Source organism: Myodes glareolus, chromosome 2 (assembly GCF_982192425.1).
Source record: "Myodes glareolus chromosome 2, mMyoGla1.1, whole genome shotgun sequence".
Classification (NCBI taxonomy): domain Eukaryota; kingdom Metazoa; phylum Chordata; class Mammalia; order Rodentia; family Cricetidae; genus Myodes; species Myodes glareolus.
In genome coordinates, this window is record NC_142027.1 from 83007559 (window position 1) to 83079647 (window position 72089).

At 39.5% G+C, this 72089-nt stretch overlaps 1 protein-coding gene across 1 annotated transcript; it reads left to right on the plus strand.

Annotated features, from left to right (window-relative positions):
* Positions 1 to 44862: 44862 nt before the first annotated feature.
* Positions 44863 to 46175, plus strand: LOC125402128 (cyclic AMP-dependent transcription factor ATF-4). Its single transcript, XM_048436689.3, has one exon. It carries the CDS (start codon positions 45074 to 45076, stop codon positions 46124 to 46126), a length of 1053 nt encoding a protein of 350 aa, XP_048292646.2. The 5' UTR covers positions 44863 to 45073; the 3' UTR covers positions 46127 to 46175.
* Positions 46176 to 72089: the final 25914 nt, after the last annotated feature.

A 72089-nucleotide genomic window follows, 5' to 3' on the forward strand; every position in this document is an offset into this window, starting at 1 on the left:
AAGGCACACTGGGCTGGAATTTTAATAGGTCCAGCTACTTCTAAAATTCTGAGGGTATTAGCAACATATGTAGAATCTGATATTAGATTAAATGCAAAAGGGCAAGCTTTACATTCCACAGCCTGTCTTAGATCCATCTGTAAATACATTTGGGGCCATGGAAATAGGCTGTGATAATGTTATTTTAGGAAATATTACAGGATGCTCCTAGATAATTTATGATTTTATCCTTTTGTACCTATTTTCTTGCGGACTTTGAAACACGGTATGCTGACTGCAGCTCAGTTCTCACCTCTGCTTAGACAAAATATGCGTTCGGAGCTGCCCTGACCTCCTCCCACATAAGGTGGAGGGGTGGAGGGTGTTATGGGGCAAAGCGTCAGTGCTTTTGAACCTCCTTTTTCCTTTTTTTCTCACCCTTTTTTCTCAGTCTTGCCTTTTCAAATTTGCTTACAATTGCTTACAGTTGCTTATCTGACTCTTTTAACTCAGAAAGGTCCGGGTATAACTCTCCCCACTCCTGATGATTCCTCTTACTGCTTGTCTTTTCTGACTTTTTTGATCTTTCCTCTTACAACATTTCCAGCACTGCCTGTCCATTTTATACCGCTTTACTGTAATGCAGATCCTCCAGACAGCCTCTAATTAACTTCCAAATTGGCTTGACCCCTCCCTTAAGGATCCAAACTGCCCTTGTCCTCATTTATTCTTCAAAACTTTATTAGGTAAACATAAGGTAGCAGTAATAGTTGAGCAATTCTTTGTCCCTTGTGGATCTGAATAGTTTCAGATAATGGTTTCATCATGACCTTAATGTCATTTTCTATGTCTGCATCTATGACACCGGGCACAACCTCAAAATTCTTTTGATAGTTGGAACTTCTTCCTCAAACCTATGGGACACTATGAAAGCAGTGCTAAGAGGAAAGTTCATAGCACTAAGTGCCCAATTAAAGTAAATGGAGAAAGCACACATTGGAGACTTAACAGCACACCTGAAAGCTCTAGAAAAAACAGAAGCAGATTCACCCAGGAGGAGTAGAAGACTCGAAACAACCAAACTGAGGACTGAAATCAACAAAATGGAAACACAGAACAATCCAAAGAATCAATGAAACAAAAAGCTGGTTCTTGTAGAAATTCAACAAGATTGACAAACCACTTTTCGAACTAATCAAATGGAAGAGAGAGAACACGCAAATCAATAAGATCAGAAATGAAAACATGACCACAGACACAGAGGAAATTCAGAGAATCATTAGATCTGATTACAAAAGCCTGTATGCCACAAAATTGGAAAATGTAAAGGAAATGGACATTTTTTTAGATAAGTACCATATACCAAAATTGAACCAAGACCAGGTGAACAATCTAAATAGACCTGTTAGTCACGAAGAATTAGAAGCTGTTATCAAAAACCTCCATCTCCAGAAAAGACCAGGACCAGATGGTTTCAATGCAGAATTCTACCAGAACTTCCAAGAAGATCTAATACCTATACTCCTTAATGTATTCCACAATATAGAAAAACAAAAGTCACTGCCAAACTCCTTTTATGAAGCTACAGTCACCCTAATACCAAAACCACACAAAGACATAACCAAGAAAGAAAATTACAGGCCAATCTCACTCATGAACATCGATGCGAAAATTCTCAATAAAATACTGGCAAACCGAATCCAAGAACACATTAGAAAAATTATCCATTATGATCAAGTAGGCTTCATCCCAGAGATGCAGGGATGGTTCAACATACGCAAATCTATCAATGTAATCCATCATATAAATAAATTGAAAGAAAAAATCCATATGATCATTTCATTGGATGCTGAAAAAGCATTTGACAAAATTCAACACCCATTTATGATAAAGGTGTTGGAGAGACTGGGGATACAAGGATCATACCTAAATATAATAAAAGCAATATACAGCAAGCCGACAGCTAACATCAAATTGAATGGAGAGAAACTCAAAGCCTTTCCACTAAAATCAGGAACACGACAAGGCTGTCCACTCTCTCCATACCTCTTCAATATAGTGCTTGAAGTCCTAGCAATAGCAATAAGACAACATAAGGAGATCAAGGGGATTCGAATTGGAAAGGATGAAGTTAAACTTTCGTTATTTGCTGACAATATGATAGTGTACATAAGCGACCCCAAAAACTCTACCAAAGAACTCCTACAGCTGATAAACAGCTTTAGTAACGTGGCAGCATACAAGACCAACTCCAAAAAATCAGTGGCACTCCTATACACAAAGGATAAAGAAACGGAGAGGGAAATCAGAGAAACATCACCTTTCACAATAGCCACAAATAGCATAAAATATCTTGGGGTTACTCTAACCAAGGATGTGAAAGACCTATTTGATAAGAACTTTGAAAGGAGAAATTGAGGAGGATACCAGAAAATGGAAAGACCTCCCCTGCTCTTGGAATGGGAGAATCAACATAGTAAAAATGGCAATTCTACCAAAAGCAATCTATAGATTCAATGCAATCCCCATCAAAATCCCATCAAACTTCTTCACAGACCTTGAGAGAACAATAATCAAGTTTATATGGAAAAACAAAAAACCCAGGATAGCCAAAACAATCTTATACAATAAAGGAACTTCTGGAGGCATTACTATCCCTGACTTCAAACTCTATTACAGAGCTACAGTATTGAAAACAGCTTGGTTTTGGCATAAGAACAGAGAAGTCGACCTATGGAATCGAATAGAAGACCCAGATACTAACCCTCAAACCTATGAACACCTAATTTTTGACAAGGGAGCTAAAGGTATACAATGGAAGAAGGAAAGCGTCTTTAACAAATGGTGCTGGCATAACTGGATGTCAACCTGTAGAAGAATGAAAATAGATCCATATCTATCACCATGCACAAAACTCAAGTCCAAATGGATTAAAGACATCAACATCAATCTGTCCACTTTGAACCTGATAGAAGAGAAAGTGGGAAGTAGTCTACAAGATATAGGCACAGGAGGCCACTTCCTAAGTAGGACCCCAGTAGCACAGACAATAAGAGAAACAATGAATAAATGGGACCTGCTGAAACTGAGAAGCTTCTGTAAAGCAAAGGACACTGTCAGTAAGACAAAAAGGCTGCCTTCTGACTGGGAGAAGATCTTCACCAACCCCTCATCAGACAAAGGTCTGATCTCCAGAATATACAAAGAACTCAAGAAACTAGACACTAAAACTCTAATTAACACAATTAAAAAATGGGGTACTGAACTGAACAGAGAATTCACAACAGATGAACTTCGAATGGCCAGAAGACACTTAAGGTCATGCTCAACCTCCTTAGCGATCAGGGAAATGCAAATCAAAACAACTTTGAGATACCATCTTACACCTGTCAGAATAGCTAATGTCAAAAACACCAATGATAGCCTATGCTGGAGAGGATGTGGAATGAGGGGAACACTCATCCATTGTTGGTGGGAATGCAAACTTGTGCAGCCACTTTGGAAATCAGTGTGGCGGTTTCTCAGGAAACTGGGAGGCAACCTCCCTCAGGACCCAGCAATTCCTCTCTTGGGAATATACCCTAGAGATTTCCGAACATACTACAAAAGCGTTTGTTCAATTATGTTCATAGCAGCACTATTTGTAATAGCCAGAACCTGGAAACAGCCTAGGTGCCCTTCAATAGAAGTATGGTTAAAGAATGTGTGGAATGTATACACATTAGAGTTTTACTCAGCGGTAAAAAACAATGACATCTTGAATTTTGCATGCAAATGGATGGACATAGAAAACGCTTTACTGAGTGAGGTAAGCCAGACCCAAATAGAGGAACACGGTATGTATTCACTCATAAGTGGATTCTAACCATAATTAAAGGTCTTTGAGCCTATTATTCGTGATCCTAGAGAAGCTAAATAAGAAGAGGAACCTGATGAAGATTATTTAGCTATCCGACAGGAGGTAGGAAATAGTCAAGAGTCCCAGGTAACCTTGGGTGCATGGGGGGTGGTGGGAGGTTTGTTGGAAGGGGAGAGGGTTAGAGAGAAGGGAGTAGAGGAGGAATGGAGAAAGCTCGGTTGACCGGGATGGGGGGAAGGGAGGAAGGATGAATATGGGATCAGGGAAGAATATATTTCAACTAAGGGAGTTATTTTAGGGTTTACAGGAGACTTGATTATATATGGGATCCCAGGTCCAAGGAGAGATCCCCAGATTGTTCTCTGGACAGAGGAGAGGGTGCCTGAACCGGCCTTGGCCCATAACCATACTGATGAATATTTTGCTTATCACCGTAGATCCTTCATCTGGCGTTGGATGGCGATACAGACGGAGACCCACATTGGAGCACCGGACTGAGCCCCCCAAGATCCAAATGAGGAGCAGAAGGATGAAGAAAATGACGAAGGACTGCGAGGGATGCTATCACCCACTGATACAAAGGGTCGAAACTAATGAGAGTTTACCAAGGCCAGTTGGACTGTGACTGAACGAGCACGTGATCCAACCAGATTCTCTGAATGTGGCCGGATTCTCTAAATTGGCTGGCCTGGAGTCTTTCTGAGAAGCCATTGACAATGACATTGGGACTAGTTTCCTCTGCATATACTGGATTTTTGGGATCCAGTCTGTTTGGATACTCACCTTCCTGGACCTGGAGGGAGGGGGGAGGAACTTGAACTTCCCACAGGGCAGGAAACCCTGACTGCCCTTAGGGACAAAGAGGGAGGAGGAGAGGGAGAGGGGAGTGGGAGGGTGTTGGGAAGAGGGGCGTAAATGGAAACTTGTATAATTTAATAAAATTACTTTCAAAAAAAAAGAAAATCTATCAATGTAATTCATCATATAAATAAAGTAAGGAAAAAAATAAAAAATAAATTAAAAAAAAAGAAGCAGAGAGGGAAATCAGAAAAGCATCACCTTTCATGATAGCCACAAATAGCATAAAATAAATTGGGGGTAACTCTAACCAAGGAAGGGAAAGACCTATTTGAAAAGAATTTTAAGACTTTGAAGAAAGAAATTGAGGAAGATACCAGAAAATGTAAAGATCTCCCTTGCTCTTGGATTGGAGAATCAACATAGTAAAAGTGGCAATTCTACCAAAAGCAATATATAGATGCATTGCATTCCCCATCAAAATCCCATTAAAATTCTTCATAGACTTTGAGAAAACAATAATCAACTTTATATGGAAAAACAAACAAAAAAACAAAAACAGGATAGCCAAAACAATCTGATACAATAAAGGAACTTCTGGAGGCACTACCATCCCTGACTAAACCTCTATCACAAAGCTACAGTATTATAAAAAGCTTGGTATTAGCATAAGAATAGAGAAGCCAACCTATGGAATTGAATAGAAGACCTGGACATTAACCCACAAACCTATGAACACCTGATTTTCGACAATGAAGCTAAAAGTATACAATGAAAGAAGGAAAGCATCTTTAACAAATGGTGCTGGCATAACTGGATGTCAACCTGTTGAAGAATTAAAGTAGATCCATATCTATCATCATGCACAAAACTCAATTCCAAATGGATTAAAGACCTCATTTTTAATCTGACCAAATTGAACCTGATAGAAGAGAAAGTGGGAAGTAGTCTACAAGACATGGGCACAGGGGGCCACTTCCTATGTAGAATCCCAGTAGCACAGACAAAAAAGGAACAATGAATAAATGGGACCTCCTGAAACTGAGAAGCTTCTGTAAAGCAAAGGACACTGTCAGTAAGACAAAAAGGCTGCCTTCTCACTAGGAGAAGATCTTCACAAACCCCTCATCAGACAAAGGTCTGATCTCCAAAATTTACAAAGAACTCAAGAAACTAGACACTAAAACTCTAATTAACCCAATTAAAAAATGGGATATTGAACTGAACAGAGAATTCTCAACAGAAGAACTTCGAATGGCCAAAAGGCACTAAGGTCATGCTCAACCTCCTTAGCGATCAGGGAAATGCAAATCAAAACAACTTTGAGATACCATCTTACACTTGTCAGAATGACTAAAATTAAAAACACCAATAATAGCCTATACTGGAGAGGATGTGGAGTAAGGGGAACACTCATCCATTGTTGGTGGGAATGCAAAATTGTGCAGCCACTGTGGAAATCAGTGTGGTGGTTTCTCAGGAAACTGGGAGTCAACCTCCCTCAGGACCCAGCAATTCCACTCTTGGGAATATACTCAAGAGATGCCCTATTATACTACAAAAGCATTTGTTCAACTATGTTCATAGCAGCACTATTTGTAATAGCCAGAACCTGAAATCAACCTTGGTGCCCTTCAATAGAAGTATGGTTAAAGAATGTGTGGAATGTATACACATTAGAGTTTTACTCAGCAGTAAAAAACAATGACATCTTGAATTTTGCATGCAAATGGATGGAAATAGAAAACACTTTACCGATTGAGGTAACACAGACCCAAAAAGAGGAATATGATATGTACTCACTCATAAGTGGATTCTAGACATAATTAAAGGTCTTTGAGCCTTTAATTCGTGATCTTAGAGAAGCTAAATAAGAAGGTGAACCCAAAGAAAATCATATAGTTATCCTCCTGGATATTGGAAGTAGACAAGATTGTCAGGCAAACTTGGGTTCATTGAGGGTGGATGTAAGGGGAGATGGGTAGAGAGAAGGGAGAGTGGGAGGATTTGGATAAGCTTGGGGGAATGACATGGGTGAGATGGAGGAAGGATGGATATGGGAGCAGGGAAGTAAATATCTTAATTAAGGGAGCCACTTTTGGGTTGGTAATAGACTTGATTCTAGAGGGGTTCCCAGGTCCAAGGAGAGGTCCTGAGATTGTTCCTTGGGCAGTAGAGGAGAGGGTGCCTGAACTGGCCGTGTCCAATAACCATAGTGATGAATATCTTGCATATCACCATAGAACCTCATTTGGCGATGTATGGAGATAGAGACAGACGCCCACATTGGAGCACTGGATTTAGCTCCCTAGGCCAAAATGAGGAGCAGAAGGAGGGAGAATATGAGCAAAAAAGTCAGGATCAATAGGGGTGATTCCACCCACTGAGATGGTTAGACTGATCTAATGGGAGCTCGGCAAGGCCAGATGGACTGGGCGAGATGGAGCATGTGATCAAAATGGACACTCTGAATGTGACTGGAAATGAAAGCTGACATAGAATCCAAGGATAATGGCACTAGGTTTTGATTCTACTGCATGGACTGACTTTGTGGGAGCTTGGTTTGTTTGGATGCTCACCTTTATTGGCCTCTATGGAGGTGGGAGGACCTTGAACTTCTCAAGGGGCAGGGAACCCTACTGCTCTTAAGACTAGAGAGGGAGGGGGATTTGGGGAGGGAGAAGGAAAAGGGAGGCGGGGAAGAGGTGGAAATTTTTAATAAATAAATTAATTAATTTAAAAAAATCATGAATCTCCCATCACTCAGGACACAGATAGGCAGAAGGATCTCTCTGAATTCAAGGTCAGCCTGGTCTACAAGGGAGTTCCAGGCCAGCCAGTGCTGTCCATTCCCCCAGAAAGAAAATTAATTGATTAATTAAAAACTCAGTGACACTAAATGCTCAATAAAAACTTCTTCTGTAACATCGCAGCATCTGCCTTCAGCCTTTAAGCTAAATATATCAGGCAGACATTTCTATGAAACAGGAAATTTGTAAAGTTCATCAGTTTCTTTCTTCTGTGTCCTGCAGAATGTCTGGCTGTTTTTTTTTTTTTCTGTGAAGCAGGAACATAACTTTTGGAATGTTTAGCAGTCACTTTTCTGTGGGTCCTTCATATCCAGTTCATACAGCATACCATTAAGTAGTCCAGGGAAGAGGATTTTCTTGCTAAAATGGCTAGCCTTGTCCCACTGAAGGCAAATTCCATAGCGAGTTTCTTCAATGCTCATTAACCTCTCTGAAGTAATTGTTGCTGCTAGGAGCAGACATGTTTCCCATATCACTTTTTGTTTTTAGTCTTGGGTAAGCCCCATAGTATAAAGGATTACAGACTCAGACACTCTGAGCTGTCCTAGACTAGGGACTTGGGTCTGGACTAGTTGGAATATGATCCTACAGGCGGCTTCAATGACTTTTTCACTACAAACATAAATTTTCTAAGAATTCACTACAACAGACATCATCACTACCCCATCACTGACAACCAATTCCATTTTATTAAAACTCATTGGTGCGGGACAATAGTCTGCATTCTGTCAATTATATTTTAAATAAATGCTGATTGGCCTGTACCAAGACAGGAAGTATAGGTGAGACAATCAGACAGGAAGTAGAGGAGGGTCAATGAGAACAGGAGAATTCTGGGAAGAGGAAAGCTCTCTCTGCAGTCCTGATCCAGCCACAGAAGAAGCAAGATGTGACTGCCTTACTGAATAAGGTACCGAGCAACATGGCTAACATAGACAAGAATAATGAGCTAATATAAGTTGTAAGAGTTAATAAGAAGCCTGAGATACTAGAACAGTCAGTTTATAACTAATGTAGACCTCTGTGTGATTATTTGAGACTTAGTGACTGTCAGACAGGACAGAAACCTCAGACAACAACTCATGGGAATGAGTACCTAAAAGGTGGTAGACTGCCTTTGACAATACAGTGCTGTGGGCTGTCCTTTATTGATATGAAATATTTTTTCATTTTGGGGGGTATGGGATATGGCAAGTCTGTAAGATACTTAACAGGACAGGTAAAGTTTTATACTCATCAAAGTTTGGGGGATATAATAGAACAGAGGAGAGGATGTATTCAAATTGCACACCATAGCAAAATTGCTTATTTTCTACACCTATTTTATAGTAACAAAGAATTTAAAATCGGAAAAACTAATTTTAAAAATATCAAAGAATCATGCTTAATTAAGAATAGAATTATGAGTGCTAGAAAACAAGACACTAAAGTAAAAGCAAAAATTAATCAAAAAACCAATCAAGAGATATGGATCAAAACCAACAAACTAGGAAAGAAACCCAAACTTTTAAGGTCAAACTCTTTTACTATGTCAGTTTCCACATGATTAATAATAACAAAGTCTACATTATCCAATATCTGAGTAGAAACTCTCTGCAGCCAACCAAGCAACACCTTTTATACAGAGTAAATACATGACCTAGTCCCAATTAGTACCTTCAATGGACAGGTTTTACAAGTCCTCACAATGACTACAGTGAAGTCCTCACCAGCTATGAACCAAACATACTATTAGCTATCAAAATATTATTTTTTCACTTTTTGTCTGGCCTCTTTTGTCAAATGAACTCATGCATCAAATTTAAATAGAAATAGAATTTCAGTGGTTGTCATAATCATGGAGTTGAGCACAGAAATGAAGCCACTTTTCTTGGAGAGAAAGAGTTGTCATACTTCTGGTTCTCCCAGCCCTATAAAGGCACAATTTAAAATCTTGGTTACCTTCCACAACTAAATGATGAGAACCTATTGATGAAGACATCAAACATGTTGTTAGAAGATATAGAGAAAATAAGATGTAAACTTCCTCCATGCTTGCTGACTTTCATAGTGCCAGAAGATACTGCACAGACTACTGGAGGAGAAAAGGCTCCAGCAGTCTCACCTAGCTGTGAACCTATTAGACCAGATATGTTCTCTTGTGCTCACTGACTTTTATGAGAACAACTGTCTACTCTCTGACTAGATTTGAGTCCTACTTCACAGCAGAGAACCCATGGATAGTACTGTAAACCTTGTCAAAAGCATGTTTATAGGAGTAATAGGTCCTAGTGTGGAACTTAATACTGTTGTCTAGTTAAATGGACATAGCACCAAACTCCCTTTTAAAGACTTATATTTATACCCATAGACAAATACTACTATCAGCCTTAATGAGAAACGCCTCTCTTTGCAATGAACAATGGTAAATGCAGAGACCCAAGGCTTCACATGGTTCTGAAAATCAATCATGGTTGTGTTCTCAGCCTTCAATAAGGTTCATACCAGCTCCCCTGAACTCAGAAACCACTGTGGCAGATGGGCAGAGAGATTATAAGAAAGAAGAGGGTCTGCACAATGCCATCTCTGAACACAACACAGCCCTTTGTAATCTTGTGAGGCCAAAGCAGCTGTAGTTACTTGAGCCAGACCATTATGAAGAGTAGAGAGGCCTATGGACCACACACATACAAACACAGTCACACAGAGACACACAGACACAAAGATATACACACACACCAGCTGCAGTGTTGGCTACTGAATAATTCTAGGTGAGGATACAGGATTGTCTTCAGCTGTGTGCCCAGTGATGCGCCCACCAAGTTCTGATGATCAGTTTCAACTAACAGTCACATATATGGCCCTGTTAAAATTCAGGGGGTCATTAAAAAAAACAAAAACATACAAATGGGAAAAATGGATTTGTAGTGGGGGACACTGATGAGGTAGGAGGTATTAAAATTCATTCTATACATGCACTAAAATTTCAAGGAATAAATTTAATTAATAAAAGAAAGAACCTACCATTAACCAAAGTGGGAGGCATACTAAAGATTCTCCTTCTTAAAGCTGAGACTGCAAAAAAGGATAACTACCATGCAGCAGTGAAGAATATTATCTGCCAAGATTATTACGATGATATTACCAAGAATATTACCATGCCAAGATTCCATGTTCAAGACAAGCCTCAGCCACTTGGAGAGTAACAAGACAGCCTGAGCTACATAACAAAACCCAGTCTTGACAACAAACAGAGGAAGCAGAAAAGAGAATATCCTGTTTAATAGCATCCCAGGTTGGCAATTTCTGAGGTTACATAAATCTGTTCCATGAAAAGTCTCCAAAGGATTAGATCATGTATTAACACACAGGAGAAGTTTGGGCTCAGCAGGATGACTCATTGCTAAATTGATCTTGTCACCAAGTCTGATGATCTCAGTTTGATCCCAGAGACCCACACAGTGAAAGAGAAAACTGACATCCTTTGCATCTTATGAGTCTCTCTCTCTCTCTCTCTCTCTCTCTCTCTCTCACACACACACACACACACGGAGAGAGAGAGAGTGCGCGCGCGCGAGAGAGAAATTATAGACAGATAGATGGTAGACAGATAGATGATAGATAGATAGACAGACAGATAGATAGATAGATAGATAGATAGATAGATAGATAGATAGATAGATAGATAGATAGATAGGGAGTGTGTCGTACATTAGAAAATAAAGGGCCTATTTCACAAGAATTTCCAAATCAAGACAGAAAAGATCAGTTTTCCAAGGTTGAAAGTAACCCTTGGAGGTGATGCTCTAGAGAGTTTCTGTCTCAGTTCCCCATAAATCTGAGGCTCTGTGTGAAATAGTTGTCATAGCCAGATAGACAGTAGTAGTCAGCTTCATCCTCAGCCTGCAACCCAGAGATAGTTAGGGTGGCAGAGTTGGAGGAGCTGTCCTTGGAGCCAGAGAAGCGATCAGGAGCCCCAGAGGGTCTTAGGTCATATCTGTAGATGAGCAGGCGGGGTGTGTCTGCTGAACGCTGAAGATACCAGGATACAGAATTGCTGTCAATGCTGCCACTGCTGCGGGTACAGGAGATGGTGATCTTCTGCCCTAAAGATCCCGACAGTGATTGGGGCTGGGTGTACACAACCTCAGCCCAAGATACTGTGAGGATAGAGTGAAACAGAGAATCAGTGAGGACAAGATAAAGCCAGTTTTTAGGGGACAGGTGTAAGCTATTATTTCTCCTGTTCACACGCCTAGAAACCCATGTAAACAGCCACCTGTGTAGTGAGCCAGGAAAGTGAGGAGAACTGGAGCCCAGATCATGGTGGAGACACAAGAAATTTCTTCTGGAGTCACACAACCTCGTGAGAGTCTGTCACTTCTTATCTGTCCCTGTCTTCTGAGAGGATCTTCACTATGCAAATATATCCAATCCCAGAAGCTGTGGAAGCCCCTCCTTAAACATTAGAATGGGCTCCAGCTGAGAAAGAAGTAAGCTAGAGAGAATTTGTGTTTTCATGCACAGGAAATACTGCTGGGCAGAGATCAGCTGAAAGTCTGGCCAAACTAAGCAAGTGTGTGGCTGGCAGTGCCCTCTGGTGGCTGGAGGAGATATGACCCTGGGCAGGTGCCATTGCTCAAGGTTTCCATCCTCCTCCTTTTGCCCCCCCCAAAACTCTGACTGTTGCAATCCTGTGCATCCCGTGACTTGAGGGGAGGAGACTCTGCACAACAACCTGTGCTTTAAGTAGAACTAGACCTTCCTACCTCTCCAGGAACACCAAGAGCTACTACTTTTTGCAGCGTTCTGGTTCCTCTTTTGGTTACTGTGGGGTGACACATACCAGAAAGAACATGAACTCTGTTCTCACCAGTGCCAGTAGATGATAAGATATTCAAAGATGATGAAATTGAACCTACAGCCTCCAAATAGAGGCACCAAACAAGCATCTATAGATAAAGCAATTATCTCCAAGAGAAATCTAGAATACAGTTTATGAACTTTGCACACACTATATTATATAAAACAACCTGCATCCAAATGGGTAGAAAAACTGAGGTAATATCAGGTATGATGTCCACTATGCCTTATATTTTGAAAGGAATTCTCAAGTCTCTTTCCCTGAAGAGAGATTTACACCACAATATATATACCCTGACTTAAAGATTCCCCCAGACAGATTGCATTTTCATCTACATTTGAATGTTAATCAAAATGACTGTCATCCCATTGTTCCCTACAGAACAACAAACAGATAATTTTAATCAGCTACCTCATCACTGCAGATTTTCTTCTGGGTGACAAGTTACAGCATTTTAATATGGCATTGAGGGCTGACATAAAGATGACTATGAATAGAAATCTTTTCACATATATTGTTTCCTCTACCTCTCTCAGACTAAGAAACACCCATGTTTTACCTTCAGTGATTATACCCTTATGAAATACATTTATAAAGAGTTTAATATAGAAATGTGTATCAGAACTACTTTGAGATTTCATCTTATACTACATAGAATGGTTAATATAAATGAAAAAAGTAACAGCTCATGGTGGCCAGAATGTAGAATCATGGGAACATTAATCCTGTGCTGGTGGGAATTAAAAATTTTATAGTCATTCTGGAAATCACCATGACAGTTCTTTAGGTAGCTTGGAATAGATCTAACTCAGTTCATATGTCCAACGGGTTTTTTTATATTATTATACAGAAACTTGCTCAGCCATGTTTATTCCTGTTCTATACATAATAGTTAGAAATAAGAAACAGCCTCAATGTCTTTCAACAGATGAATGGAAGTAATCCCTTACAGTACTCAAGGGGTCAAGAACTAGAGATAAGATAGGCCAGGGACCTAAGAAAAAATGAAATACGACTGTTCTGTTAAAGAAACACAGCATTTATATGACATCTAATGATATTCTGTTATTCATCGATCAGCATGTAATTCAGTCATTATAGCAGAACCTTTCTCCTGCACTAAATGAGAACAAATACAGAGACCCCCAATTAAAGTATATTCAGAGAGTGAGGGAACTTGGAACACATTTTAACTGGAGGTTTCTCTCCTGTCTACCTGTTCCAAAATAACCACTCTGAAGCTTAATATTAATTACAAACTATTTGACCGATGGCTGAGGTTTATTACTAACTTGGTTTTGCATCCTAAATTAACCCATTTCTATTAATCTCTGGATTACCATGTTGTTGTAGCATTACCTCACATCTTGCTTCTCTAGCAGCTGCTGACATCTCCCAGATTCAGCCTTATTTTTCCCATTATCTTTGCTTTAGATTTCCTGCCTGACTTTATTCTTCCTGGCTATTGGCCAAATTAGCTTATGAACCAATGATAATAAGACATATTCACAGCATACAGAAGTGCATCCCACATCAACACACGCTTATAAATGGTGTATCTCCATCAAAACCTTTCCCTGTGGACTCGGGGAAGCCTGCGCCATAAGAGGCACTAAAAATATAAGAGGTAGAATGGACAGAAAAAAGGACTTCTAAACACAACACAACCAACACACATATGAACTCTGTGACAGAGACCATGACAGTAAGTACAGGGCCTCCTTGAGATTAAGGCAGATGGGGTCTTAATGCTCAGAGGATAAGGAACACAAACCCCATCCCTAACCCAAAAACTATCCCCAAATAATTACCATTCACATATGAAAAATTGATTTTTTCCTGGAAGTCTCACTGGGGATTCAAACCACACTTAAGACCAATCATCAAATCTAGCAGTAGGTGGCAAGAACAAAATAAACTCAATGGCATCTTTGGATATTCTTTTTGCCATAGTCATGTCAGATCCTAATTTTTTAACTTTATGTTTATACTATGGGTTCTAGTTTTGTGTTTTAATGAAACTCCAGTATATGGACATATGTGTCTAAGCCTATATGTTGTTACTTTTTATAATTTTTTTAAAATTAGTTTTACTTACCAACCACAGTTTCCTCTCCCTCCTCTCCTACCATACCCTGCCCTCACCTACTTTCTACTCCCATCCACTCCTCAAAAAGGGTAAGGCCTCCCACGGGAGTCAACAAAACATGGCATATCAAGTTGAGGCAGGACTACGTTCCTCCTCTTGCATCAAGACTGAGTGAGGCATCCCACCATAGGCAATAGGTTTCAAAAAGGCAGCTCATGCACCAGGGTTAGGTCCTGGTCCTACTGCTAGAGGATCAGGGTACACAACTGCCACCCACATGCAGAGGGCCTATGTCAGTCCCAAGCCATATCCCTGTTGGTTTAGAGTCTTAAACTTCCCATGACCTCTGGTCATTTGTCTCTGTGTGTTTCTCCATCAAGTTCTTGACCCTGAGCTCACATAAACCCTTCTCCTTCTCTTCAACTGGACTCCCAGAGCTTAACCCAGCACTTGACTCTGGATCTCTGCATCTGCTTCCATCAGTTCCTAGTTGAAGGTTTTGTGATGACAATTATGGTAGTTACCAATCTGATTACAAGAGAGAGCTCGTTCAAACACCCTCTCCAGTATTGCTAAGAGAATTGCCTGGGGTCATTCTTGTGTATTCCAGGGAGTTTACATAGCACTGGGTTTCTCCATAATCCCATAATGACCCCTCTATCAAGATATCTCTGTCATTGGTTTCCTTCTCTATCCTTCCCTCAACTTTACCATCCTGATCCCTCATGTACCCATCACCCAGCCTCTCCTCTCTACCCATACACCCAATTTTTCCAGGAGATATCATCTATTTCCCATTCCCATAGCTATCCACCCATCACTCTTAGGGTCCTCCTTGCTACCTAGCTTCTCTGGGGTTCTGGATTGTAGCCTGGTCATCCTTTGCTTCACATCAAATATCTACTTATAAGTGAGTACATGCAGTGTTTGTCGTTGTAGGTCTAAGTTACTTCATTGAGGATTTTTTCTAGTTCCATCCACTTGCCTGCAAATTTCAAGAGGTCCTTGCTTTTTACTGCTGAATAATACTCTGTTGGGTATATATATGACATTGCCTTTATCTATTCTTTGGTTGAGGGGCATCTAGTTTGTTTCCAGGTTCTGACTGTTATGAATTTTAGTGTTATGAATATGGTTGAGCAAGTGTCCTTGTGGTATGATTGAGCATCCTTTGAGTATATGCCCAACAGTGGTATAGTTGAGTCTTGAGGTAGGTTGATTTTCCTGATGAATCACTATACTCATTTTCAAAGCAGTGGTACAATTTCTCCTCCCACCAGCAACGAAGGAACATTTTTCTTACTCTACATTGTCTCCAACATAAAATGTCATAAGTAATGCTCATGAGCTCCCATTTAGTAATTGTCTATCTCAGTGTCCGTGTTACTAGTGTTATATTCAGCAAGTAATCTCTAGTGTTAAGGCATTCAAGGCTACTTCCCACTTTATTTTCTATCAGGTTCAGTGGAACTGGATTTGTGTTAAGGTCTTGATCCACTTGATTTTGAGTTTTTTGCATTGTGATAGGTATGAATCTATTTGCATTTTTCTACATGTCAACATCCAGTTACACCAGCATCATTTGCTGAACAGGCTTGCTTTTTTTTATTCATTGTACAATTTCAGCCTCTTTGTAAAAATCAGTGCTCATAGGTGTGTTGATTTATGCCAGGGTCTTCAATTCAATTCCATTGATCCATGTATCTGTTTTTATGCTAATATCAAGCTGGTTTTATTACTAGGGTTTTGTAGCAGAGATTGAAGTTACAGAATGTGATACCTGTGGAAGTTCCTAGGCTATATAGGAGTGTTTGACCTATACTGTGTTTTTTGTTTTTCCATATTAAATTGTGTGTTGTTCTTTTGAGGTCTGTGAAGAATTGTGTTAGGGTTTCAATGGGGATTCTACTGAGTCTGCATATTTTTTAGGTATAATCATCATTTTACCAAAATATATTCATCCTACCTATTCATGTACATGGGAGATCTTTCTATTTTCTGGAATCTTCTTCAATTTCTTTCTTCTAAGACTTAAAGTTATTGTCATCTTAATAGTTCACATGTTTGCTTAGAGTTACTGCAAGATATTCTATATTATTTGTGGCTATTTTTCAGGGTATCATTTCTCTGATTTCTTTCTCAGTCCATTTATCAATTGTAGGAGGTCTACTGAGTTTTAGTTAATCTTGTATCCTACTACATCACTGAAGGTGTTCATTATCTGTAGGAGTTCTATGGTGGAATTCTGGAGGTCACTTGTGTATATCTCATAACATGTGTTGTTAATTCTCTGGTATGAGAAATCTCTATTCTATTCATGTAGACACTTGCTACTATGAACACAGCTTCCATTGTAGTTTATCAGGTGCTTTTTACTTTTATTACATTTTGCTTTTTTTAAATCTTTTTTCTCCTTTTTAGAGCATTTGGTTGTTGCATTGGATCTTTGTTCATTTCTTTGAACTTTTAAGTATATGGAAGAATGAAGAGAACCAGTGTTTTATACAAAGAGACTTTCCCCAGATGCAACATTTTCAACATACAAAGAGAAGTAAATAATCACTAAAGAGTAAGGTGCAGAACACATGCACAGCAGGGGCTCTCAGAAAACATAAGCACCATTTGTGTACATGCCTCCTGAATGGATGCTTAAATTTAGATGTCTAGGTCAAGTTCCCAGTCAGTGTGCTGCAAAAGACGGAAATAGCACCTGTATAGACTTAGGTGATATAAAAAGACCACTGAAGACTTCCATAATGGTTAACTTTCATGTTTGGAACAAATTTGTGCCAGTGTGCTTCTAGAAAATTCCATATAGATAATACTCATATCCTTCTTGCAGAAACCTGACAGAGGTATTCTTCTGCTTAACAATCTTCCTACACATTTTCTGAGTGATGTGATCACTCCTTGAGAGCTTCCTTGTTCACAGACCAGGGATTCCTTGGTTACTTTTATGAAAATCTTTGTCTGTGGAATTATTTTGAGAGTTCATCATCAACTGTAGAAAATCCACCCAGTACTGGAAGCAGAAAGAGAAGTTACAAAAATAGAAAGTCAATGATGAGGTCAGAGGTCAGAGGTCGATCAGGAGTGCGGAAATTTACCCTCCTTTCTGAGAATGTAGCTCCCTTAAATTCACAAATGAGGTTAGTGTTGCTTGAGTCATCAGAAAACAAAAGCAACTGTAGTTGAACCTGGAAGAAATCTAGCTGATTTATCAACAACTTTACAATAAATTACAAGAAATGCAGTTTTAAACATTAACAATGAGTTTTTGAAAATGTTTCTATAGGGGATGAAAGTAGTATTTCCCTTGCTTTAATCATTTTTATCTATTGTTAGATTTTCATAGATGTATACAATGAAATATAGTCATACCCACACCACCATTTCCTCCATTCGATTCTTTCTAGATCCCTTGCAACATTTCTTCTTCCAAACTTCATGACCTCTTTTTTTTTAATATAACCCACTGAGTCCAAGTGCTGCCCATATGTCCCTGTCTGTACATGGGAAACCTATCGGTGGCTACACACTCTATCTGCAGCAATTAAGTACCAATAGTTCCTCACGGAGTTGTGGGTTTTGGAGAGGTTCTCCGTCATCTATGTTGGAGATTTGGTGGTGTTATCTTGTGCTGGTTTATTTGGTTTGGTTTTTTTTTGAATAGTGTTGTATAAATCATTTTTCCTTATTTTTTTCTTTAGTGATAAAAGGGAAAATATAATTCTATTTCCATGGTGAAAACTTTATTCTATTATCCACTCTTATATTTTATACCAATGTGGAGTTTACCAACTGCACTCATATTAAAGAACTCAGTACAACAAGAAGAAATGGAACTGGCTTCCCTTGATGAAGGGCAGTTGTAAACTAGGCCTACAGCCAGCTTTACCACATGACCAAAGACTGAATGAGGACCAGAGAGATGGCTCAGTAGGTAAATGTGCTTGCTGCCAAGTCCCAAAACTGAGTTCATTCTTTAGGATTCAGGGGGTAGAGAGAGGGAAACAAAAGTTTTTTCCAAAGAGAACAGTGGGATAGCCATGATTTTAAAATAGAGAACATTGAACTAAGTATCATACCTCACAAAATTTAACATAAATAAAACCATAAATTTAAGAGATACTCTCAAAAGGATATATTTTTACACAACAAAATCTACACAGTAGGCCCAGGTGAGTAGTCATCAATTTGACATTGACCGCAAAATCCACTGAGGAGGAAATTGGATACAAAAAGAGAGAATAAGGCATCCGTACATGGAGGGCATTGCTGGTCAAGGAGCCTCTCTCTATTCTGTGTTGTGCCTTCACAAATCTAGACCTGTGATAAACTGTACTGTACTTCACAGACATAAGAAAGGACCTGTGAAATATGAAATGCAAACACAATCTAGATGATAACAGTGTCTATTTACAAGTAGATTACCAAAATATAGTACATTTATACTTCCTCATTAGCAAAATGAATACCCAGATCCTGCTTGTATATTATTGTGGAAACCACTATCATTTGACATTTATTTCATTTTTAAATTCACTAAGTAGCCAAAGAGGTGGCAGTGCATGCTCTTATATCCAGCACTTAAGAGGCAGAGGCAGGCAGATCTCTATGAGTTCAAGACAGCAAGGCCTACAGAGTGAGTTCCAGAATAATCAGAGCTACACAGAGATACACTGTCTCTGAAAAGCAAAGCAAACAAACAAAATGAATTCAATAGGTATAAATAAAAGTTTGCATTCTTAAAAGAGGGAGTCTTGGGTCACGGTTCAACAGTTAAGGGTGCTTGCTTATCTTCTGGAGGAGCCAGGTCCCATCACCCATGTCAGGCTCCTCCAACTGTTTGGAGCACTAGCTGCAGTGTTTTTCAATCCCCCTTTTTTGTTTCCACAGGAACCTCTACGTGTATGGCATTTACTTTTATCGACACATGCTGTGGGACAATGGTCTTGTACTCTTTAATGGTTTGTCAGTTGTACTGGTTTAATAAAATGCTGATTGGCCAGTAGTCAGGCAGAAAGTATAGTTGAAGCAACCAGGCAGTAAGTAGAGGGGTGGTGATGAGAACAGGAGAATTCTGGGAAGAGGAAAGACTCAGTCTACATTCCTCACCCAGACACAGAGGAAGCAGGATGAGACTGCTTTGCTAATAGAAAGTACCAAGCTGTGTGATTATCACAGACAAGAATTATGGATTACTGTAAGATGTAAAAATTAGTTAACAAGGAACTAATAAATCAACCAGTTTATAATTAATGTAAGCTTCTGTGTGTTTCTTTGGTATTGCACGGCTGCAGGAGTGGGTAAGATAGAACCTCTGTTAACAGATATACATATATACATATAAATAAAACAACAAAAATAAGTCTTTAATTTTTTTTAAATTAAAAAAGTTACCTACCCGTCGGTTTGTGAACACAGAATAGCAGTCCTTCACTAGTACGTTTATGATCATCTCTGTGTCCGTGATAGCTAACACAGGTATTTGACCATCAAGCAAACTGTTCAAGGAAAACAACTGATTAACTCAAGCCAGGTTCTGAAGTGGGAGTCCCAAATACACACTTTGATTCCACTGTTATATGACCCTTACTCTGGCTATACAACTTAGGGTGTCTAACCACAGATCCATAGAGTCTTTGTAGTGTGACAGGTGATATCATTGAAGACACAATGAGTCACTTAAAGACAAAACAGTTTGTAGTGGGAATTTCATAGAGTCATTGTATCTCGTGTAAATATTAGGATGAAATGTTCTTTCTTACTGTATGTAGGGTAATGGCAGAGAAATCAAAGTTGCTAGACAGTGATTGTTTTCTATGATTTATAGTTGTTTTCTTTATGGGATTTCCATCCATTGCATGTCTTTTGTCACAATACTATCTAGACACGTTTGGAGGGCTTGAATTATTGGCTACTGCAAGTAGTGTACAGTAAGGACTGAAATTGCAGGGGTGTGATTATTCCTTTCAGAGAACATATAGAATAGATCAAAGTGGCTTTGGAATGAGGACTTATTGTACCCCAAACACAACCTTTGTGTAAAAATCAATAAATGCATTTCTGAACAGAGATTTGAGGTTTAGTTCACAGACACTGTTCCTCCCTGTTGCCAGAGTGCCTAAAATTAAATTCTGGAATTTCTTTCCATTGAACATCCCACATAGCAGGGAGAACCATACATTTGGTGCCCAATGTCATGGGTTCTGGGATGAGAAAGTCTGTTTAGTATGGGACTGGTGGCAGAGTATGCTCAGAGCAGGTAGTTCTTCAGGATAGGATCAGGACTTGGGAATTTCCCATCTCAGGAGCAGCAATATGCTCGTTTCTTTGTGTTTGTTACCAGGAAATGGAGTGAATGTGAGAGAAAAACAGCTTGTAGAGCTTTTGGTAATAGTTAACAGACATTGCTATTGGTTTCATGCAACTCCCTAGGTTCAGCTAAAACTCTTGGTATGGAAGCCAGTGTTGAAAGCCTAATGAGCTCATGTTTGAGAGGAGCCTATACTTCCCAGAGAGGAGTTGAGATTTGTTCTTTATGTAATTTGATCTCAAATGCTGTGCATTCACTGCAGAGTGAGGAATCACATAAAGTTCCATCTGAATTTGAACAGGAAAGTAAAAAGGAAAACTTTCAATCTCACAATTGTCAGTCAGCAGAGTAGAATGTTTCCTCACAGGAAGACTAGAATGTTGTTTCAGAGGAAGAAAAAATAGAGGAGGATCAAGATAATGGCGATGAGACACTGAGAGTAACAATAAATGGGACTGTTTGAAACTGAGAAGCTTCTGTAGGCAAAGGACATGATCAAAAAGACAAAATGGCAATGAACAGATGAGAAACAATCTTCACCAACCCCATAATGGACAGAGAAAGATCTCCAAAATATATAAAGAACTCAAGAAACTAGACATCAGAATACTAAATAATCCAGTTAAAAACAGATGTATCGATCTAAAGAGAGTATTCTCAATAGAAGAATCTAAAATGACTGAAAGACACTTAAGAAATTTTTCAACATCCTTATTCATCAATAAAATGCAAATCAAAATAACTCTGAGATACCATCTTACCCCTCTCACAATAGCTAAGATCTAAAATACTGTTGACAGCTTATATTGGAGAGGATGTAAGTAAATAGAACTCTCCTCCATTGCTGGTGGGAATGCAAACTCATGCAGGCCCTTTTGAAATCAGTACGGCAATTTCTCAGAAAATAGGAAATCAACCTCTCTCAAGACCCAACCATACCACTCTTGGTCATATACCCAAAGGATACACAAACATATAACAAGGGTATTTTCTCCACTATGTTCATATCAGCATTATTTATAATTGCCAGAACCTGGAAATTCCCTAAAGACCCCTTAACTGAAGAGTGGATAAAAAAAATGTGGTAATTTACACAATGAAGAACTAACTACTGAGCAGTAAGAAACAATGACATTTTGAAATTTGCAGACAAATGGATGAACTAGAAAAAAACATGCTGAGTTAGTTAACCCAGACCAGAAATACAAACATGATATATAGTCACTTATTAGTAGATATTAGACATAAAGCAAAGGATAAATAGTTTACATTCTTCAGCCCACAAAAGATAGTTGAAAAGAGGGACCCTAAGAGAGATGCATGGGGAGAGCACCAGGAAGGGGAAATAGTGACGATCTAATGGGTAAACTGAGAGGGGATATAAGCGAGGGATGGAGGATGGGAACCTGAGGGATCTAGATGGCCAAGTTGGGGGAGGGACAGAGAGGGAGAACAATGAAAGAGTATTGTGATAAAAGGAGTCAATGTGGGTTTAGGGAAAAGCCTGTAGTTAGGGAAACTCCTAGGAATACACAAGGATGACCCCATCAAAGACTCCTAGCAATAGTGGAATCTGAACTGGTAAGCCGATTAGGGATCTCCATAAGACCTATCGTAGAAATAATATCCAGTAACTGATGGAAGAAGATGCAGAGATCTACAGCTAAGCACTGGGCTGAGCTCCTGGAGTTCAGTGGAAAGAGGGAGGAGAGATCATATAAGCAATGATTGTCAAGATCATCATGGGTAAAACCAAAGAGCCAACTTGAGCTAGCAGTAGTTTACTGACTCTGGGCTGACATCTGGGGAACTCTCATGGGAACAAACTAGGCCATCTGAATGAGGGTGACAGTTAGGGGGTCCCATAGCAGTAGGACCAGGACTTATCCTTGGTGAATGAACTGTTTTTTTTTTTTTTGGAGCCCATTACCAATGGTGGAATATTTTTCCCAGGAAGACTCAGGGGTAGGGACTTGGTGCTGTCTCAACTTGGTATCCCAGACTTTGTTGACTCCCTAAGGGAGGTCTTATCTCCTCTGTGGTGGATTGGGGCTCTGATGGGGGGTGAAAAGAGGTGAAAGAAGGAAAAGGATGGAAACTGGGCTTGGAGTGTAAAATGCTTTTTAAAAACTAAATAATAACAAGAAAAGAAAAAATAACAGAGATTCTACTTCTCTTCTTTCTTTAGATGCCACAATCGTAGAGATGCAAAAGTTGAAACACTAGTTGCACAGCTGCAAAAATTAAGAATACAAATGGGCAAACTCCCGAGACAAAGAATAAGAGAGATTAAAAGAGGTTTCTTCCCAGAAGAAAAGATGAAATGAGAAGAAACCATAAAAGATATTTTCCCATAAAATAGGCAAGTGTTTAACCAAGATAAAAGGCTTTTCCCTGGAGAAGAAGGGAAAGTGTTTAATCAAGACCTATAAAAATGAAGGCTCAAGAGATGAATATTGAAGGGAGATAAATTCCTCTTCCCAGTAGAAATAGAGAAAGGGCAAAGGCCACATCCAATAGAAAATGGAATTCATGTCTGTTGGAACCCAGAACCCTCTGGCTGGGTGACGCATGACAATGCTTTCTGCAAGAGCCAGCAAGTGCAGAGAGACAACACCTGATTTCCAGAGAATGATGGGTGGGGTCCTTTACTGCAGCCTGTGCTAGCACAGTTGGCTCAGAACTTAGAATTTTCTTGTTTGTTTAATTTTAGTCTAAATGTTTTCTGCCTTTTCCTCAGAGAGTAAATAACTCAATATGAAATGTTCCTTCATGGGAAATGTTTATTCTCTTGATAGTGGGAATAACTCATTATCAATAATCACTTCATGGGAGAAAAACAATTGAAACAGCCCAAATTGTAGTACAGAAAACAATTGTAATCATAGTATGTAGTACTAAGCCAATGCTGGTTAAATTTCCAGGTGTATTAATTATTCATTATATGGAGGCTGTTCTCTTCTCTTGATCATCTTTATCAGATTCTTAAATGAATGTTCAATTTTCATAATAAATGACCTAAAAAAAATTCATAATTTTGAAATATATTACTGAGTATAATATTTTCTATTTATCACTAGTGGGTATTTGATCTGTTCTTTATATTGCTTTCCAGAGATTCTTGGTTAAATTCTATAAAACGCAGTTCCTGAAGCTGAGCAGATTTTTAGTTTATTAACCAATATGGCAGTGAAGGTGAAACTCATGGAAATAGTATCTTACTGACAAAGAGCCTATAAACATTATTTTCCACTAAATAAAATTCAGATAAATTGTACCACCCTGTTAATAATTGACAGGTCAATTTGACATGTTTCTAGGGTTCTTTGTGAGATTTAAAAGAAAATACTCCATGTGTGTTGCCTTGAGTTAACTCTTAAAATCAGAGAGAGATTGTGTTTAATGCTTATATAGACGACTTTTTAAAAGGATGTAGAGAATGTTCATACATAAATCCCACATGTTCTTCAAAATAATTGTACCCTCTCTGGGTTATACAGCCCAAATTAATATTACCCCAATTACAGCACCCACTCATAAAACAATGTTAGAAATAAGATACATTCTAAAACAGGTATCGAAATAATTGTCAACAAAAGCACAGGCTATTTAGATTGCTCAGAAATAAGACAAGACAGAAATTATCCACCAAAATTTGGACTAGGTGTCAATGCTGGAAGCCCAACTGCTCTGCTTTCAAAAATTGGTCACTAATAAGCTTATATGAGTGGAGCAGTGACCCAGAGACTAACAGGGAGTCCTGGGAGGACATATGGTTGAAAGTAACCCTCATGGCTTTCATTATCCTGCCATTTTAATATTTTTGCACTCTTCTTGGGACTTGCTTGACCTTGTAGGGTAGTAGTACTACTTTCTAATGGCCACTTCTTAGGCCAGGATTGTAAGGACAGGACGGAGACATCAGCTCCAGAGTCTAAAATCCCATTAAATGACTTCTCATCAACAATCAATTCCAATTGTGGTCCTTCCTTCACATGAAGTGCACAAAAGGCTGCATAGCTGGAAGACCCAAAACCCTTAGCACCCCAACTGGATCTGGCTGTAGGGTTGGAGGTATTAACTTTGGGTACCAAGACCAATTGGGCAATATGATCCCCCTGAGGAATTACTGTAACTCCTTGAGTAACTGATGTCATAGAGTTTAATTCTCCTTGATAATCTGTGTCAACAACCCCAAAATAAATTTGAATTCCCTTAAAGATGGTACTACTTATTCCTAAGATAAGCCCCAAGGGAGCTTATCTATCTAGGGAGTTGCCCAAAACATTAGTGGGTAAAGCTTGAACCCCCATTTGGGCTGCTAAGACTTCTTGGTCGGAATTACTGAGGTCCACTCCTACACCTCCTGAGGTGGCATAGGTGAGATCTGCAACATAAAACGATTGCCCTGTGGAACAAACTGGATACAGCCACTGCTGGGGTACGACCCCTGACTTCCAGTGTCATTTCTCCATCCACTGGGGTTCTATGGCCCTAAAGTGGGGCCCTCTGCCAGTTTCCCTGCTGTTGGCCTTTGATGTGCAGAGGTCTTCCAACTATATCTGTCTTAGATCTGCAATCATTTGCCCATTGGGCCCCCTTTTACATTGTGGTCACTTTCCAGGTCTGGGGGTAGTTCCCTCAGGGAGTGGTGGAAATTCCTTTTTAAAATGTCCAGGGGCACCACAATTAAAGCAGGTTATATCCCCAATTGTCTGGGGTCCTCGCCCAGGGCTGATGGCAGTGGCAATCACCTGGCACTGAATGAAGTGCCCATCAATATCCCAGAAAATCCGTTTGTATTCATTTAAGCTTTTGGCATTATGTGACTGCAAGGCTTCCATACAGTATTTATTTGCATTTTCAAATGCCAGCTGGTTAACTATGGGCACAGCTGTGGTCACATCATCAAACAATTTTTCTGCCAATTATAGCAACCTATCCACATAATCCTGGAAAAGCTCTGAGGGCCCTTGTAACAGAGGTCCAGTACCTTGGACAACTGATCCCCCATGGCCTTGTTTGGCAGGAGTTTCCAAGCTTTGGTAACTGCAATGGCCATTTGGAGATATACGACAGGATGGATAACAATTTGATTGGTCAAGTCAGCATAAGCTCCTGCTTTATTTAGCCTGTCTAGGTTGTGCTGTGCCTGTCCCACTTGAGCATTTAACCTAGCCATTTGTAAACAATTTTCTTGATATTCTCCCTTCCACAATAAGTAATCTCCTCCAGATAGTACCACATGGCATAGCTGTTGCCAATCACTAGGTGTAAGATTCAATTCCGCAAAAGATATTACTATGACAAGAGTAAAGGGGGCCTGACTGCTGTATGATGTCATGACCTCTTTCAATTGCTTCATCTCCTTAAAGCACAAGGCCACATATTATCTCAGCATCTGTCCTGGATTGTTCAGATCAGGTAATTCTGTGACCAGAGCAACTGTGTGTCAGGGCTGAAAACATATACCTCTTCTTCTTCCTGAGCCCTCTTTAGTCTCCCACTCATCTCTCAGTCCCCAACAGGACTCCCTCCTTCCCCAATCCTCATTATAAGCAGGTGGGGCTGATGGCACACATAAGGAATCCTTCGATTTACAGCACTTCAGCCTTCTCTGAAGTACCTTAATTTCCTGTGTTAGCTATTCTACCTCATCAGATAAACTATTCTCTGCACTAGAACTGAGGCTATCTTCCCCATTTTCTGACTCAGAGATTATTGTTATATAGTTTTGCACCTGAAAGCATGCAGACTTTGGTGCTAGCCTTGGTCTTGTGCCAGATTCCAAAGATCCCCTTGATACTCCTTACTCTTTCTTTCTGTCCCTATGTGACTGCTCTGATGATCCTATGGATTGGTGAGTCCCCTCCTCTTGTATTTCTTCAAGTATTTTTTTAGCCGCAGTGATCTCCTATCTTACTTTCATGTTATCAGTAAGCAGGGTGTTGTGGACCAGGAGCCATAGCAAAAAGGAAGATATAGGAAAGTTATTGGCACCCTCCTTTTGTAGTCGCTTCTGCAAGTCTCTTTTCACCTGTTGCCAGTTGGGGATGTTAAACCTCCACCTATTAAAAACCATGGGCTTACTGTGACTATTGTCTTAAGAAAATCCTCTATAGTTTTCTGTTTGAACATGGTTCCTTGTTGCTCTAATAATTTAGATATCTGATATATCAGGTTTCTCTTATTGTTTGTAGATCCCATTTGACCTCAATCCATACTTACCAGCCTAGGATGACCCCATCCATTACCCCTTCTTTCTCAGATCTCGGTGGGACCTCCACTTACCACACCAGCATGGCAACTGTAGTTCTTCTGAGTGAGGGACATCGGGATTAACACACAATACAACTTCAGGTTCTGCAGACAAGCCTTTATTCCACTTTCTCACACAGTATATATAGCTCTCAGCAGGTGAGGCTGAGCCAGCAAAAACAGGAAGATCATCACCACAACTCACATGGCTTAGGGGTAAACATCCTTAAAAACATTGCTGAGAACAACAGATGGTTCCTGTTTTTGGAACAGCTAACCACAAGAGTGCAAAACAGGTCAAGTAAGGGTGTGAAAACCTGTCCTCAAGGAACCCAACAACCACTAACTACTAAATTATTGATGTAGGAGGGTCTTCTCTATTGTAATTGGAGTGGCGGGCCACTTCCCGCCACCCGGCTCCAGCTAGCTTTACCTGAAATAATGACACAGAAACTGTATTCATTTAAACAGTGTCTGGCTCATTGTCTCCAGCCCCTTACTGCCTAACTGTCACATATTGATTCAACCCATTTCTAATAATCTGTATGTCACCATGAGATCATGACTTACCTGGAAAGATTCAGCATATCTGACCTGGCAGGTTATTGGCAGCAGCTCTCTGCCTCTGCCCTCTTTTCTCCCAGCATTCTGTTCTGTCTACTCCACCTATCTAAGCTGCTGTCCTATCAAAAGGCCAAGGCAATCTTTTTATTTAACCAATGAAAGCAACAAACTATTGACATGTAATGGGTCCTGGGTAAGAGGGAAGCATTGTATGCATTTGTGTGTTAGTTCACTGGTGAGTGGGGAGCTCACAGGCTCTAATGGACAATTCTAAACCCATAGTCACACAGATGATACTAGTTAAAGTCTGTAGGACACAGAAGAAATCACAAATATGAGAAAGAGATTTTCAGGGAGGAAGTAAGACTGACAAGGGTGGGAGGGAAATAAGAAAGAGTGGGGGAAATTAGCCAGAATGCATTTTATACATTTTTGAAGTTATCAGACAACAGATTAATTAGCTAAATCAGGTAGAATATGATATCCTCGGTTGGAGTTGTAGCTCAGTTGAGAAAGTTCTGTCTTAGTACTCACAAAGCCCTAGGCTGGATCATCAACACCACAGAACAGGGTCTGGTGGTTGTTCTAATCCCTGCACTCCAGAGGTAGAGAAAGGAAGATCAGAAATTCAAGACCATTCTTGGCTACATAGCAAGTTTGAGGCTAACCTGGGCTATAGTATTAGATCCTGTATTTAAAGAAAAGTACATGGTCATATAATAAGGAATCAATAGACAGGGCTCCCTGTTTTTAATATATAATATATACAGTATTTTAACAGTTGTCCATTTTAAAACACAGTATTGTATCTACATGCACTCTATTATTTTATTCTATGGACATAAACAACATGAATGCTGCTGGTGATGTAGCTCAATGGTAGAGCACATGAGCAGCATGCATGATATCCTAGATTCAATCCCTTTAACCAGGGACAAAATCCCAAATCCAAGTTGAGGCTGCATTGGTAATTCTTTAGGTGGGTAATATTTGGCTGGCTGGTAAGCATAGACAAAGACTCCTTGTTCATTTCCCAGCCTCCCAAACCCAAAAAAATAACACAGAAACTACATTAATTATAACACTGCTTGGCCAATAGCTTAGGCTTCTTGTTAACTAACTCTTACATTTTAAATTAACCCATTTTTATTAATTTGTGTATTGTCACAGGGCTATGGCCTACTGATAAGGTTCTGGCTGATGGTTGGCATTTTAATCCTTCAGCAGCTACATAGTGTCTCTTTGACTCCACCTTCTTTCTCCCAGAATTCAGTCTAGTTTTCCCACCTAGCTCTATTTTGGTCTGCTACAGGTCAAAGCAGATCTTTATTAAACAATAATAATAAAATATATTCACAGCATACAGAGGAGAATCCCACATCACATAAGAGTGCTTACTGCCAAAATATAATGACCTGAGGTAGATCCTTGGGACTCACATGGTGGCTGAAGAAAATCAACTCCTGCAGGATGCCTTCTGACCTCCATATGTGTGTTATAGCACAGTCAAAAACACACAAAAAGTGCATTTAATAGAAAAAATTTAAAATAGTACCAAGAGCATGTGTTTTGATATATTCTCCTATGGAGAAAAACAGTGTACATTTCTTAGAATAAGTATCTGTCCTACACACTGACCAGGTTGATAACTGTTGACATAGATTCCAAGCACTCTGTTCATGTCCTGTGATGCAGGGCAGGTAGATGCCATAAAACTAAGGCCTCATACTTCCTGGTGAACCTGTTGTTTTCACACATTCAAAGGAAAAATATTGAATGAAAGGAATGTATGAGTAACCAGCAATCAGGCCTAGAAATCAGACCATCTTAGCAAGTGTGTGCTTTAGATGATGGTCTGAAGGAATTTTACAGGTCATTGGCTTCTAAAAAGAACCAGGAAGACTGAATTTAGATGAACATGTTAGCCTGTTGATGGCTGCAGGGTAACCCACTCTCCTCTAAACTTCCTCAAGGATAGTCACTGTAATTCTTCAGTTGAGAACATGGAAAGAGGTGATCCCAATCACCCACACGTTAGTTTCCTCCTGACTTTTCATCCCTCTTTCTCCCTCTGAGAGGGGATGCTTTCTGGGTCCTGGGCACAGAGAAGGTTGCATGTGCCAAGTATGAAGTAGAACAGACGGACAATCTTTACCTCCTCTCTAGAGAGAAATAGCAGCTTATAAGTCAGCATGCTGACAGGCAGCAGTAATTGTATCCAGTGAGTAATTAAGAACATTGGTAAAAATGACAAGAGTTAAAGGGGGGGAGACATATTAGAAACATCTAGGAGAGAGGGAAAAAGAGGAGTTGAGTTTTGTATAGTCAAGATATGTGATTTACACACATGAGATTGTTTAAAAGAAATAAAAGATATTCCGTTTTAAAAAATAACTGCTGCCCCCTTTGTCTCCTGAGTCCTGGGAAGACCAGCTAGCCCTGTTGCCCTGCTGAGCAGTTCTTCCCAGAGAGGTGAGTGGGTGCTAGCCTGGGCAGCCTGCCTGCCTGTCTGGGAAGGGAGCACAGCCCTCCCCCCCCTCAGCTTCTGCGGCAGGGTCTTCGGTGTTCCAAGGGACCCCTCCCCTCCCCCCACTGCTGCGGGCCCTTTGTCTCCTGAGTCCTGGGAAGACCAGCTAGCCCTGTTGCCCTGCTGAGCAGTTCTTCCCAGAGAGGGCTGAGGAGCTCTATCCAGAGAGTGCTGTGAAGTCCTACCCAGAGAGTGCTGAGGAGTTCTATCCAGAAAGTGCTGAGGAGTTCCATCCAGAGTGGAAGAAATGGGCAGGCGCCAATGCAAGAATTCCTCCAACAACCTGAAAGGCAACATGACACCGCCAGAATCCAGGGAGCTCGAAACTAGAAGAATTGAACACCCTACGCCAGAAGAAATAGAAGAAATTGACTCTAAGCGCTTCTTTATGAAAATAATAGAGGAAATTAAACAGGAGGTGAAAATCTGCCGTAAAGAAATGGAAGATAAGTATAACAAAAAAATTGAGGAAATGAGTAAAGAAATGGAAGAGAAATATACCAAAAAGTTTGAAGAAATGAGTAAATCCGTAAATGAAATTCTGGGAAACCAAGAAAAAACAATCAAACAGGTAATAGAAACAGTTCAAGATTTGAAAACTGAAATGGAGTCAATGAAGAAATCACAAACCGAGGGCTGGCTGGCTATGGAAAATCTGGGTAAACGAACAGAGACTTCAGAAACAAGCTTAACCAATAGAATACAAGAGATAGAAGAAAGAATCTCAGACTCTGAGGACACCATAGAGAAATTAAACACTCTGTCCAAAGAAAACAGCAAATCCAACAAATTCTCATCACAAAACATTCAGGAACTGTGGGACACAATAAAAAAACCAAATCTAAGAATAATAGGAGTAGAAGAAGGAGAAGAATTGCATTTCAAAGGTCCAGAAAATATACTCAACAAAATTATAGAAGAAAACTTTCCCATCCTAAAGAACGATATTCCTATGAAGGTTCAAGAAGCATACAGAACACCGAATAGACTGGATCAGAAAAAAACATCCCCTCGTCATATAGTAATCAAAACACAAAGCATTCAGACTAAAGAAAGGATATTGAAAGCTGCAAAGGAAAAAGGTCAAGTAACTTATAAAGGTAAACCTATCAGACTTACACCAGACTTCTCTATGGAAACCATGAAAGCCAGAAGGTCCTGGATAGAGGTACTGCAGAAACTAAGAGACAATGGATGCAAACCCAGACTACTTTACCCAGCCAAGCTATTGTTCACTATCAACGGAGAAAACAAAATATTCCAGGATAAAAATAAATTTAAACAATACGTAGCTACTAATCCAGCCTTACAGAGAATACTAGAAGGAAAATCACAACCCAAGGAATCCAACATTCCCAACACTGCCTACATTAACTCAGACATTTAGCGACCCTCCACAAGCACAACTCAAAGAAGGAAAACACATACACGCTACTACCCAAAAAAATGACCGGAGTCATCGATCACTGGTCATTAATATCACTTAATATCAATGGTCTCAACTCACCTATAAAGAGGCACAGACTTAGAGATTGGATACGAAAACAGGATCCAACAATCTGCTGTCTACAAGAAACACACCTCAACCACAAAGACAGACACCTACTCAGAGTAAAGGGTTGGGAAAAGGTTTTCCAAGCAAATGGACCTAAGAAACAAGCGGGTGTGGCCATTCTAATATCTAACAAAATCGACTTCAAACTAAAATCAATCAGAAGAGATGGAGATGGACATTTCATACTCATAACAGGAACAATTCATCAGGAAGAAGTCTCAATCTTGAATATCTATGCCCCTAATAGAAAGGCACCCACATATGTAAAAGAAACTCTTCTAGAACTCAAGGCAGTCATCAAACCACACACACTAATAGTAGGAGACTTCAACACTCCTCTCTCACCAATGGACAGGTCAATCAGACAGAAACCTAACAGAGAAATAAGAGATTTACTGGAGGTACTGAATCAAATGGGCTTAACAGACATCTATAGAACACTCCACCCAAATAGGAAAGAGTATACCTTCTTCTCTGCAGCCCATGGAACCTTCTCGAAAATTGACCACATACTTGGTAACAAAGCAAACTTCCACAGATACAAAAAAATATTAGTGACCACCTGTGTCTTGTCAGATCACCATGGATTAAAATTAGAATTCAACAACAATGGTACCCCCATGAAGCCAACAAACTCATGGAAGTTGAACAGTCAACTACTAAATCACCCCTGGGTCAAGGAAGAAATAAAGAAAGAAATTAAAGTCTTCCTTGAATATAATGAAAACAAAGACACAACGTATTCAAACCTATGGGACACAATGAAAGCAGTGCTAAGAGGAAAGTTCATAGCACTAAGTGCCCACCTAAAGAAAACAGAGAAAGCACACATTGGAGACTTAACAACACACTTGAAAGCTCTAGAAAAAAAAGAAGCTGATTTACCCAGGAGGAGTAGAAGACTGGAAATAATCAAACTGAGGGCTGAAATCAACAAAATAGAAACACAGAAAACAATTCAAAGAATCAATGAAGCAAAAAGCTGGTTCTTGGAGAAAATTAACAAGATTGACAAACCCCTATCCAAACTAATCAAACGGCAGAGAGAGAACTTGCAAATTAATAGGATCAGAAATGAAAAGGGGGACATAACCACAGACACAGAGGAAATACAGAGAATCATTAGATCTTACTACGAAAGTTTATATGCCACAAAGTTTGAAAATGTAAAAGAAATGGACATTTTTTTAGATAAGTACCATATACCAAAGTTGAACCAAGACCAGGTGAACAATCTAAATAGACCTGTTAGTCGTGAAGAACTAGAAGCTGTTATCAAAAATCTCCCTACCAAAAAAAGCCCAGGACCAGATGGTTTCAATGCAGAATTCTACCAGAACTTCCAGGAAGAGCTAATACCTATACTCCTTAATGTATTCCACAATATAGAAAAAGAAAAGTCACTGCCAAACTCCTTTTATGAAGCTACAGTCACCCTAATACCAAAACCACACAAAGACACAACCAAGAAAGAGAATTACAGGCCAATCTCACTCATGAACATCGACGCGAAAATTCTCAATAAAATACTGGCAAACCGAATCCAAGAACACATTAGAAAAATCATCCATTATGATCAAGTAGGCTTCATCCCAGAGATGCAGGGATGGTTCAACATACGCAAATCTATCAATGTAATCCATCATATAAATAAACGGAAAGAAAAAAATCATATGATCATTTCATTGGATGCTGAAAAAGCGTTTGACAAAATTCAACACCCTTTTATGATAAAGGTGTTGGAGAGACTGGGGATACAAGGATCATACCTAAATATAATAAAAGCAATATACAGCAAGCCGACAGCTAACATCAAATTGAATGGAGAGAAACTCAAAGCCTTTCCACTAAAATCAGGAACACGACAAGGCTGTCCACTCTCTCCATACCTCTTCAATATAGTGCTTGAAGTTCTAGCAATAGCAATAAGACAACATAAGGGGATCAAGGGGATTCGAATTGGAAAGGATGAAGTGAAACTTTCGTTATTTGCAGACGATATGATAGTGTACATAAGCGACCCCAAAAACTCTACCAAAGAACTCCTACAGCTGATAAACACCTTTAGTAACGTGGCAGGATACAAGATCAACTCCAAAAAATCAGTGGCACTCCTATACACAAAGGATAAAGAAACGGAGAGGGAAATCAGAGAAACATCACCTTTTACGATAGCCACAAACACCATAAAATATCTTGGGGTTACTCTAACCAAGGATGTGAAAGACCTATTTGACAAGAACTTTAAGCCTTTGAAAAGAGAAATTGAGGAGGATACCAGAAAATGGAAAGACCTCCCCTGCTCTTGGATTGGGAGAATCAACATAGTAAAAATGGCAATTCTACCAAAAGCAATCTACAGATTCAATGCAATCCCCATCAAAATCCCATCAAACTTCTTCACAGACCTTGAGAGAACAATAATTAAGTTTATATGGAAAAACAAAAAACCCAGGATAGCCAAAACAATCTTATACAATAAAGGAACTTCTGGAGGCATTACTATCCCTGACTTCAAACTCTATTACAGAGCTACAGTATTGAAAACAGCTTGGTATTGGCATAAGAACAGAGAAGTCGACCTATGGAATCGAATAGAAGACCCAGATACTAACCCTCAAACCTACGAACACCTAATTTTTGACAAGGGAGCTAAAGGTATACAATGGAAGAAGGAAAGCGTCTTTAACAAATGGTGCTGGCATAACTGGATGTCAACCTGTAGAAGAATGAAAATAGATCCATATCTATCACCTTGCACAAAACTCAAGTCCAAATGGATTAAAGACATCAACATCAACCTGTCCACTTTGAGCCTGATAGAAGAGAAAGTGGGAAGTAGTCTACAAGATATAGGCACAGGAGGCCACTTCCTAAGTAGGACCCCAGCAGCACAGACAATAAGAGAAACAATGAATAAATGGGACCTGCTGAAACTGAGAAGCTTCTGTAAAGCAAAGGACACTGTCAGTAAGACAAAAAGGCTGCCTTCTGACTGGGAGAAGATCTTCACCAACCCCTCATCAGACAAAGGTCTGATCTCCAGAATATACAAAGAACTCAAGAAACTAGACACTAAAACTCTAATTAACCCAATTAAAAAATGGGGTACTGAACTGAACAGAGAATTCACAACAGATGAACTTCGAATGGCCAGAAGACACTTAAGGTCATGCTCAACCTCCTTAGTGATCAGGGAAATGCAAATCAAAACCACTTTGAGATACCATCTTACACCTGTCAGAATAGCTAAAGTTAAAAACACCAATGATAACCTATGCTGGAGGGGATGTGGAATGAGGGGAACACTCATCCATTGTTGGTGGGAATGCAAACTTGTGCAGCCACTTTGGAAATCAGTGTGGAGGTTTCTCAGGAAACTGGGAGTCAACCTCCCTCAGGACCCAGCAATTCCTCTCTTGGGAATATACCCTAGAGATGCCCAAACATACTACAAAAGCGTTTGTTCAACTATGTTCATAGCAGCACTATTTGTAATAGCCAGAACCTGGAAACAGCCTAGGTGCCCCTCAATAGAAGAATGGTTAAAAAAGGTGTGGAACATATACACATTAGAGTTTTACTCAGCGGTAAAAAATAATGACATCTTGAATTTTGCATGCAAATGGATGGACATAGAAAACGCTTTACTGAGTGAGGTAAGCCAGACCCAAAAAGAGGAACACGGTATGTATTCACTCATAAGTGGATTCTAGCCATAATTAAAGGTCTTTGAGCCTATTATTCGTGATCCTAGTGAAGCTAAATAAGAAGACGAACCTGATGAAGATTATTTACCTATCCGCCAGGAGGTAGGAAATAGTCAAGAGTCCCAGGTAACCTTGGGTGCATGGGGGGGGGTGGGAGGGTTGATGGAAGGGGAGAGGGTTAGAGAGAAGGGAGTAGGGGAGGAATGGAGAAAGCTCGGTTGACCGGGATGGGGGGAAGGGAGGAAGGATGAATGTGGGATCAGGGAAGAATATATTTCAACTAAGGGAGTCATATTAGAGTTTACAGGAAACTTGATTATATATGGGATCCCAGGTCCAAGGAGAGATCCCCAGATTGTTCTCGGGACAGAGGAGGGGGTGCCTGAACCGGCCTTGGCCCGTGACCATACTGATGAATATTTTGCTTATCACCATAGATCCCTCATCTGGCGTTGGATGACGATACAGATGGAGGCCCGCGTTGGAGCACCGAACTGAGCCCCCCAAGATCCAAACGAGGAGCAAAAGGAGGAAGAAAATGACGAAGGACTGCGAGGGATACTATCACCCACTGATACAAGGGGTCGGATCTAATGAGAGTTTACCAAGGCCAGATGGACCGTGACTGAACGAGCATGTGATCCAACCAGATTCTCTGAATGTGGCCGGATTTTCTGAATGTGGCTGGCCTGCAGTCTTTCCGAGAAGCCATTGACAATGACACTGGGACTGGTTTCCTCTGCATATACTGGATTTTTGGGATCCAGTCTGTTTGGATGCTCACCTTCCTGGACCTGGAGTGAGGGGGGAGGAACTTGGACTTCCCACAGGGCAGGAGACCCTGACTTCCCTTGGGGACAAAGAGGGAGGAGGAGAGGGAGGGGGGGAGTGGGAGGGCGTTGGGAGGAGGGGCGTAAATGGAAACTTTTTATAATTTAATAAAATTACAAAAAAAAAGAAAAAAAAAGAAAAAAAAATAACTGCTGGTTCTGGAGATGTGGCTAAGCAGTTCACAGTGCTTGCTTCTCTTTCAGAGGTCCTGAATTTGATTCCCTGCACTCACATTGAATAGCTTAGAAATGCCTGTAAATCTGTCTCCAAAGACATACAGAAACAAGTGGCATATACACCCCTACACACCCATTCCCCCACCCCCACACACAAATATACATACACAGTGTGTGAGAGTTAATTTTCAATGAAAAATATCTGTTGAATTACAAATTTTGATAGGGACAATGCAGTTAAACAATCTTGAGCTGAATATCTCAGTAGGATTTAATATTCATGAGTATTTCTTAATTTTGTTGTCCTCTGGAAAAAAAGTGAATGTAAGACATGAAGATTAGCAAGTGTATATGGTATCTGGTATTCCTAGACTTGTGCCTTCATGCCTGTAAAAGAGAAATGAAAAGAATTAACCTGAGAAGTCTAAATGCCTGCTAATCATAATCAACATCTTTTTGATAGGGCTAGCCTCTCTTAACTTCTCCCCACATTGATGTATTTCTGACACTCATTTCTTTCTCATTACTCTGGTTTTACTTATCACTTAGGATTTCCCAAGTCCTCAGAGCCCACGAGGATCCAAGAGTTCCTGAAGCACTATGAAAGAAGAAGACTCTAGATAAGTCACCCACCATTGTGACTTTGAGGCCTAAAAGTTACAATAATTTCTCAACTGGAGTATAGTGTGGAAGATCATTCAACCACAGGTCCATGTGCACATAAGCACCCTATAATAAGAAATATCAGACGGTGATTGCTAATGTTTACTGTTTTAAGCACTTTGGCCATAATAGCTGATTTCACCCAACCTTCAACCCTGAGGATTGCTCTATCACAAGCGAATAAACTTTGTTCCACATGATAAAAGACCCATTTCAGGTTATATAATTAATCTCTAATTCAACAAGGATCCAAGAGATCATGTAGTTGTACAGCTGAAAGTCTCCATCTCTTTTATTTGCCAATTTAAATTAAAATAAAATTGCATCATCTTCCTTTCTCTCCTCCTTCAAAATACTCCCATGCCCCCATTGTTACACATATATGAGCATAAATACATAAAAACAACCTGTTGAGTCCATTTAAGGTGGCTTGTTTGAAGCTTTCAAGGCTCACCATTTGGTTTTGTACAATCAATTAAGGGACTCATTCCTAGGGAAGACATCATCTTTCAGCAGTTATTAATTGGCTGTGTAGCTAATCATCTAGGGGTCAGGGCTTGTGACATGATTTTCCCCATTCATATAAGTGTACCTTTGGTGTTACCAATGTGTTCAGATCTTGTTTATGTCACCATATTGTTGCTGTTTCATGTATGTGGCTTTCCTACCATTTCTAGGAGACACCATCTCATAGCAGACTTTCTAGTCCTTTGACTCTTACAATACTACTCTCTCTTCTTCCTCAATCTGACTCTGCTTACTTTATCTTTATATCTCTTTGAGCCAGGTTTTACTCTGTTAAACCATTGGCAGAAAGCAGCTTCTTTATTAACCAATAAAAGCAAACATAGATAGAAGGACTTTCCACACTACACACACACACACATACACACACACACACACACACACACACACACACACACAAATGAACAAAAAAATTCTAAGCAAAATAATAGCAAACCAAACCCAGTAACAGTGGTCCAAAGATGACACTCTGTGATAAGCTGGACTCAACCCAAACAAAAGTGTGCTTAGCACAGAAAAAACTGTGAATATCTGCTGTCAAATTCAAAGTAAAAGGCAACATTTCATGCTGAAAAGTTAGCTTAGGGGCTAAAGTCACTTGTCTCTGAACCTTACAATCTGAGTTCAATTCCCAGCACCCATCAGATGGAATGAGGGAATGGATTCCCTCAGGCTGTCTTTGGTCTCCACAGCCCACACATATATGCAATCACTCATAAATATGTAAGTATAAAGTAAATGTGATTGTAAAGAACACACAGAGCTGTAGAGATGACTCAGCACATAGAGCATTTGCTTGTGATACAGATAACCTGAATTGGGATGTCAACAGCCATGACTCATGGCTCATACATATGTTCACACCAGTTCTAGTGGAACTCAAATGACCTTTACAGGCACTGCTCTTTCTCTCTCTCTCTTACACACACACACACACACACACACACACACACACACACACACACTTGTAACTCATGCGCAATCACACACATAAACTCATGCATGAATGCACACACAGGGAACACAGTACACACACAGAGCACATACACATTCAATCTCACTTATACTTGCTAGTCATGATTCATTAAAAAAGAATAAAAATAAATATCTCTCTAGAAGATCTGTAAATAATATAATAGTATACAAGCAATTAAACTGTTATATCTCCTCAACCTAAAAAACTATCCTCAAAATATAAAGAAAACATTCTTTATTCATTTATTGAGAATTTTATGATGAGTATTGTATTTACATCAATTCCATCTTACTGTCTCGTCCCTCCAAGTCCTGCAATTACTCCTCCCCCTCTCAACTCCATGACTTCATCCTGCTATACTCACTTAATGTTGCTAGTGTTTGCATCAGTTTAGGGATGATCACTTTCAGGTTTGTCAACTCACAGTCCACAAATCACATGCAGTCAATGGTAACTCTGAATTTAGCCCACCAATCACAAACTTATTTAAAACTTTATAAGTTTAGGGTTTGGGGGAAAAATTTCTTGTAATTCAAGTTTTGGTTTGAATGTATGGATTTTGTAGATGAACATGTCAAACAACATCAAAAATTTGGACTCCAATGCACCATTTGATATTTTCACCATTAACATAACCAACTTGTTTCTCTGGATCTCTCCTACTTGAAACTTTTTGAAACTAGCCCATCATTTTTAACAGAAAGGCTTTCAGTTGACTTTGCTTTCAATGTTTGTCTCCATTTTGCAAGTCCATCGTGTCATGCCAGAGCAATCGTGCAACAAAGTTAGAAAAATCACTGAAGAAAGTAAACATTTGCTCTACTTCCCTATTCTGCTTGAACTCAACAAATATCAAGGCAGCAAGGGGGCAAGAAAATGAGTGTGAGTGTATCCAGAAGGTCATTTACCCAGGGTTCATGAGTTAAAGCACTAGACAATTAATTGAGACAAGGAATTTCTTGGTAATTAGCAAGCAGAAATACTCAGACATAGAAAGTCAACAAACACCAATCACGTGTTATACTTTCTTTAAACTACATTTACTTGTTTATTGGAGAGTCATCCCATGATGCATGTGTAGGTCAGAAAACAATGTTCAAGAGTTATTTCTTGACTTTCACTATGTGATCCCCAGAGACAGATCAAGTCCCTAAGTTTGGCAGCAATTGTCTTTTCCCAAACTTTTTAGTACAACAAAATTGCACAATAACATAGCTCTCCTAGGTAGCTGTATTAATTAGGGTTTCTATAGTTGTGCAGAGAAACCATGAACACAGCAATTTGTAAAAAGGAAAATCATGTAATTGTGGTAGCTTATATTTTCAGAGGTTTAATCCATTTTCATCATGGTGTAACATGGTTTTCTTCAGGCAGATTTGGTGCTAGAGTTGAAAATGAGATTCCTGCATCTTAAATTTCAAGCAACAAGAAATGGTCTGTATCATTGAGTGTGGCTTGAGCATATTTGAGCCTCAAATCTCACCTCTACAGTGATAGACTTCCTCCAACAAGACCCCACCTGTCTCAAAAGTGTATCCCACTGCAAGATGTCTTCAAAGGAACCAGAAGCTTATGGAAGGCACAAATAAGAGTATCTGAAGTGCCCTGAGAGTGTCAGGGGTTATCAGCATGTACCTCCACCTGGTCATTGTGGAATAGTAGCCCAGAAGATAAATTAAGAAGGCATCTCATGGCTGTGGGAATAGGTCAGTTTAATTAAATATGTTATCTTGGTTCATTTTATGTTGATCTCACAAGTTATTTTAGACTGGTGACTTATTTATAAAGAGCATAGAGGATTAGTGACTATCACCAAGATGTGATAATGGCACAGGGAAGGCATTCAATAGAGCATAAATGGAGAAGACAGACTTCAAAAAGAGAAGGAAAGGGATACCTATGGGAAATGACACAAGGATATTTTAGTTGCCATTCATAGATAAAATTTACCCCACTGAAAATAGGAATTAAGACAGGAGAAGGAAGAAAGGATCTGTGCATAATGACAGAAGGTCATATGGGCTGTGACTCATGTGAAAAAATAGTGTTTGTTTCTCTTGAGAACGAGGGAAAAAAAGAAGACATGAAAAACATTCTCTGTAGTGAAAATATATTATAACCCAGTATTATGAGATTGGCTCAGCATCATGCATGGAGACAAACATCACTATGGGTGTAGAAATTTACTTCCTCCCATTTTATTTTTGTTCTTGGTTTGTTTGAGGAAAAGAGTCTGTTGGTTTTCTTCTTCTCTTTTATTACTTTTTTTTTAAAAAGAAAACTACCATTTTTCATTTTCGAAACCAATTCCAATTCCCTCTCCATCCCCACCTCCCATTCCCTTCACCCTCCCACCACCCCAACTGCCATCCATTCCTCAAATAGGATAAGGCACATTGCTTTGAGGAGAACCAAGGTCCCCCTACTATATCTAGGCTGAGCAAGATATTCATCCAATGAAGACGTGTTTACAAAATTCAGTGGTTTGAAAGGTCCGTCTGTCTATGCGTTGCTTTGATTAGATAATAAATAAAGAAACTGGCTTGGCATATAGCATGGGAGGAGGAAGGTGTAGTTAGAGAGAAGCCATAGAACAGCCAGAGATAGACACTGGGATCTTTACCCAGTAAGCCACAGCAACGTGACAATATATAGATTAATAGAAATGGGTTAAATTAATATAAAAGTTGGCTAATAAGAAGCCAGAGCTAATGGTTTAATTAATACAGTTTTTCTGTGATTCTTTCATGGATGAGCAGCCTCCCTACACCAAGTAATAGAAGGAAAACTCCAACCCAAGTAAGTTAGCTGTATTCACAAAAATGCAGATAATAAATGATCTCACAGCAGCAAATCCCAGAGAAGGCAAAAAATATACACAATAACATCATCAACAACAAAATCTAAAAATAACAAGAACAAACAATCAGTAGTCATTAACATCCCTTAATATAAATGGACTCAATTCACCTTTAAAAGGAAACAGGCTAACAGATTGGATATGAAAACAGAATGCATCCTTTTGCTGCATACAAGAAGCACACCTCAACCTCAAAGACACATCACCTCAAAATAAAGGGTTGGGAAAAAGTTTCCAATCAAACGAACCTAAGACACAAACTGGTGTAGCTCTCTTAATATCTAATAAAATAGATTTCAAACTAAAATCAATCAAAAGAGGCAAAGAAAGATATTTCATATTAGTTACAGGAAAAATCTCTCATGAGGAAGTCTCAGTACTGAATGTCTATGTTCAAAACACCCTTATATATAAAAGAAACACTACTAAAATTTAAATCACACATTAAACCCCACACATTAGTATTGGGAAACTTCAACACCCCACTCTCACCACTGGACAGAGAAATAAAGAAACTAACAGATGTTATGACACAAATGAACTTAACAAACATCTATGGAACATTACATCCAAAACATAAAAGAATATAACTTTTCAGCACCCCATAGAACCTTCAAAAATTGATCATATATTAGATAATAAAGCAAACCTCAACAGATACAATAATATTGGAATAACACTATGTAACTCATTGGATCACCATGGACTATAATTAAAATTCAACAGCAACACTAATTCCAGAAAGCCCACAAACACATGGAATTAAACAATTCTCATCTGAATCATCAATGGGTCAAGAAAGAAATAAAGGGAGAAATTAAAGACTTCCTAAAATTCAATGAAAATGACCACACAACATACCCAAATTTAGCGGACACAATGAAAGCAGTGTAAATAGGAAAGTTCAGAGCACTAAATGCCTTCATAAATAAGCTGGAAAAATACCACACCAGTGAGTTAACACAACATTTGAAAACTTTAGAACAAAAGGAAGCAAACTTACCTAAGAGAAGTGGATGGCAGGAAATAATTAAATTGAGAGCAGAAATCAATAAAAATAGAAATAATACAAAGAATCAATGAAACAAAGAGTTGGTTCTTCAAGAAAACCAACAAAATAGACAAAACTTTATCCAGTGTAAAATCTAAAAGACAGAGACAGAATATCCAAATTAAAAAAATCAGAAATAAAAAGGGGAACATAACAACAGACATGGAGGAAATACAGAAAATCACCAGGTCATATTTCTAAAACCTGTACTCCACAAAATTAGAAAACTTAAAGGAAAGGGACAACATTTGGATAAATATCAATTACCAAAATTAAATCAAGACCAGAAAAGCAAATTAAATAGAGCTATAAATGCTAAATAAATAGATACAGTAATTAAAATCTCCCAACCAAAAAAAAGCTCAGTGCCAGATTGTTTCAGAGCAGAATTCTACAAGATTTTCAAAGAATAAGTAATACCAATACTCCTCAAATTGTTTCACAGAATAAAAACAGAAGGAACAATATCAAACTCTTTCTATGAGGTTACAATTAAACTGATACCCAAACTACACAGAGATATTACTAAGAAAGATTATTACAGACCAGTTTCACTCATGAACATTGATGTAAAAATACTAAATAAAATGCTGGCAAATTGAATCCAAGAACACACCAGAACCATCATCCATTGTGATCAAGCTAGCTTCATCCCAGAGATGCAGGGATAGCTCAACATAAGAAAATCTGTCAGTGTAATCCACCATATAAAGAAACTGAAAACAAAACAAAACACATGATCATCTCACTAGATGCTGGAAAGAGTCTTTAACAAAGTGCAATATCCCTTCATGATAAAGGTCTTGTAGAGAGCAGGGATACAAGGACCATAGTGAAGGCAATATACAGCAACCCAACAGCAAACATCAATTTAAATATGGAAAAAAATCAAAGCAATCCCACTGAAATTAGGAACAAGACAAGGTTTTCCACTCTCTATGGACATATATCTATATCTATTCATTATAGTACTTGAGGTCCTAACTAGAACAATAAGTCAACAAAAGGAAGTCAAGGAGATACTAAAAAAAGTCAGACCTTCACTATTTGCTGATGGTATGATAGTTTACATAAGCCACCCCCAAAATTCTACCAAGGTACTTCTACAACTCATAAACACCTTTAGTAATGTAGCAAGATAAAAGATAAACTCAAAAAAAATCAGTAGCCATCCTTTACACAGATGATAAATTGACTGAGAAAGTAATCAGAGAAACACCAGCCTTCACAATAGCCACAAATAGCATAAAATATCTTGTAGCAACTATGACTAAATAAGTGGAAGACCTGAAAGAAGCCTTTATGAGACTCTTTGTCTTTGTAATTGTTTTGAGCATCCATCATCAACTTAAGCAAAACCACTGGGTCCTGGAAACAAAGATAAGTTGCTAAAATATAAGGTCACTGGTGAGGTCTCAGATCTGAAGAGGATCAGGAGTGCAGAATCTTAACCTCTTTTCTGCAAATGTAGCTCCTTTATATTCTCAAATGTGAGTAGAGTGGCTCGAAGCATTAGTGGCTAAACCAGGAAGCAATCTAGCTTCCATATCTACCACTTTTACAATGAATTGCAATAGATACAATTTTAAACTATAGCATTGATTTCTTTTAAAAAAATGTTTTGAAGGAGATGAAAATAGTATTTCTCTTTTAAAATCATTTTATATATTCTTAGAGAATTTTATACATGTGTATAAGAAGATATAGTCATATTCTTCCTATCATTTCCTCCATTCAATTTCTTTTATATCCTTTGTGAATTTTTTTCTCCAAACTTCATGATCTCTCTTTGTTTTTAATAATTCACTGAGTCCAAGTAATTCAGCCCATATGTGCCTGACTGTGGCGTCATCCACTGGTGCATGGGAAACCTATTGGGGACCACACCTTTCCCCTGCAGCCAACAACAGTCAATAGTTTTTCAATAAGGTTTAGGACGTAAAGAGTCCTTTCTCATCTATGGTGTAGATTTGGCCGTACTGATCTTGGGTAGGTCTTGAGACTTTCCAGTTTCTAAAATTACAATCCTTATGCAGGGCACACTTGTTTTTTTTCCTATTGCTAAGGATTAATTCTCAATCAGCTTTTCAAAACTCCAGTGCCTTCTCTCCAAGGTGTACTGATTCTCTCTCTCTCTCTCTCTCTCTCTCTCTCTTATCTTTTTTATCTACCTTTATGACAGGTGAAGGGAACAAACTGTTCACATGTTCACAGCCCAGCCCATTATCAAACCCTAGATTTCTCATGAGACTACCACTTTTTTATTTCCTGCTTAGAATCCAGGCAGTTTTTCTTCATTCTATTTAATTTGTTTTTTGAAAAATGCTATTGAATCCTTTGGGAACAGAGAGACATTTAACATTTCATATATTGGGGTGAGGGACGGAAGGAGTACTGGAAAGGAGAGATGAATATCTCCGACAGATGAATATCTCCACTCTGTTGCGCCTTTCCTTATCCCCTCCCGCAGGGTCTGCGGCCACCATGGTGTATTAGAGGCAGCAGTGCCTGCAGCAGCGTTGGCCTTTGCAGCGGCGGCAGCAGCACCAGGCTCTGCAGCGGCAGCCCCCACCGGCTTAAGCCATGGCGTTCTTCACGGAATCCAGCAGCAGCGTTGCTGTAACGGACAAAGATACCTTCGATTTAAGTACACTCTTCGATTCCAACAAAGCCCTACAACATGACCGAGATGAGCTTCTTGAACAGCGAAATGTTGGCGGGGGACTTGATGTCCCCCTTCGACCAGTCGGGTTTGGGGGCTGAAGAAAGCCTAGGTCTTTTAGATGACTACCTGGAGGTGGCCAAGCACTTCAAACCTCATGGGTTCTCCAGCGACAAGGCTAAGGCGGGCTCCTCCGAATCGCTGGCTGTGGATGGGTTGGTCAGTGCCTCAGACACCGGCAAGGAGGATGCTTTCTCCGGAACAGATTGGATGTTGGAGAAAATGGATCTTAAAGAGTTTGACTTCGATGCTCTGTTTCGTTTTGATGACCTGGAAACCATGCCAGATGAGCTTTTGACCACGTTGGATGATGACACATGTGATATCTTTGCCCCTCTAGTCCAAGAGACTAATAAGGAGCCCATGACAGTGAACCCAATTGGCCATCTCCCAGAAAGTGCAACAAAAATCGACCAGGTTGCCCCCTTTGCATTCTTGCAGCCTTTTCCCTGTTCCCCAGGGGTCCTGTCTTCCACTGCAGATCATTCCTTCAGTTTAGAGCTAGGCAGTGAAGTTGATATCTCTGAAGGAGACAGGAAGCCTGACTCTGCTGCTTATATTACTGTAATCCCTCAGTGTGTAAAGGATGAAGACACCCCCTCAGATAATGACAGTGGTATCTGTATGAGCCCTGAGTCCTACCTGGGCTCTCCCCAGCATAGCCCTTCCACCTCCAGGGGATCACCAAACATTGTTCCCTCTCCGGGTGTTCCCCGTGGGTCTCCCCGACCTAAACCTTATGACCCCCCAGGAGTTACTTTGACAGCTAAGGTGAAAATTGAAAAGTTGGATAAGAAGCTGAAAAAAATGGAGCAAAACAAGACAGCAGCCACTAGATACCGTCAGAAGAAGCGGGCTGAGCAGGAAGCCCTCACTGGCGAGTGTAAGGAGCTAGAAAAGAAGAACGAAGCCCTGAAAGAGAAGGCAGATTCTCTTGCCAAAGAGATCCAGTATCTAAAAGATTTGATAGAAGAGGTCCGTAAGGCAAGGGAGAAGAAGAGAATTCCCTAGTAGGGTAGCCGGGTGCGTTGTGCCTGTACATAGTCTTGTGCTGAAGCTGTGTTTGCATAATAAATTATTTTGTAGTAAAGTAAAAAAAAAACAAAATAAATTTTAGTGGAAATACAAGTTTCAGTTAGAAAAATAATGAAGCAATCCAAATAATAAGTCACCAGTGTCTCCACCCAACCTTTCTCTATGTGAGCGTGCTCACTCTGGGTCAGCACCATAATGCTTTTTCTGAACTATGGGGTAGACTCTCTTGGATTTAACTCTGCTCCTGTAGTTTCTGTGAAAACAAAATACAGTCAGAGGCCATTGTCATGTTTAAAAGTAAAGGGTCTTGCAGAAAAACCTAACAACCTGAGTTTGATCCCTACATCCCACATTGTGGAAGGAAAGAACCAACTAATGTAAGTCATCTTCTGATCTACACATGCCAAATAAACACCAAGATGTGTATACACAGGCAAATAAATCAATAAATTTCTTTTTATGCTAATGAATGAATAAATAAATAGTAAAGAAAGAAGAGCCAAGACAGCATTTGTTTCTCAATTGGCATAAAAAGATCTTTGGAAAGTCAGAGGTTTGTGCAAATTATTCAGTTCACTCTTATTAAATAGAGAATAGATCAAAGAAATCCAGCAGGACGTTGGAAAATTTGTTGACATATAATTTCATTTGTGAAGTGCTTGCCTAGTAAGTGTGAGATCTTGGGATCTCCACCAACCAGCAAAAGAATAGAAAATGTCTTGAGGGACTATAAAATGAAGATACTCCAAGATCGTTTGCAGAAAAGACACTGTGAGATTTATGCTGTGGGATAATATTTTTGTACACTGTGAAGATGCATCTCTATTAAGGAACTTTCTTATCACAAAACATTCAGGAACTGTGGGACACAATAAAAAAACCAAATCTAAGAATAATAGGAGTAGAAGAAGGAGAAGAATTGCATTTCAAAGGTCCAGAAAATATACTCAACAAAATTATAGAAGAAAACTTTCCCATCCTAAAGAACGATATTCCTATGAAGGTTCAAGAAGCATACAGAACACCGAATAGACTGGATCAGAAAAAAACATCCCCTCGTCATATAGTAATCAAAACACAAAGCATTCAGACTAAAGAAAGGATATTGAAAGCTGCAAAGGAAAAAGGTCAAGTAACTTATAAAGGTAAACCTATCAGACTTACACCAGACTTCTCTATGGAAACCATGAAAGCCAGAAGGTCCTGGATAGAGGTACTGCAGAAACTAAGAGACAATGGATGCAAACCCAGACTACTTTACCCAGCCAAGCTATTGTTCACTATCAACGGAGAAAACAAAATATTCCAGGATAAAAATAAATTTAAACAATACGTAGCTACTAATCCAGCCTTACAGAGAATACTAGAAGGAAAATCACAACCCAAGGAATCCAACATTCCCAACACTGCCTACATTAACTCAGACATTTAGCGACCCTCCACAAGCACAACTCAAAGAAGGAAAACACATACACGCTACTACCCAAAAAAATGACCGGAGTCATCGATCACTGGTCATTAATATCACTTAATATCAATGGTCTCAACTCACCTATAAAGAGGCACAGACTTAGAGATTGGATACGAAAACAGGATCCAACATTCTGCTGTCTACAAGAAACACACCTCAACCACAAAGACAGACACCTACTCAGAGTAAAGGGTTGGGAAAAGGTTTTCCAAGCAAATGGACCTAAGAAACAAGCGGGTGTGGCCATTCTAATATCTAACAAAATCGACTTCAAACTAAAATCAATCAGAAGAGATGGAGATGGACATTTCATACTCATAACAGGAACAATTCATCAGGAAGAAGTCTCAATCTTGAATATCTATGCCCCTAATAGAAAGGCACCCACATATGTAAAAGAAACTCTTCTAGAACTCAAGGCAGTCATCAAACCACACACACTAATAGTAGGAGACTTCAACACTCCTCTCTCACCAATGGACAGGTCAATCAGACAGAAACCTAACAGAGAAATAAGAGATTTACTGGAGGTACTGAATCAAATGGACTTAACAGACATCTATAGAACACTCCACCCAAATAGGAAAGAGTATACCTTCTTCTCTGCAGCTCATGGAACCTTCTCGAAAATTGACCACATACTTGGTAACAAAGCAAACTTCCACAGATACAAAAAAATATTAGTGACCACCTGTGTCTTGTCAGATCACCATGGATTAAAATTAGAATTCAACAACAATGGTACCCCCATGAAGCCAACAAACTCATGGAAGTTGAACAGTCAACTACTAAATCACCCCTGGGTCAAGGAAGAAATAAAGAAAGAAATTAAAGTCTTCCTTGAATATAATGAAAACAAAGACACAACGTATTCAAACCTATGGGACACAATGAAAGCAGTGCTAAGAGGAAAGTTCATAGCACTAAGTGCCCACCTAAAGAAAACAGAGAAAGCACACATTGGAGACTTAACAACACACTTGAAAGCTCTAGAAAAAAAAGAAGCTGATTTACCCAGGAGGAGTAGAAGACTGGAAATAATCAAACTGAGGGCTGAAATCAAAAAAAATAGAAACACAGAAAACAATTCAAAGAATCAATGAAGCAAAAGGCTGGTTCTTGGAGAAAATTAACAAGATTGACAAACCCCTATCCAAACTAATCAAACGGCAGAGAGAGAACTTGCAAATTAATAGGATCAGAAATGAAAAGGGGGACATAACCACAGACACAGAGGAAATACAGAGAATCATTAGATCTTACTACGAAAGTTTATATGCTACAAAGTTTGAAAATGTAAAAGAAATGGACATTTTTTTAGATAAGTACCATATACCAAAGTTGAACCAAGACCAGGTGAACAATCTAAATAGACCTGTTAGTCGTGAAGAACTAGAAGCTGTTATCAAAATTCTCCCTACCAAAAAAAGCCCAGGACCAGATGGTTTCAATGCAGAATTCTACCAGAACTTCCAGGAAGAGCTAATACCTATACTCCTTAATGTATTCCACAATATAGAAAAAGAAAAGTCACTGCCAAACTCCTTTTATGAAGCCACAGTCACCCTAATACCAAAACCACACAAAGACACAACCAAGAAAGAGAATTACAGGGCAATCTCACTCATGAACATCGATGCGAAAATTCTCAATAAAATACTGGCAAACCGAATCCAAGAATACATTAGAAAAATCATCCATTATGATCAAGTAGGCTTCATCCCAGAGATGCAGGGATGGTTCAACATACGCAAATCTATCAATGTAATCCATCATATAAATAAACGGAAAGAAAAAAATCATATGATCATTTCATTGGATGCTGAAAAAGCATTTGACAAAATTCAACACCCTTTTATGATAAAGGTGTTGGAGAGACTGGGGATACAAGGATCATACCTAAATATAATAAAAGCAATATACAGCAAGCCGACAGCTAATATCAAATTGAATGGAGAGAAACTCAAAGCCTTTCCACTAAAATCAGGAACACGACAAGGCTGTCCACTCTCTCCATACCTCTTCAATATAGTGCTTGAAGTTCTATCAATAGCAATAAGACAACATAAGGGGATCAAGGGGATTCGAATTGGAAAGGATTAAGTTAAACTTTCGTTATTTGCAGACGATATGATAGTGTACATAAGCGACCCCAAAAACTCTACCAAAGAACTCCTACAGCTGATAAACACCTTTAGTAACGTGGCAGGATACAAGATCAACTCCAAAAAATCAGTGGCCCTCCTATACACAAAGGATAAAGAAACAGAGAGGGAAATCAGAGAAACATCACCTTTCACGATAGCCACAAACACCATAAAATATCTTGGGGTTACTCTAACCAAGGATGTGAAAGACCTATTTGACAAGAACTTTAAGCCTTTGAAAAGAGAAATTGAGGAGGATACCAGAAAATGGAAAGACCTCCCCTGCTCTTGGATTGGGAGAATCAACATAGTAAAAATGGCAATTCTACCAAAAGCAATCTACAGATTCAATGCAATCCCCATCAAAATCCCATCAAACTTCTTCACAGACCTTGAGAGAACAATAATCAAGTTTATATGGAAAAACAAAAAACTCAGGATAGCCAAAACAATCTTATACAATAAAGGAACTTCTGGAGGCATTACTATCCCTGACTTCAAACTCTATTACAGAGCTACAATATTGAAAACAGCTTGGTATTGGCATAAGAACAGAGAAGTCGACCTATGGAATCGAATAGAAGACCCAGATACTAACCCTCAAACCTACGAACACCTAATTTTTGACAAGGGAGCTAAAGGTATACAATGGAAGAAGGAAAGCGTCTTTAACAAATGTTGCTGGCATAACTGGATGTCAACCTGTAGAAGAATGAAAATAGATCCATATCTATCACCATGCACAAAACTCAAGTCCAAATGGATTAAAGACATCAACATCAACCTGTCCACTTTGAACCTGATAGAAGAGAAAGTGGGAAGTAGTCTACAAGATATAGGCACAGGAGGCCACTTCCTAAGTAGGACCCCAGCAGCACAGACAATAAGAGAAACAATGAATAAATGGGACCTGCTGAAACTGAGAAGCTTCTGTAAAGCAAAGGACACTGTTAGTAAGACAAAAAGGCTGCCTTCTGACTGGGAGAAGATCTTCACCAACCCCTCATCAGACAAAGGTCTGATCTCCAGAATATACAAAGAACACAAGAAACTAGGCACTAAAACTCTAATTAACCCAATTAAAAAATGGGGTACTGATCTGAACAGAGAATTCACAACAGATGAACTTCGAATGGCCAGAAGACACTTAAGGTCATGCTCAACCTCCTTAGCGATCAGGGAAATGCAAATCAAAACCACTTTGAGATACCATCTTACACCTGTCAGAATAGCTAAAGTTAAAAACACCAATGATAGCCTATGCTGGAGGGGATGTGGAATGAGGGGAACACTCATCCATTGTTGGTGGGAATGCAAACTTGTGCAGCCACTTAGGAAATCAGTGTGGAGGTTTCTCAGGAAACTGGGAGTCAACCTCCCTCAGGACCCAGCAATTCCTCTCTTGGGAATATACCCTAGAGATGCCCAAACATACTACAAAAGCGTTTGTTCAACTATGTTCATAGCAGCACTATTTGTAATAGCCAGAACCTGGAAACAGCCTAGGTGCCCCTCAATAGAAGAATGGTTAAAAAAGGTGTGGAACATATACACATTAGAGTTTTACTCAGCGGTAAAAAATAATGACATCTTGAATTTTGCATGCAAATGGATGGACATAGAAAACGCTTTACTGAGTGAGGTAAGCCAGACCCAAAAAGAGGAACACGGTATGTATTCACTCATAAGTGGATTCTAACCATAATTAAAGGTCTTTGAGCCTATTATTCGTGATCCTAGAGAAGCTAAATAAGAAGACGAACCTGATGAAGATTATTTACCTATCCGCCAGGAGGTAGGAAATAGTCAAGAGTCCCAGGTAACCTTGGGTGCATGGGGGGGGGTGGGAGGGTTGTTGGAAGGGGAGAGGGTTAGAGAGAAGGGTGTAGGGGAGGAATGGAGAAAGCTCGGTTGACCGGGATGGGGGGAAGGGAGGAAGGATGAATGTGGGATCAGGGAAGAATATATTTCAACTAAGGGAGTCATATTAGAGTTTACAGGAAACTTGATTATATATGGGATCCCAGGTCCAAGGAGAGATCCCCAGATTGTTCTCGGGACAGAGGAGGGGGTGCCTGAACCGGCCTTGGCCCGTGACCATACTGATGAATATTTTGCTTATCACCATAGATCCCTCATCTGGCGTTGGATGACGATACAGATGGAGGCCCGCGTTGGAGCACCGAACTGAGCCCCCCAAGATCCAAACGAGGAGCAAAAGGAGGAAGAAAATGACGAAGGACTGCGAGGGATACTATCACCCACTGATACAAGGGGTCGGATCTAATGAGAGTTTACCAAGGCCAGATGGACCGTGACTGAACGAGCATGTGACCCAACCAGATTCTCTGAATGTGGCCGGATTTTCTGAATGTGGCTGGCCTGCAGTCTTTCCGAGAAGCCATTGACAATGACACTGGGACTGGTTTCCTCTGCATATACTGGATTTTTGGGATCCAGTCTGTTTGGATGCTCACCTTCCTGGACCTGGAGTGAGGGGGGAGGAACTTGGACTTCCCACAGGGCAGGAGGCCCTGACTTCCCTTGGGGACAAAGAGGGAGGAGGAGAGGGAGGGGGGGAGTGGGAGGGCGTTGGGAGGAGGGGCGTAAATGGAAACTTTTTATAATTTAATAAAATTACTAAAAAAAAATATACTATAGGGACTGGAGAGATGGCTCCACATTTAACACTGACGCTCTATGGAGGACCCAGGTTTAATTCTCAGAACCCACATGGCAGCTCTCAACCATGTATAACTCCTGGTCCAGAGGGTTCATGCCCTCTTATGTCCTCAACCGGCACTTCATGCATTTGGTACACATATTTGTAGGTAAAACACACACACATACACACACACACACACACACACACACACACACACAATAAAACTTAATAAATCTTTTAAAAATGATAAAGCAATTCAACTATGTAAGAGAGATGATAAAAAAGCAGACATTAAAACATCTCGATTACCTTTTAATTGCCTTAAGATGAGAGAAATTCTAATCAAAACCACAGGTTCAGTCTGCCGCATATTCACTAAGTGGCAATGATCAAAGTCATGGGAGAGTCGAATGTTGGGTGAAGCATGGAGAATCTGAAACTCTCCTACATTTCTAGGAGACATAGAAAATACTGTACCTACTTTGGAAAATGAATACTCAGTTGTTTAGTATGTTTAAAATGGGGTTACTTTGTAACTCAGGAACAATTCTGAACATATAACCCCAAAACATAAAAACAAATATTCAAATACCACCTTGTATGCAAATTCTCATAGTCATAAAGTTATAGCAAACATTTAATACTAACTTCAGTGTTCATCAAGGGATATGAAAAGTCATTTTTTCATAGACACCAAAGACAGTGATACTTTCTTCCTTTAATAGTATGCTGAGTGACAGACACCTGACACAGAGATGACATAGTCTATGATCCCATTGATGTGAAATACCCAGAATATGTAAATATACAGAAAGTGAATTGGTTGTTGCTTAAGTCAAGGTTGCTTGAAACACAATGCTTCAAATGTGTAACATGGCTAGAACAAAGTAGTCTGCAGTTGACTTTGGTAACGGGCCATGTGGATCATCAATCCGGGCAGAGTACTGAGTGATCAAAGTTCTGAGAAAAAGTGACTGTTGAGTGCTGAGTCCTACATGGATCATCTGCATGAGATCACGCCAATTATATTTGGTGGCAGAACTATTGGACTCACTGGGTGACTGAAAAGTTAGAGAGACACAAGTTGAGTGGAAGTTGGAGTGTCTGAGGCAAGTGGGAGGTAAGAGTTAGGGGTGTATATAACTAAGATAGATTGTATACCTATATGATATCGACAAAAGATAAATAAAAGAATTCCAAATCAAAGCCAGGAATTGCAACATGAGGGGAGGCTTGTTGGTTTATTTGTCCCACCAGGCACCACACAGCCCACATACCGCAAAGAAAATCACACAGAGTCTACATTAGGTTATAAACTGATTGGCCCATTAGTTCAGTCTTCTTATTAGCTCTTGAAACTTATATTAGCCCATTATTCTCATCTAAGTTAGCCATGTGGCTCAGTACCTTTTCCAACAGGGCAGGTTACATCTTGCTTCTCTGTGGTCTGGGCAGGAATGGAGGAATGGGCTTCCTCCTTCCTAGCTTTCTCCTATTCTCATTGCCCTGCCTCTATTTCCTGTCTGGTTGACCCACCTTTACTTCCTGCCTGGCCAATCAGTGTTTTATTAAAATATGATTGACAGAATGTAGACAATCCTCCTGCACCACTTCCCTCTCTTTTTTTAAACAAAGGAAAATACCCATAGTCCATTTGTTGGGAATGTAGGCATAGTATTTCAGACTACTTCCAGCTGGTTGGGGCCAATGATAAACTTATGGGGACCTAAAGAATATTTAGAGTTATAATCAAATCCTGACTGGCATATCCTGTGAGACCTGATCATCCCAGGCAGCTTCTTGAATCTGTTCTGGATGTAGAACTCAGACATCTGGGCCATCAGTTCCTACCAGAGATTTCTCATGTAATCTTCCTAGATCAAACTGGATTTCTCTTAACTCTTAATAAAGCAACAGTCTCTCATTTTCTATGGAAACAAAATCAAAATCTCTTCTCCACAGTAACATACCTTTTGACTTCAATTTTGTAGTCAAGGTGTTTTCAGAATACTTATCTTGGATTAATTCAGCAGCATTTATAAACAAATATCTTTTAGCAGCTGTTGCTCCTTTCTCAGCATTCAAACAATTCAAAGAGAGCATAATAGCATACAGTATCAAGATTCTCTGTGTATTTTCCATCTTACTTTTCCTTTTTGAGACTGATTCTCTGTATATCTTTGTCCTGGAATAACTCTGTAGACCAGGATGTCCTTGAACTCACAGATATCAGTTTGTCTCTGACTTCCCAGTGCTGGGATTAAAAGTATCCACCACCACACCTTGAACTCATAGAGGTCTGTCTGTCTCTGTCTCCCAGGCATAGGGATTAAAGATATGCTTGAAATCACAGGTCAATCTATCTCTGCCCCTTGAAGTCACAGTGGTCAATCTACCTCTGTCTCCCAAGTGTTGGGTTTAAAGGTGTGTATGACCACACTCAACTACCAACTACTCTTTCTTTCTTTTTAAGAACTCTTAACCTTTAGCCTGCACACACTGTAAACCATACAGCGGTTTTCTCCATCTTTGAATAGCTCTTTACTATAGATCTCTCTTTTTATGACCACATGAGTCTTTATGGAGAGGATTAAATCCATGTCTTTAATGATTAAATCCAGACCATTCCTTAGCTTTCCCACTTCATGGAAGAGGTACTGCTCAAGCCAGTTTTATTGCCACAACTCTGTGGTGTTTTAAGGCCCATGCCAGTAAGCAAACGGCAGTATTCTACTCACAGACCACACTCAGTCAAAGTTTGCACTGGCAGGATGGCCAAGAAAGTCAGCATTATAAAATGACACATCCTTTTTCCTGCTATGACTGAAAACCAAAAAGCATGTGTTCAGGTTTTCATCAACATCATTTAAGTGTTTTGTGGCAGGACCTCTTTTTTTAAAAAAAAAAAATTATTTATTTATTTTTTAAAAATTTCCACCTCTTCTCCTCCTCCATTATCCCTTCATGCCCCACTTCCCCTTCCCTCTCTAGTCTTAAGAGCAGTCAGGGTTCCTTCATGGGAAGTCCAAGGTCCTCCCCCCTCCATACAGGTCTATAAAGGTGAGCATACAAACAACCAGGCTCCTACAAAGTCAGTCCATGCAGTAGAATAAAGACCCAGTGCCATTGTCCTTGGCTTCTCAGTCAGCCTTAATTGCCAGCCACGTTCAAAGTATCCATCATCCCAGGACAGCTGACCTTGGTGAGCTCCCATTAGATCAGTCCCACCATCTCAGTGGGTGGACTTAACCCTAGTGATCCTGACTTCCTTGCTCATGTTCTCCCTCCTTCTGCTCCTCATTTGTACCAAGGGAGCTAAGTCCAGTGCTCCAATGTAGGTCTCTATCTCTATCTCCAGCCATTGTCAGATGAAGGTTCTATGGTGATATGAAAGATATTCATCAGTATGGCTATGGGGCAATGTGGAGGGCTGCAACCACATTCTCCATTGCTTCAAGGGACAGAGGTAGAGATTGACCTCTGTGACCTCAAGGTGTGGTGGTACATGCCTTTAGTCCCAATGCCTGGGAGGCAGAGACAGGCAGATCTCTGTGAGTTCAAGGTGTTGTAGCACACGCCTTTAATCCCAACAATGGGGAAGCAGAGACAGTGGGACTATGATGCACGTGTGCTTGGTAACTTTCCACTGCTGCATCCTTGCCTACTTCCGAGGCATCATCTGGGATAATGGGCAGCAGACCAATTCAAGAGTGACACGTCCGAAGTGAGGACTGTTTCCTTTATAAGGGCTGGGTTCCCCTCGTTCTAGGTCTCCGCTTTGGAAGCTTTTGCTCTCTCTCAAGATGCATTAAAGCTTTTCTGCAGAAGGATCCTAGTGTCCTGCGTGGTTCTTGCGGGCGAGACAGTAGCGCGGGACAGGACAAGGCCAGTTTAAGCAAACTCTCCTCTGCTGCCCAAGGAACTATCTGGAGACATCTCCTTAGACATGGGAACCCATCTAGAATCAAGTCTATTGCAAACTGAAAAATGGCTCCCTTAATTAAGATATTTACTTCCCTGGCCCCATATCCATCATTCCTCCATCCCTCACATCCCATTCCTCCGAACTTTCCCAAATCTTCCCTCTCTTCCTTTGCTCTACCCATCTCCCCTTACATCCATCCCCACCCCCCGTGGACCAAAGTTTTGCCTGGCAATATTGTCTACTTCCAATATCCTGGACGGTAACTATGTGATGGTCTTCAGGTTCACCTTCTTATTTAGTTTCTCTAGGATCATGAATTATAGGCTCAAAGACCTTTAATTATGGCAAGAATCCACTTATGAGTGAGTACATACCATATTACTCTTTTTAGGTCTGGCTTACCTCACTCAGTAAAACATTTTCTATTTCCATCCATTTGCATGCAAAATTCAAGATGTCATTGTTTTTTATCGCTGAGTAAAACTCTAATGTGTATATGTTCCAAAACTTCTTTAACCATTCTTCTATTGAAGGGCACCTAGGCTGTTTCCAGGTTCTGGCTGTTACAAATAGTGCTGCTATAAACATAGTTGAACAAATGCTTTTGTAGTATGATAGGGCATCTCTTGGTTATATTCCCAAGAATGAAATTGCTGGGTCCTGAGGTAGGTTGACTCCCAGTTTCCTGAGAAACTGCCACACTTATTTTCAAAGTCGCTGTACGATTTTGCATTCTTCCCAACAATGGATGAGTGTTCACCTTACTCCACATCTTCTCCAGCATAGGCTATCATTGGTGTTTTTGATTTTAGCTATTCTGACAGGTGTAATATGGTATCTCAAAGTTGTTTTGATTTGCATTTCCCTGATCACTAAGGAGGTTGAGCATGACCTTAAGTGTCTTTTGGCCATTAAAAGTTCTTCTGTTGTGAATACGCTGTTTAGTTCAGTACCACATTTTTTAATTGGGTTAATTAGAGTTTTAGTGTCTAGTTTCTTGAATTCTTTGTATATTTTGGAGATCAGACGTTTGTCTGAGGAGGGTTTAGTGAAGATCTTCTCCCAGTCCGACGGTAGCCTTTTTGTCTTACTGACAGTGTCCTTTGCTTTACAAAAGCTTCTCAGTTTCAGGAGGTACCATTTATTCATTGTTTCTCTTATTGTCAGTGCTACTGGGGTTCTACCTAGGAAGTGGTTTCCTGTGCCCTTGTCTTGTAGACTACTCCCCAATTTCTCTTCTATCAGGTTCAATGTGGTCAGATTTATATTGATATCTGTAATCCATTTGAATTGGAGTTTTTGCATGGTGATAGATATGGATCTACTTTCATTCTTCTACAGGTTGACATACAGTTATGACAGCACCATCTGTTAAAGATGCTTTACTTCTTCTGTTGTATGTATACCATTAGCTCCCTTGTCAAAAATGAGGTGTTCATAGTTTTGTGGGTCAATATCTGGGTCTTCTATTTGATTCCATAGGTCGATGTCTCTGTTCTTATGCCAAAATCAAGCTGTTTTCAATTTTGTAGCTCTGTAATAGAGTTTGAAGTCAGGGATGTTAATGCCTCCAGACGTTCCTTTATTGCATAAGATTGTTTTGGCTATCCTGGGTTTTTTTGTTTTTCCATATAAAGTTGATTATTTTTCTCTCAAGTTCTTTGAAGAATTTTGATGGGACTTTGATAGGAATTGCATTGAATCTATAGATTGCTTTTGGTAGAATTGCCATTTTTACTATGTTGATCCTCCCAATCCAAGAGCATGGGAGATTCTTCCATTTTCTGGTATCCTTCTCAATTTCTTCCTTCAGAAACTTAAAGTTCTTGTCAAATTGATCTTTCACGTCCTTGATTAGGTTTACTCCAAGATATTTTATCTTATGTGTGGCTATTGTGAAAAGTTATGCTCCTCTGATTTCCTTCTCTGCTTCTTTATCCTTTGTGTACAGGAGGGCAACCGATTTTTTTTTGAGTTGATCTTGTACCCTGCCACATTACTAAAGGTGTTGATCAGCTGTAGGATTTCTTTGGTAGAGTTTTTTGGGTCGCTTATGTACACTATCATATCATTTGCAAATAACAGAAGTTTAACTTCATCATTTCCAATTCGAATCCACTTGATCCCCTTATGTTGACTTATTGCTATTGCTAGAACTTCAAGCACTATGTTGAAGAGGTATGGAGAGAGTGGACAGCCTTGTCATGTTCCCGATTTTAGTGGAAAGGCTTTGAGATTCTCTCCATTCAATTTGATGTTAGCTGTCTGCTTGCTGTTTATTGCTTTTATTATACTTAGGTATGATCCTTGTATCCCCAGTCTCTCCAACACCTTTATCATAAATGGGTGTTGAATTTTGTCAAATGCTTTTTCAGCATCTAGTGAGATGATCATATGGTTTTTTTCTTTCAGTTTATTTATATGATGGATTACATTGATAGATTTGCGTATGTTGAATCAGCCCTGCATCTCTGGTATGAAGCCTTCTTGATCATAATGGATAATTTTTCTAATGTGTTCTTGGATTCGGTTTGCCAGTATTTTATTGAGAATTTTTGCATTGATATTCATGAGTGAGATTGGCCTGTAATTCTCTTTTTTGGTTGTGTCTTTGTGTGGTTTTGGTATCAGGGTAACTGTAGCTTCATAAAAAGAGTTTGGTAATGGCTCTTCTGTTTCTATTTGTGAAATACATTAAGGAATATAGGTATTAGCTCTTCTTGGAAGTTCTGGTAGAATTCTGAATTGATACCTGGGCTTCTTTTGGTAGGGAGGTTTTTGATAACAACTTCTTATTCTTCAGGATATCATCAGGTCTATTTAGATTGTTCATCTGGTCTTGCTTCAACTTTGGTATATGATACTTATCTTAAAAAATGTCCATTTCCTTTGCATTTTGCAATTTTGTTTCATACTGGCTTTTTTTACTAAGATCTAATGATTCTCTGAATTTCCTCTGTGTCTCTGGGTATGTCCCCCTTCATTTCTGATCTTATTAATTTGCATGATCTCTCTCTGCCATTGGATTAGTTTGGATAGGGGTTTGTCAATTCTGTTAATTTTCTCCAAGAACCAGCTTTTTGTTTCATTAATTCTTTGGATTGTTTTCTGTGTTTCTATTTTGTTGATTTCAGCCCTCAGTCTGATTATTTCCAGTCTTATTCTTTTCCAAGGAGAATCTGCTTCTTTTTTCGTATAGCATTCATTTGCGCTGTTAAGTTTCCAATGTGTGCTTTCTCAATTTTCTTTAATTGGACACTTAATGCTATGAACTTTCCTCTTAGCACTGCTTTCATAGTATCCCATAGATTTGAGTATGTTGTGTCTTTATTTTCATTAAATTCAAAGAAGACTTTTATTTCTTTCTTTATTTCTTCCTTGACCCAGGAGTGATTCAGTAGTTGACTGTTCAACTTCCATGAGTATGTAGGCTTCCTGGGGAAAGCATTGTTGTTGAATTCTAACTTTAATCCATGGTGATCCGACAAGACTCAGGTGGTTATTAATATTTTTTGTATCTGTGAAAGTTTACTTTGTTACCGAGTATGTGGTCAATTATCAAGAAGGATCCAAGAGCTGCAGAGAAGAAGGTATGTTCTTTCCTATTTGGGTGGAATGTTCTATAGAAGTCTGTTAAGTCCATTTGATTCAATATCTCCAATAATTTTCTTATTTCTCTTTTAGGTTTCTGTCTTATTGCCCAGTCCATTGGTTAGAGAGGTGTGTTGAAGTCTCCTACTATTAGTGTGTGTGGTTTGATGACTGCCTTGAGTTCTAGAAGTGTTTCTTTTACAAAAATCAGTGCCTTTATATTAGGTGCATAAATATTCAGGATTGAGACTTCCTCATGATGAATTGTTCCTGTTATGAGTAAAAAATGTCCATCTCCACCTCTTCTGATTGATTTTAGTTTGAAGTCAATTTTTTTAGAAATTAGAATGGCCAAACTCGCTTGTTTCTTAGCTTTGTTTGCTTGGAAAACCTTTTACCAATCTTTTTCTCTGAATTGGTATCTGCCTTTGTGGTTGAGGTCTGTTTCTTGTAAACATCAGAATTTTGGATTTTGTTTTCATATCCAGTCTCTTAGTCTGTGCCTTTTTATAGGTGAATTGAGACCATTGATATTAAGTGATATTAATGACCAGTGTTTGTTGACTCCAGTTATTTATTTTTATTTTTATTTTTTTGTGTAGTAGAGTTTGTGTGTTTCCCTTCTTTGAATTGAGCCTGTGAAGGGTCACTAGATGTCTGAGTTACTGTAGGCAGTTTTGGCAATGTTGGATTCCTTGGATTGTGATTTTTCTTCTATTACTTTCTATAGGGGTGGATTTGTTTCTATGTAATGTTTACTTTTGTTTTTATCCTGGAATATTTTGTTTTCTCCATTGATAGTGAGTGATAGCTTGGCTGGGTATAGTAGTCTGGGCTTGTATTCATGGTCTCTTAGTTTCTGCAGTACCTCTATTCAGGACCTTCTGGCTTTCATGGTTTCCATAGAGAAGTCCGGTGTAAGTCTGATAGGTTTACTTTTATAAGTTACTTGACCTTTGTCCTTTGCAGCTCTTAATATTCTTTCTTTAATCTGAATGTTTTGTGTTTTGATTATTATATGGCAAGGGGATGTTTTTTTTTTTTTTTGATCCAGTCTCTTCGGTGTTCTGTATGCTTCTTGAACCTTCATAGTAATATTGTTCTTTAGGTTGGGAAAGTTTTCTTCTATAATTTTGTTGAATATATTTTTTGGGCCTTTGATCTGCAATTCTTCTCCTTCTTCTACCCCTATTATTCTTAGATTTGTTCTTTTTATTGTGTCTTAGATTTCTTGAGTTTTTTGTGATGAGAATATGTTGGATTTGCTGTTTTCTTTGATCAGACATTTATTCTCTCTATGGTGTCTTTAGACTCTGAAATTCGTTTTTCTATCTCTTGTATTCTATTGGTTATGTTTGTTTCTGTAATCTCTGTTGATTTACCTAGATTTTCCATATCCAGCTGTCCCTTGGTTTTTGTTTTCTTCATTGCCTCCATTCAGTTTTCAATTCTTGAAGGGTTTCCATTACCTGTTTGACTGTTATTTCTTGGTTTCCCGGGGTGTCATTTACGGATTTACTCATTTCTTTAAACTTTTTGTTTTACTTCTCTTCCATTTCTTTAAGGGAGTTATTCATATCCTGTTTAAGGGACTCTATTGTTTTCATAATGACACTGTTTCTCACTTCTTCCAGAAAGGGTGTTCAAGTCATTCTGTTGTAAGATCGCTGGGATCTGGTGTTTTCATGTTGTTTTTCAGCTTGTTGGAGGAATTCTTGCTTTGGCACCTGCTCATCTCTTCCTTCAAATACTCTCCAATGGATATTCTGGTACAGGGTCAGGTTCCCTTATTGGCCAAGGACCTTGCCCTCTGATGGATCTTCTACAGGATCAGTGCCCCTTGCTTGCCATGAATCTCACCGACTAAAGGCCTACCTTGCTGCATGCAGGCTATTAAAACAAAGGATCTCCCTCCTTCCTGGATGCACCCACCACCCAATCCCAATGCCCAAACAGGCTGAGCTAGAGGATTTTATGGCCCCCAGGAAGGGAGGGAAAAAGGGAAGGCATTCCTGGGTGGAAGCTGGGATGGGATAGGAGTAGAGAGGGTTTAGCTGGGTGAAGCTGCCTCTGTAGTATGACCAGGGAGACAAGGGTGTCGGGGAGTGTCTGTGTTTCCTTGCCAGGCTTCTGCCACTTCACCTCAGTATTGATCCAGTATCTTGCTCTCCTGCCCACCTTTGTGACCTTTTTGACCTTTGTGACCTTTGTGACCTTGGCACACTCATGTTTCTTTCTCAACTGTACATTTTGTCCTCCAGTGTCTAAAAGGGAAGAAGGAACAACTGGACATGTGATACACATAGAAGAGTTACCCTTCTGCCCCAGTTGTCCTCCCTCTCCCAGAACTACAGTGAATGTACCACTACTCACTCTTTCATGGTGAAAGGCATGCCTTTCCTTTCCTCTCTTCTCAAGAATTTTACCAAAATATCTCCATATTGTTTAATGATGGATAACATCTCAACACAAAACACAAAGACATCCATGGTTGTTAGGTGTGGATATTCAAGTCACACAAACATTTCATCTAACAGTCCTTTAAGTTGCCTCTTTGAGTTTTCCATTGGTGAAGGTGGGAGACAGCAAGGCTCAAAGTCTCTTCCACTCCTTATGCTTAGATATGGAGATGGCTTTACTCATTATTCTCAATGGACCAAAATCCTAGAGTCCAAAACAATTACAAATATTGCTCTCTGAAGTCCAGATCTTTCCATGGTTGCAAAGTGTTAGGTGGAAAATGACATAGAACAATTAGTTGCTGCCTCATGCCAGATGCAAAAAAGTCAGAATTTCTTCACAACCTATAAGAAATCAGGTGCTCACCGGGAAGTGGTAGTGCACACCTTTAATCCCTGTCTTCAAGACGTCTTAGTTAAGGCGTGATTTCACTGGGACTCAGGGTAAAATGTGTGCACCTCTCTCTGTGCCTTTTCCTATGGAACATTGCTGTTCTTAGATTTCTTGTTTCCTGTTTCATGAGTTTCCCCCCCTATAATAAATAAAATGCAATTGTTTTCCTTAGATAGCCAGGTTATTTTAACACTTGGTGCCCAATGTACTTGGAAATAGAATTCCTGGCCCTGAGTGCCTGCTGGGCTTGGAGTCCATCCCTCCTCAGCTGTGGCCTGTGCACAGAACCAGTAGTTCATTTGTATATAGAATTCTCATGCAACAGCCTTTCTTGCTACAGATTATCCGTGGTTCTGTATATTTTCTCATTGCACGACTCAGAGCAGCTTCAAGCTCTCCTACCCCAACCAGATGAAAAACAAGCATTCCTCGGTGCCTCTGTAATATTGTTATTCACGTGGTCTGTGGCTGCTGACCAACCAGGGACTACTGCAGTGCACACAGTCTGTGATTTATATTAAAAAACTGTTTTTAATCTGAGCATATCTTTTAGCATTTAAGTCTTAGATCAGATTCAGACCAGCCACATGTCTCCAAGTGCTCCTGTCACCTACTGACAGGTAACGGTTATTGCACCTACTCCAGCTAACTAAATCAAATTTAAGATTTAATATCAAAAATATTAATTATAAATTTATAATTTAAAAGAGCAAGATTGCAGACAACTTAACCATTCAGGGTTTTAATAGCCTTTTTACTTATACAATGTACGAGGTCATACAAGACTTATATGATTTCCCTCCTACATCATTATATTTGATTCTGGGAATTAGTTTTGTTCTCTGTATTTTTCTCCTTAAAAACATGGTTTGATAACAGGGTGTCCTCTCTCTTCACCTTTTCCCATGGAACATTGCTGTGCTGGGATTTCTTTTTTCCTGTTTTGTGAGTTTTCCCCTTATAATAAATAAAATATAATTGTTTTATCCTTAACTAGCCAGGTTATTTCAACAAGCTCCAAAGCTACACAGAGAAACAGTGCCTTAAAATCTCTCCCCCCACCAAAAAAAATCAAGTGCCCACTAGGATGTCTACTTAGGTTTCAATTTTTTTTTATTCTAATATCCTTTTAAATGTATATCTCTGTGATTGGAAAATTAGTTCCATTGGTGGGAGAGAAGATGGGAAATAGAAATAGATTCTCCAGATGGCAAATGACTTGGGGATTGAAAGCTAACTATGCATCATATAAGATCTCCAGTTCTGTATTTATAACATAAGCAATGTGAAAAGGTATGTCTTGATAGGGCGTGTGTGTGTGTGTGTGTGTGTGTGTGTGTGTGTGTAGACTAGAGTGCTGGTGTGCATACTCATTTGGAGACCAGAGGTCTGGCATCTTCCTCTCTAACCCTCTACTGCATTTTTTGTGGCAGAGTGTAATTGAACTCAAAGGCTCTGGTTTGTCATGATAATCTAGCCAGCAAGATCCTGATATCAACCTGTTTCCAAATATAGTGTTGAAGTAACACATGACTGCTGCTATGGATTCTGGGGATGCAAACTCAGGTCCTTTAACCACAGAGCCATCTCCCTTGTCCAGAGGATTTGATGTTTGAGTTTTTCAAGATTTATTTTAGTATGGTATGTATGTGTGTTATGTATGTGTGTGTGTGTGTGTAAATGTATGCACATGTTTGTGCAGTGCATTTATAGGTCAGAGGAAGGAGTTAGATCTTCTAAAGCAGGAGTCATAGGTTGTTGGCAATCAATTTCACATCCTCTTTTAGAGCTTTCAACCACTAAGCACTCTCTCTAGCCCCTGGTTTCTTTGTTTCAAGTGTTGTTTGTTTGTTTAAGAATAATATGATAGAAATCTTCTTTTCTGTTGCAGGAAGGCTTCTTGTTGGTTTCTGGCTGCTTAGCCCTGAAATAATCACACAGAACCAATGTTAATTAAATCACTGCTTGACCTATTAGCTCTAGCTTCTTATTGGCTAACTCTTACATATAAATTTAACTCATTTCTAGTAATTTGTGTATCACCATGTGGCTATGGCTTACCAGCAAAACTCCAACCAGTGACTGTCTCTGACAAGGCTGCTTGGCTTTTTGTCTGACTCCTCCTCCTTTCTCCCAGCATTCAGTTATTTTCCCCACCTACCGAACTTCTGCCCTGCAATAGGTCCAAAGCAGTTTCTTTATTCATTAATGGTAATCACAGCATACAGAGGGAAAACTCACATCAATTTTTTTCTTAATTTTTATGTAAGTCAAGGGGCAGCTCTGTATTCTGAGTGTTCAACAACACACAAATCTAGACCCGTGATAAACTGTACACAGACACAAGAAAGGACCCATGAATAGGAAATGTAAACACAATCTAGATAACAATGGTGTCCATCTACAACTGGATCACAATAATATACATCTACACTTTCTCATTAGTAAAATGACTACCTAGACACTATATGTATATTATTGTGGAAGCCACGTGAATCTATATTTATTTTATTTTTAAATTTAGTAAGTAATCAGGAGGTGGCAGTTCACGTACTTAATACCAACACTCAGGAGGCAGAGGAAGCAAAATCTCTATGAGTTCAAGGATAGCCTGGTCTACAGAGTGAGTTCCAGGGCAGTCAGGGCTACACATAGAAACCCTGTCCCTGAAAATCCAAAACAAGGATAGAAATGGACAAACTCTAGAGACAAAAATAAGAGAGATTAAAAAAGGATTCTTTCCGATAGAAAAGAGGAAAAGAAAAGAAACTTAAAAGGGAATTTTCCCAGGAAAAAGAAGGAGGGGCATAGTCCTCGCCTACACCTAGAAGAAGTGATGAATTTATGAGCCCTGTTTTCTCAGGCCTATCCCCCAGGGACACATCCTGTGCCTCACCTCCACCTATTGCAATCCCTAGCAACCAGGCAGAAGCATCTTTCCTGCCAACTCCAATCATCTGCTGCTGCATCATCAACTACCAGAGTTACAGGCCTTATCTACACATGGAGGAAGAGTGACCATTGGAGCCAAAACCTCACCAATAGCATTTGAAGGAAGAGATGGTTAAAAGTCAATGTAAGAATATATTCAACAGCATAAAACACAATACTGCAATACCAGAAAGTAGTGGTTCTACAACAGCAAGAGCTGAACATTCCAACACAGATGAAGCAGAAGAAAATGACCTTAAAAATAACTTTATGAAAGTGATAGAGGCCCTTAAAAAGGATATGTAAACCTCCTTTAAAGAAATGGAGGAAAAGACAAAAAGATAACTGGAAGAAATCAATAAATCTCCTAAAGAAACCCAAGAAAACCAAGAAAAAACAATCAAACAAGTGAACAAAATAGTTTAAGACATGAAATTTCACCGAAGGTAAATTTGATGCTCAATAAACAGACATTAAGGCCAGTGAGATGGCTTCAGATGAAAATACACTTGCCACAAACCCTGACCATTTGAGTGTCATTCTTGGGACTCATGTGATGGAAAGATAAATTTGACTCTTGTAAGTTGTCCTCTGATCTACATATGCAGTGACACATATACACTCACCCAAAAATTAATAATATGGTGGAAAGTTGATAATGGGAGTTGTGGAAATGGTCCAGTGGGAAAAGTACATCATAAAAAACAGTTTGGATCCCTAGTATCTGTGTAAATCCAAGTCAGGGGTTAAAGCCCTCTTGGGTCCCCACTTGCAGGAGGCAGAGTCAAGGGATTCCTAGAGCAAACTGGCAAACTAAACTAGTCAAGTCAGAGAGAGTGGGGTTCAAGTGAGAGACTCTGTCTCGAAGTGTAAAGTGAAAAACTATTAAGAAGATACCCAATACCAATCTCTGGCCCCTACATGCACACACACACACATCCATGCATATGCACCTGAGTACATATGAGCATTCATGCAATGCAAATACATACATATGCACAATAAAATTATACACACACATATATGATAGTTTTAAGTTGTCAAAAGAGCTGCAAGGGGCACTGGGCATTTTCTAGTATCATGAGAACACACACTATGAGGGCCTGAAGTCTCGGAGTTTCTTCCCAAGGAGCATTTTGTAGAACTAAACCATTATTGACTCTCAGGAATCAACACTTAACCTTGTAGTAATTTGTCAGAATTCCTAAAAAAATGCAGAGATTTTGGCTCAGGAATTCCCTGTTTCTTAAAAACATCATGTTTATGGGTCCATATCTATAGAGTGAAACAGAAAGCCTTGTTACCACACATACAGCAGAGAGGAGATAAACATGACCAAAGTCAATACATGAAACATACCAACAATTTGACTGCCAGAGAGATTAGGAAAAGCTTGAGGGGTTCAATGTGCATGTCAGTCCATTGTGTATATCTATTTCTACTGAGTTCTGGATCTAGGGATATCCTGAAAGTAAGTCAGGTCAAGTTAAAAACAAATCTTATCAGAAAGCCCTCTAACTTCAGCAAATAGGTGGTGTAGTTCCTTTTGTCTTTGTGTTGCTTTCATTGGTTAATAAGAAACTGCTTTTGGCCCTTGACAGGGCAGAACTTAGGTAGGTGAGGAAAATTAAATGGAATGCTGGGAGGAAGGAGGCAGAGTCACAGAGATGCCAAGGACCCTTTGTAGGAGATAGAAGTGTGAGACTTTTCTGGTAGGTCATGACCTCATGGTGATATACAGATTAATACAAATGGGTTAAACTAATATGTAAGAGTTAGCCAATAAAAAGTTCGAGCTAATGGGCCAAGCAGTGATTTAATTAAAACAGTTTCTGTGTGATTATTTCAGGGTTAAGCTAGCTGGGCAGACAGGACAAATAAGCCCTCCTTGCAACAAATGGGAATTGAAAGTGAGTGTTTGTGTGCCCAGCAGATCTGTTTAACATCAGTATGAACTTTAAGAACTGTCACTGGCGATATGGCTCAGTAGTAGAGTGCTTGCCTAGAACATATAGGCTCTAGTTTGATCCCTAATTCCACCAAAAAAATGCAAAATGAACTCGACTCTCATTTCATTTTGGGCCTTCAAGATGACTGCACAGGTAAAGGCACTGGCTGCCAATGTTGATAACCTGAGTTTGAACTTCAGGATTCCATGTGATAAGAGAGAACTGACATCACAAAGTTGTTTTCTGAACTCCCACTCATACACAATCAGAAACACACTCACATCTGTCTCACGTGTTTCCATTAGTCTTAATAATAAAAACATGCTATTTTAAAATGTTTTTACAAAAGTTAATTTCAGCTTCTGCTATCACTTTTTAAAAATCACATTCTGGTGCCTGAGGAGAGCATCAGATTCCCTGGAACTGTAGTTACAGATGATTGATGGTTGTCAGTCACATGTGGTTGGCAGAATTCAAACCTGGGTCCTCTTAACCATTGAGCCGTAACTCCAACTTCTATTTCCAATGTCACTTTTGACCTTGCAGTCACTATCAGAATACAGGCCTGAATATAACCCCAATTCAAGGACATGGTGGAAGAGTAACATTTATGGTTACTCACTGGTATAGGAGCACCAGAATGATTACCAGGAGGACCCAAGTTTCCAGTGAGAGAATTGATGTCAGGTCCGTCATTGCTTGTCTATCAGCAATGTTCCCCTCTGTGCTCTCCCTCCAGCTGTGTGCTACTCTTTGCAGGGCTTCCCTTCCACCAATGGTACTGAAGGGTATTTATACATTGGAAAGATGGGCGGGTCCAGGGCTATAGTCAGCAGATGACTCACCTCTGCATCACCTGAACTTTGGTATCCTTTTAGCCTTGACAGATCATGAAGTTCATCACAGGCTTTTTTGACCTCCTATGAGTTAACATGCTGTGAAGAATCAATAAACAATGTTGTCATTTCAGGAATAACAAGGGTTCTACCTTTTCACCAAAAATTCAAGCAAATTCATTGACATAAAATTCCCCCCATCAACAACACTTGCTCCATTCAAAAGGACATGAAATAAAGCAACATTGTGCTGTCTTCTTGTAGATCTTTACAGAATCCCTCTCTGAAAGATACTTCATCCTTTTTCACAACGCCACACTACAAAACAAAAAACAAAAAAGCAAACAAAAAATAGTCTCGAAGAATATATCCTCATTTGTGCTGCTAACAAAGTCACTTTTTCTAAGTTATGACTCCCTCACAGGCATCTCCTTCCCTGTAATCCACCATCGAGGGTCTTCCTGTCAGGCCCCTTACTATATTGTGAGAATATTCTGGTCAGAAGTCACTGATATGTAATAGAGTGGTCATTCAGACCTGTCATGTTGAGTTAGGAGAGATGGCTGGGCCTAGTATGTCCCAATGGACCAGTCTCTCAGCACAATTAAATGAGGTCATGTTTTACAGAGGGAGGAAATGAGATTCAAGCCTGCAAGTGACCCTGTGTGTGTGTGTGTGTGTGTGTGTGTGTGTGTGTGTGTGTGTGCGTGTGTATGTGCATTAAAACAACTCTCTGTTCAATTGCTCATAAATGTTAGGGGAGATTTTTTGGAGTGATGAGAATGTTCTAAAACTCACTGACTATGTAGCTTTGTATAACCACTTTGATCCATATTAAAAACCATTGAAAATTGTAGCGTGAATGGATAAACCATACAGTGTGTGAATTTCCATACCATTAAGGCAGGTATATTGCTTAAAGTCTTTACTTTTATTTGATACCACTGATGTTTGTTTGTTTGTAAAAAATAAAGTCCAGGAATAGTAATAAAAATCAGCCGGGAGAGTGACAGCTCAGCAGTCACAAAGCCCTGGCTCCATCCCCAGCACCACATACTTGGTGGTTCACTTCTGTAACCCCAGAACTCAGGGAGTAGAGGCAGGGGGATCACAAATTCAAATAGAAATTTCAAAGCTACATAAGGAGTTTGAGACCAGCCTTGGGCACATGAGACCCTGTCTTGGGAAATAAAAACCAACAACAATACCAAATTCTTCTACTCCTTCAATATACCAAAATTCAACACCTGCTCTCCCTGACAGTAGTGATCATGAGAAAGAGACAGAACTTACCACTTAATGCTGAACTATTGACACCTAACAGGTTCTGGGTGAGAGGGAGGCATTGTATGCCTTTGTGTGTTAGCCCACTGGTGAGTGGTGAGCCCACAGGCTCTACTGGACAGTTCTAAACCCATGGTCAGACAGATGGTACTAGTTAAAGTCTGCCAGCCACAGAAGAAATCACGAATATTGGAAAATGATTTTCAGGGAGGAAGTAAGATTGACAAGTGTGGGAGAGAAATCATAGAGAGTAGGGGAAATTAGCTGGAATGCATTATATACATATGTAAAGTGGTCAAACAACAAGCTTACTAATCAAAAATAAGTGCAGAATGGTACTCTGGGTTGAGGATGTAGCTCAGTTAAGAGTTCTTAGTACTCACAAAGCTCTAGGCTGGATCACCAACACAACATTAACAGGGCCTGGTGGTGGTTCTAATCCCTGCACTCCAGAGGTAGAAACAGCAAGATCAGAAGTTCAAGGCCATTCTTAACTACATATTAAGCTTGAGGCTAACCTGGGCTACAGTGTGAGGTCCTGTATTAAAAAAAGTACATGACCCTTCAATAAGGAAATCAGCAGACAAAGACTCCAGGTTTTTAAATATAAAATATTATGTGCAGCATTTTTATAGTTGTATATTTAATATACATTATTGCATCTGCATGTTCTCTTTCTTGTTTGTTGACTTTTTATTTAAAAAAATCTGTTTTTCACTTTGTACAATTTTAGTTTCCCCTCCTTTACCTTTCTCCTGCCATCCAACCTCCCCACTTCGTACCCTTCATCCACTCCTCAGAGGGGCAAGGCTTTCAATGGGAAGTCAACAAAAATCTGATGTATCAAAATTTGTCAGGACTAAGCCCCTCCCCCCTGTATCAAGGCTGAGCAAGGTATCCCACCAAAGGGAATGGCCTCCAAAGAGACAGTTCATGAACCTGGGATAGGTTCTTGCTGCCACTGCCAGTCCCTGTCAACATATCAAGTCACATAACTGCCATCCCCATTCAGAGAGTTCAGTCCTGTGCAGGTTCCCCAGACAGTGCATAGTCTGCGAGCTCTCACTAGCTTGGCTGAGCTATCTCTGTGCTCTTACTCATCATGGTCCTAACCCCCTTGTTCATATGATCCCTCCTCCCTCTCGTCAACTGATCATGAGCTCAACCCTGTATTGAAAAGAGAGTACAAGACCCTTCAATAAGGAAATCAGTAGTCAGAGACTCTAGATTTTTTTTTAATATACAGTATTATATGCAGTATGTACAGTGTTTTTACAGTTGTATATTTTAGTATACAGTATTCCAACTATACATTATCTATGTATAATCACATGCTATGGGCATAAATAACAACAAACACTGCTGGGAATATAGATCAGTGGTAAAGATGAAGAGCCACACACATGATCTCCTAGATTCAATCCCTTTTAGCAGGGAAAAAAATCCCAAATTTGCTACATTGACTGTCCATTGGTAATGCTTTGAGTGGATGAGATGGCTTAGCTTGTAATGGTGTATGCTGCCAAAACCTGATGACCTGAGGTTTACCCTTGGGACCCACATGGTGGGAGGAGAGAATCAACTCCAACGTCTTCTGATTTTCACCTGATTGCCATAGCCCTGTCAGATGCACACAGAATGCACAAATAATAGAAAAAACATTTAAAATAGCATCAACACCATGTATTATGTTATTTTCCCTATAGAGAAAAACAATGTACATGTCTTAGAACATGTATATTTTTTACACACTGACTAGGCAATGACTGTTGGCATAGACTCCAAGCACTCTAATCATGTCCTGTGAAAAGCAGGGCAGGGAGATGCCATGAGCCTAAGGTCTCATACTTCCTGGTAAATCAGTTTTTTTCACACATTCAAAGAAAAGAGATTGAATGGAAAAAATGTGTGAGTGATCAGCAGTCAGGTGTAGAAATCAGACCATCTTAGCAAGTGTGTGCTGTAGAGGGAGGTCAGAAGGAATTTTTATAGGGCATTGGTTTCTAAAAAGAACCAGGAAGACTTTTGGTTTAGATGAACATGTTAGGCTGTTGATGACTGCAGGATAACCCACCCTCCTCTAACCTTCCTCGAGGGTATTCTCTGTGACTCTTCAGTTGGGGAGATAGAAAAGAGGTGATCCCACTCACCCACACCTTAGTTTCCTCCTGACTTACATCCCTCTTTCTCCCTCTGAGGGGTGAAGCCTGCTGGGTTCTGGGCACAGAGAAACCTGCATGTGCCAAGTAGAACAGAGTCTCAAATTTTCCCATCATCTCTAGAAAGG

What these genes read in the sequence shown, in the direction of transcription:
- LOC125402128 (XM_048436689.3), top strand. Translation starts at nt 45,074, where the DNA reads ATGACCGAGATGAGCTTCTTGAACAGCGAAATGTTGGCGGGGGACTTG.